The sequence below is a fragment of the Apium graveolens genome, chromosome 3 (genome assembly GCF_009905375.1).
Source record: "Apium graveolens cultivar Ventura chromosome 3, ASM990537v1, whole genome shotgun sequence".
Classification (NCBI taxonomy): domain Eukaryota; kingdom Viridiplantae; phylum Streptophyta; class Magnoliopsida; order Apiales; family Apiaceae; genus Apium; species Apium graveolens.
In genome coordinates, this window is record NC_133649.1 from 81,488,141 (window position 1) to 81,557,484 (window position 69,344).

The following is a 69,344-nucleotide window of genomic DNA, read 5'->3' on the forward strand; positions in this document are numbered from 1 at the left end:
TTGTTAAAATAAAGAATATAAAAGGTTAAATATAATAAGTTGTTGACGGGATTCGAACTCTAGATCCATGAGAGCAGTTTAAATATTAATATAATATTATTTTATTATTGCATCCAACGGTTCCCATCTATCTGACTTTAGATTGACAGTTGTTATTTGTCGTATCAAACGACTGTACCAAACAACTAACTACCAAATAGAGAATGTTTTGTCATAATTTGAGACTTACTGAAAATAAATAATATAATATAATATGTTATTTACGGGACTCGAGCCATGAACCTGTAGAAATTGTTAAAATAAATAAAGAATATAAAAATTTAAATATAATAAGTTGTTGACGGGTTCGAACCCTGGAATAATGAGAGCAGTTTAATACTAATATATTAATATTTATTATTGCATCTAACGACTCTTATCTATATGACTTTAGATCTGATGGTTGTTATTTGTCGTACTAAACAACTGGAACGAATAACCGACTACCAAATAGAGGGTGTTCTGCTTATAATAGTATAACATAGAATAATATACTATAGATAGATAGATAGATTATGTTTCAAAGGATTTTAAATTAAATCTTAATGTTATATTTTTTAATTAAAAAAATAAATTTAGAAAATAATCTAGAGAGACGTGAAAAAAGTGGCTGCGAGTGTGGGGGAGTATATAACCCTTTGTCCCAAATTTGTGCCGCCGTCCTTTTAGTCCCTAGGCTACTGATTAAAGCTCTGGAGAGAGAGACAGAGAGATAGGGAGAGAAAGATTAATTTTAATTGGAACTGGAATCAGTATGGCTATGGCTATGAGGAAGTGTTTGGGAAGAGTAATTAGAGGAGGTGTATGTAATCAATCCAAATGTTTATCCAACTGCTACTATGCAACTGCCACAAATTGGTATAAAAATAATATATACAATTCTTTTACTTTTTCTTCAGGTTAGCCTTATCTCCTATTCTCTTGCTCGATCATTTTAATTACATATTTGTGAGTTAGGAACTTAGGATCACTATAATTCCATGCATTTTATGCTCTTTAATACGATTGTAATGAAATTTTACAAAATTCAGCGTTACATAATTAACCTTTTTCGTGCATGTGTGTTGTAGTGTTTTATGCGTGTGACTTATTAGGGCAAAACCAATGCTTGTGTTAAAATAGATGTTGATTGGTGCTAAAATAAGGTCATGTCGCCCATGCATAGTTGTAAATTTGACTAAATTCGTTTCGGGTATAAGTAACTTGTGTCCAATTGCCAATGATATCCCTCCTTTATATTTCCTTCTTTTCCCCCCAGTTTTTGGTGAATTGGAAAACATAGCACCTTCTATGTTTTGTTATATATTTAACACAAACTATAACATTGTGCTATTTTTTATGTCATGTTATAGATATATAGCACACCATTAGTACACCATTGCAATTATGCATAGTTGGTTGTGGGTTCCATATTTGTAACCAGTGATGTATATATGCATCTAACCCCATCATCGATAAATGAAATGCAAGGTAGTATACTTTAAATGAAAATTGAGAGAGATACACAAAAGTTAGTTAAATTTTAAATTATTTGGTTGTAAAATATATCTAGCATTTGTGTGCAAGTCAAATTATAAAATCAAAAGATACTTTTTGATACTATATTATAGTAATGACTATAACCATTTTGCATCTAGCATTTGACTTACTTTGAGTAATAACTAATAAAAACAAGTTTTGAAAGTAATAGCTGTGGTGTTGGTTTTATTTCATAAGTTTTATCGAATAAATTTTTCGGTAATCAAGTTATAAATATGATTTGATTTGTAAAACGTTTGTCATGTATATTGTCAGAAAATCCTAAAAGTGTATACAACAAAGTGCTTGAAGATGTAAAAGGAGGATTCCATTTCGGTCGTTGGTTACCACTGAGAAAAAATTATACCACAAGGGTTGAGCCGGAGGATAATCTTGAGCTAATAGGCGTAAAAAAAGGGGAGTTTGTTAATTTATTTGACCTTCTTTTCACGGAAACCAGGGATTACCTGATTAAATGCAATGACGGAAGACAAGTATGTTTGTATATTCAACTCGATCATTATGGATTTCGTCTTGTATGCTTATTTTCAGATAGACTTGTGAATCATTATCTTGTCTTCTTTTAATTTGTACTATTTTAGTACAAAAGGTATATCATTATATAACACTATCGTGTATTAAGCTATGTCATGCCTTAGTCTATTAAGAATCGGTTTAATGAAAATTCTCGATTTATTTCTCTTGTTAGCCTAAATTCAGAAGCTAGAAATTAATTGTAATACGTTTAAGTCTTGATCACTAACAATCCAGTTTTCACACTGAGTCATCCAGTACTTGGAGATGCTCTCTTTATTTTAACAAATTTAACAAGTCTTAATTGTAACAATAATTCTCACAACTTATTATCTGATTAGATTACCTCTCACACACACAATATGTGTGTATATAATATTTATGTTGCAGGTGAAGGCTGAAGAGCTGGCAGGCAAGGTGGTGATTATATATTTTGATTCAGTTCTGGACATGGATACTGATTTCATAGCATACTTGATTCACGCATATAATAGTTTACAACGTAACTGTGGTTTTGAGGTCGTGTTTGTCAATGTTGATGATGCTGTTGAAAAGTTAAATGGCGAAATATCACCTGCTCCCAGTCAAGGTGGACCAAAGAAGCCGTTTGAGGATATATTTTCTTGCATGCCGTGGGCTGCTATCCCATTATCAGATATAACATCTAGGGAACGCATAAAAAGAAGATTCGGTGTCCCCGTAAAATTATATATTGGAACCCCGGTTGTTGTTGATTCAACTGGTATGATTTTGCAATCTCATGCTTATACAATCATTCTTAATTATGGAGCTCTCGGTTACCCATTCAGTGATGAGAGGATAGATTTCCTAGACTCTGAAGATTGTGCAGCTTCTAGACAACCCTCCTTGAAAGCCCTTCTTGCATCCCCGGAACGTGATTACCTCATCTCAAACAAAGAGGACAAGGTATCCAATATGATTATGCGTTTCATGGCTTGATTCAGTACTAATGACATTATTACATATTACATGTATATGTATATTCTATTTGATCCCTGACTTAATCCGTTCGTTCCTTTTTTTTCTTGTGGTGTAAAATATGTTGTGATTTTAACATTTATAAAAGTTTCCTAGTTCATGTGACGACTCTGTTACATTTCGGGCAGTATGACACAAGTATGATTCAGATGATGTTAAAAAGCAGAATTGACAATTTAGATACTTAAAAAAGAAACAAAAGAAGAGCAATTTAGATATGTATCATTTTTCTACATAACTCGTTGAATTCGTCAGAAACGAATGCTTTCTTCTAATTATATATATAGGGTAAGGTTCTAGGGAAAGAAAATTAAATGCAATTAATCATGTAACTGATGAACAAGGAAACAATATGAAGACAATTTAAAGAAATATTAATACATATGGTAATAGATCTTTGGAATACATATATTTTATGTATTTAGAAAATGTAACATTAATTATTTTCCACTATTATATTGTAGAGTATAAATATATTATCAGCTAGTCCTTATATTATTTTCCACTATTATTTAGTAATTTCCAAACAAACAGATTTAGGTATATATACTTTTGATCTGTATATCTTCAAATGTAGAAGAACAGAGTGGTGCTGAAATAGCCTAGATATTTAAAGGACAGGCCGGAAGGGGTGGGAAAATCAGAGGTGTGCCTGTAGAGTTCTACATGGGACTGTGAGGAATTCCTTGTCAATCTTTTCTAGGATTCTTTAACATGTTGCATAGGGCTCCCTCTTAAAAAGGTTCTACCCTGTAAAGAGGTCATCACGCCATATACTTTGTGCACGCTCCTTAGAGAAGCCCCTTGTAGGTAAATAAGCACCACCTAAGTAACATACGCAGTTTTTCTCCATGATGTAGATTAATGGATAGGTTTACAATGGCTGGCTGGCCAGTCCCTCGACTTGCATGGAACAGTGAAGACACTTTAATTTACTAGAAAAAACCATGTTACTAGACCTAAAAAATGTTGATCCATTTGCTGGAGAATGGACAACAAAGGCCCTGCAGTAGTGAAGGATTCCATATGTACTTAAAGTTTCTTCGCTGTGAGTTCTAACCACCTCCTGAGGTATTATAAGAGATTCGGTCGTTTATAGCATGTTAATTTTTCCTGGCACTACTGGTAGTGATAATTAACATGGTCACTGCCCTTTCCAGTATTGAATGGTGATAAGTGAAGTTGGAATATTTTCTGTTGAGCTCACCACAGAAGTAAGGTGACCTCTATGCATAGACATTCTGGATTTACACATGCTGGAGATGCTTCTTATAAAATTGATAATACTTTAACCACATTAAACTCCAGATAGATGAATACGAAATTAACGAATCTGCCTCTCCACAATGGCTGATAAAAGTATTAAGCTGATGATTACCAGTTCCCCACCAAGAATTTGTTCACCGGGTTGTGCTGATTTGTATACTGAGAATCATGTACACAACACTCCAACAAAAAATAGAGTCCTTATATTTTTGAAATTAGTAGAGATCAAATAATGAATTTCTCGCAGAATTTAGTAATAAATTTTTGTTTTCTTCATTATTAAAAAGAACAGGTGCCCTTGTGAGCTGTATTTTGGTTAAAAAGGGGGTCAAAAGTCAAGAAGTTTAACTAGAAAAAGAAAACTAACTACGCAGTGTTATCTATATACATAACATAACGAAATTTAAAATTTGAGAAGTTAATTAGAGTAAAGTCAATGGCAAAATGACATATTCAGGTTGGTGAGTTATGACTTGTGAAGGAAAACGAAGCTTATCATAGAATATTTGGCATTATTCTAAGTGGTACCTTCCCTGAACCCTACATCTTTTTTGATTGTCGAGTCTACATTTATATACTATACAAAGGTAGAAGCCTGTCCAATTACGGATTGATTGTAGGTAGCAGTTCATCCAAATTGCTACATTATTTAGGAAGGCCCTGAAAAATGCCTACTCTGGATGTTGTGAGACTGCGCATATGACGGCTATCCTTTCGACGGAACCTATAGGCAACAAGCAAACGTAGTGAATAAACTAATATAATCATATTAGGATTAATTAAGTTTCAACATGTATACTTAGCTCAATTATGATTTGCACATATGACCAACAAGTTGTTGTATATATATGTTTATTATGAAAAAAATTATTCATTGAATCTCTACCCATCACTTCAATCATAATATTTCTTTATTATATTTAGCTGCCTCGGGGATGTTGTGTTATTAGAAAGTACCATGATAACTGAAGGGCAGATTTTGTTGAGTAGCAGCCAAACCAGCCATATTTTGGTTCTGATGACCCTTAGGGAAGGCTCAAGAATGTAAGCTAGAAACGAAGGAAATGAGGATATTGCAAGTAAATTGTAGAAGACATGCATCCGCTCCAGTTAGGAGGGTTGAAAGTCTACTGGTAGATGGGTCAAGGAAGAGAGACCAACCGAGGAGAACATGGTTGAGCAACTATGTCTGAATATGAATGCCCTAAACCTTATCGAAGAGATAATCTTAGATCGAAATTCTCAGAAACGTCGGATTCGAGTAGTCGGGACTAGGTTTGGGAGAATGGTGGCTTAGAATGTAAAGCCTTACAGGCAATATATTTCCTTATATTTTTTATGTATATATATTGGGAGGTGGTTTTATCTTTAGATAGATATCAATTGTGAGGTCAATATAATTTCTTACTATTTTGTGTATCAACTATCTCTTTGTATTTGATTGCTATTAATAGTTTGTTGCATTTTTATTTGGATTTTGGATGGATATATAGGTCATAGGTGTATATATGGGTTTATGTATTTTATAACTATCTTCGTATTTTTTATTACTATTTTGTGTTATGGCCGAGCAAGGGGTCTTTGTAAAAACAACCTCTATACTACTCTATTAGAGGTATGGTATACCCTGCTCTCAAGTGTGATATGCCGAATATGTTTTCTATGGTTAGTCTATATAGTAATGTTGACAAAATTTTAACAGATTAATGATTTTTAATTTTATCTTGCTTTTACGTAATGGCTGAAACGTATTTTGTACACAAATTTTATCATATTTATATGAGCAATTATATATATACCATTCCTTTTGTGACATGTCAGGTACCTATTCACACTCTTGAAGATATGGCAGTAGCGCTTTATTTTTATAATGATAATAGGTATTGCACCAATGAGCAATTCACCCTAATACTTAAAGGAGTTTATGAAGAGTTGGCAAAAAGGAATAAAAAATTTGAGGTTGTACTCATTTACCTTTACGACACTCCAGACACCCAAATTGAGGTATCATTCTGGAAACTATTTAAAACTATGCCTTGGTTGGCGCTTCCAATTGGAGACTCGAGTTATATAAAGTTGGAACGAATATTTATGTTTTCCTGGTTTCATGATTATGATCGCTTGGATTCGAGGCTTGTAGTTCTTGGTCCTCGTATGGAATTCGTCGAAACGTTTCGTTCTGATATCTTGTCGTGCTTTAATTTTGCGGCCTACCCATACTCCCGTGAGAAAATTGCTACCTTACTAGCTGAAGAAGCAAAGGAGTTAAAGTTGGAGATGCTATGGAATCCAAACAGTGTTTTTGGTGGAAAATATAGGTCCCAGGTGAGTTCTTTTAATGTTTGGGGTTCATCTTTTAGTTGCTGTTTAGTTCTCTCTACTTGTAGTCCAAATTGAAATCCTTCTGACCCCCGCATTTGAAGCTTGATTTCAGTTAAATATTACATGTGTCATGAAAAAGTTAAATATTACAGATATAATCATACTTTAAGCTCGATGCTTTTCAATAGCTACCCTTATGTAGTTATGTGTTTCACTGATTTTTAGCTTCTATCCGACTTTAAAGTTGTGTCCACTCTTACAGGTTTCATTGTCTCAGCTCGATGGTAAGAGGGTCATATTTTTTTTTGGGAAGGTTCAGCAGCTCTACAAACGTGAAGTTCTGTTCCTGGAGAGCTTGAAAATTAGATATATCGAGTTGAAGGGCACAGATGACGAGTTTGAAGTAATCCAAATCACTGACGAGCTATGTTCTAAAACTGAGGATGTTGCAAACTTACCTTGGTTTGTGCAGCACTGCGGTCAAGATTACAGCTTATCCAAATGGTTTAATTTTTACCTTAAAGATGGTTGGTACACATCTACTTTGCTTATTGCTTTTGATCAAAATGGAAGAGTTGTGAGGAAAACAATCCATCCTACTTTTGAGAATACAAATTTTCCTTTCTATGCTGGTGGTTTAGAAAAAGAGGCTTCTTCTCAGGCAGTTAAGTACTTTGGGTTGGACCTCCTTCACAATTGGTTTCCAGGGTCTATCTACTCATACAGGAAGAACTAAGCCAATAGTATTTAGGTATTACGTAACAACATGATCAATTGCTTAGTTGACTTCTTGTAGATTTAGTTGACTGTAGTTCAAGTTATGGTTTTGTTTTAAAGCAACAGATTTCAAATTGTGATTACTTTTGTTGTGTTTTTTTCAAGAGTTTCTGGCTTTGTTTTATTCTGTCTGCCAGATTAGTACCGGTACAAATGAAATTATATTTTAATAAGTAGGCTTAATTATAATTTAGCCCTTGAAGTATAAACCTGATGTGCACATTAACCCTTAAACAAAAAAATTGTATATTTTGACCCCTTAATTATAAGTTTTGTACAATGTAACCCTTTTGCTTATTTTTTTTCCAATATTACCCTTAAAGATCGTATACTTTTGTCCCTAAACTATAAATTTTGTACACTTTAACCCTTAAAGCATTATTTGAAATTACTATAATAATCTTGTCTACCTGACCTTGTCATTACTTTCCGATACTGCTTTACTGCTAGACCGGTAGGCTTGAATTTTGACTTGTAATTGCCACTATATACTGTAAAGCACGGTCGTGGAAACGGGATCTATATATTTTCTGTTAGTCAGCCAGCAAACTACACTTCTTTCTTAGTGTCCAATATGATAAGAGTACCAAGATTTATCTGCGTATCACCTATGTTTATTGTTGATTTCACACCCTAGCTTATACAGTAGGATTTAATTATAGCCATTTGGTAATAATTTTTGCAACTGGTCATGGATTTCTGCTCAGATGAGTTAGTTTGAAGTGATTCTCTTTTTGTACAACTTCGACTGAATAGTTCTTACTATGTGGCTTTTTGCTTATCCTTCCAACTTCGATTTGGATTTGGTTGTTATTGGCTTAACAAACTTTTGCAAATTTCTTGATTTGACAAGAAATGTGATAACAAAGGTTCTCTAATACATTATAATTTATGATAAAGGTCGATCATAGAACTGTAAACAAACAAACGTTGTTCACCTACCGAGATTCGAACCCTCAATTTCTTATCATGAAGGGTTTCCGCTAGCTAAGCCTTGGAGATGACACTTTGCAGATATTCTTGTATTCTACAAAATCTTGATGTTTGTTCTGTTCTGCACTACTTTACTACTAGCATACATTCTCATTGATGATTAGTGTTCACAACTCATGGCTCATGCTACACTGTACATACATATTAAGTGTTGAATTTATATCGATATAATTGCATATATTCTGAGATAATAATAGTATATTATAATTTTACAAGTTTTTATTACAAGTAAATTTATATTAATAGTAAGATTCAGCGAAAGTAAACTAAAATAATACGTAGTTATTTAGTATAATATAAATTTACTTATGTTTTTTATTATTTAATAAATAAAAAATGACAAGAAATGATTGACGAATAATGTTACCTTTGAAGTATCTAATCGCGGACATAATAACCCTCGAAGTTGAGGGCAATATTGGAAGAAATTTTTACAAAAGGGTTAAATCGAACAAATCTCATACTTAAAGGTTTAAAATATACGATATTTTTCTTTAAGGATTTATGTGTACAATCTATCAAACTTTAAGATTTAAGTTATAATTAAGCCTAATAAAGTATTCAAAAAACAAAGGAATTTGTCTAGAATTCATCCGCAATAAAAAGTAATAGTTCAACCAACAAGCTCAACCAACAAGCAAAGTTAAGTAGTGTTTCTCGGGCAGGGTAAGTAAGCTCTAAGTAGATTTAGCCGGAACAAGCACTACAATCTCTTTTTCCTTGTGAATCGGTGGATGATTTCCCAGGACTGGATTCTCTTTTTTCTTGTGAATCGGTGGATGATTTCTCAGGACTAGATTCCTACTGGGACGTTCATCATCGTAGGCTAAGGTCAACCCGCTAAGACAAAATTTACTTTCTAACACTTTTGGGTTGGCCTCCTTAAGTTGCAGCCCAACTTCAACTGAGACATGATCCTTCATCGCCTCTTCGACCTGTGCAATGGGATAGCTCTTCCCCACTTCAAAATTTTCAGCAAGGAATGCAGCTAAATCTTTTGAGCCCCCTGATAAGATTTGAATAGATTCAATCTTTGAAATATCATTCAAAAGAAATGAAGTTACGAGATACTTCATTAAGTCCCGATATATATCCATATATATCTCTCATACATTTCCTGAAAACCTCTGTCATGTAAAGTATGAACAGAGTTGTAATATCCAATAAATTTGGAAATAAAAGAATTTTGGCATAAACCCGATATCTTGCTGATCAGGCAAAGATACCAATAAGTAACCTTTTCTACTGTAGATGGATGAATTCCTCGCCGGTCATCACCCTGGCCGCATTAGGACCTCGCGCTAGACCGTTACCCGGCCACTCACGCGTGGATGGACTGTCACCCAGCCTCTTACACCTTCATAGACCGTACCCCGGCATGTCGCTTATGCCGACTCAATTAGATGGACTTACTTCCCGAACGTTGGGCAAGTAATCAAATTGTTTTCTCAAAAGAGCAACCTCGTTGCGAATATAAAATACACCACAGAGCCGGATCCCTAAGATTTTTTTTTGAGCGAATATTCAAGTCTCCTTCGAAAGGAAGATCTTAAATCTGAAAACGAGTTTTGAGATCCGCTCTAACTTTTAAAATCATTTTGAAGACTCGAAAACATTTTTAAGAATGTTTGGAGTAATGCTGATTTAATAAAATAAATCAGTCCCGATATATTAGAAAATATCTTAATATTATTATTTAAATAATATTCCCATGAAGAATAATATTTATCAAAATAATTGAAGTAGAAGTTTTAAAACTCATACTTGAAATGGATATTAAATAACACAAGATATACTTATACGAAAGTATAATCTTTATTTGAATAATCGAAAATAAGTTTGATTATCGAAACATTATTCTTTAATAAAATAAAGAATATTATTTAGTAAATAAGCGGAGTCATAAGTCCTCAAATGAATATTCAAAATAATATTCATTAAATAAAATAAACGGAGTCTTAAGTCCTCGAATGAATATTCAAAATAATATTCATTAAATAAAGTAAGCGGAGTCATAAGTCCTCGAATGAATATTCAAAATAATATTAAATAAAGTAAGCAGAGTCATAAGTCCTCGAATGAATATTCAAAATAATATTCATTAAATAAAATAAACGGAGTCTTAAATTCTCGAATGAATATTCAAAATAATATTCATTAAATAAAGTAAGCGGAGTCATAAGTCCTCGAATGAATATTCAAAATAATATTCATTAAATAAAATAAAGTTATCGAAAAAGTCTTATTCGATTAATAGTTTTGAAAACTATATCAATATATATATATATTTATATATATATATTATACTCGGGAACATCGACTCCCGGTTTTAGAAAATGTTCACCTTTCGGTCCCCTATAGTAAGGGTATATGCAATTACTGCTTATCTCTAGCATAGGTATTATGCAACTTGTAAGCAATTGAATCAACAATTAGAAATCAAGATTACAAAAACAGGCATGCATATATACCATAACACATGCTCCAATATATCGCAAGATTTGCTAATAACAATCATCCATTTATCACAAGATAATGCATATACATATATACATCACCACAACAGTATAACGGGTAGAAAACTTGCCTGAGTGTTCCGGGGTAGACTTAAACTTAGAGTGGTTCCGGTAACCTATGAACAACAACATAAGCCGGAATTAAACCATGGTCACTTAAGAAACTAGACTTTAACCATTTAGAGCCCTAACGTTCGCTTTCGCGCTTAACGATTCACTTAAGTCACTCGAGTACCCTCGGCTCCACCATTTTTAATAAATTAACCATTAAGAGTTTTAAGGCGATTCTTTTGCGAGTACCTTACCAACTGCTTAATCCACTTAACATAATTGTTTCATACCCCAATTAGTCATTTAAAGACCTTAACCAAGGTTTCAAAGTAAGGCGAGGGGTAATGGTTCGGTCGCGAAACGTCGTTACTTAAAACGGTCGTTTCTCCTAAACCGTACATCGGATTCAAACGAACCACATATCAAAACGAAGCTTGAAACATAACCTATCTAAGAATGGAAGTGGTTAGTTTATAGAATTGGGTGTTCGGGTCCAACAGTTAATCACAAAACAGTTTATAGAAAATCGGGCATTACGACGGCTATAACCTAAAGATTTCCAAAGTTTAAACTATACCAAATCATCACCAATTCAACAAAAATCCAACATCCATCAACATCAAACTAAACCAATTCATCTAAGCACCATTATCATCCAAATAAACCAAACTTAAAACTAAGGGTTCAAGAATTTATACCTTCCTTGGAGAGTGGGTAGTCACTAACAAGCCTCTAGGAATTTTGATCTATGCTTAATCAACCTTAAGCTTTCATGAAAATCAAGAAAATCAAAGTAAGTTACTATTCACTACTATTCATCATCATCTTTGATGAGTGGATTAGCTAAGCAAACCATGGAATCTTGATCTTAAACTCATGGTATAACTAAGTTATGAAATATATGATCCAAGGAAACAAACCTTGTAATTTTCCATGGCCTAGAACTTGAGTTTTGAAAATCTATTTCTTCATTTCTTGAAAAGGCCGAATGGAAGAAGAAAGAAATTGGGGAGAGCTTTTGCTTGCTTATTTTTCCTTGGGAAATGAGAAAGAAATGCTTGGTAGAGGAGATTTTTGAACAAATATCTTGATAAAGTGATGACATCACTCACACATGTCATTGCTTGCATCATTCCTTTGCCACATGTCCTTCCCTTATGGTTTGATGATGTCATCCTCCTCTAATCTCTTTGATTAGTGCTTAATTATTTGGTTAATCCTTTGGTTACTTATATAAGCTTGATCATTGGTCGCTTATTTGTTTTACGGTTCGCTTCACTCTCGTTCTCGGTGATCGTTCGAGGGATCATATCCGGGATCTTATTACTTGGGTTCCCCTAAATCTTTCTCAATATTTTATATTCCTTTTATGATTCTCTCTTAAAATCCTTGAATTTAAATCCTTTTAATTATGTTACCTTATACTCAATTCTTTCGGTATCTGGTGGATTTTCGGAAAAAATTAAAGTGTTCGAATTTGGATTCTGACGATCTTTACATACACTTATATCCCATATAAAGTACTAATAAGATCTTAGAATTTCTATAACAGTACTCCTATATAGTGTGGCATGAAAAATTTCCTTAATCAGCAAAATCACTATTCATAAGGGTTTCAAAAATTCCAAAAATTGGGGTTAGAGCTAATGATATTGCTATTGGTTTTGTTAAGAGGAGGGTCAATGCTTGGTGAGGTTATGTTCTTAATGCTGAACATCTCCATATTAGATATGGTGCTCATGTGCTGAACTTAATTTTCAACGACGGGCTAACAAAATTGCATGACTCAATAGCTGCTATCCACAATTCTGTGAGGTATATTAGAGCATCTCCTGCAAGGCTAACAAAATTTAGAGCTTGTGTAGAGAAGGAAAGGATTGATTACAAGGGGGGCTGATTTTAGATGTAGCTACAAGGTGGAACAGCACTTATATGATGCTGGAGGTGGCACTTAAATTCGAAAAGGCTTTTATCAGGTATGAAGAAGAATATGACAAATTTCTAAGCTACTTCCTGGAAAAAGAAAATGGTAAAAAGAGAATTGGACCTCCAACGTCTATTGACTGGCGCTCAGCATCTGTGTTTGTGCAGTTTCAATCAACTTTTTATGAAGTTACCTTGAAGTTCAGTGGTACTTTACACGTAACTTCAAATAACTTTTATCATGAAGTATGTGAGATCCATAATGTGTTGACTAAATTAGCGGATGCTGATGATCCCCTGTTATCTGCCATGGCTGCTAGTATGAAGGAGAAATATAATAAATATTGGGGAAATGCTGATAATATAAATCCCATGTTGTTTTTGGCTGATTTACTTGATCTCAGGTGCAAAATGAGGTACTTGAAGTATTGTTTTGAATCTTTGTACAATGTTGAGACAGTTGCTATGATTACTGTCAAGGTAGAATCCATTTTGCAACGCTTGTATGCCGTTTACAATGTTGAAGTTGAAGGTGTCATGTCCAGTAAGGTACACTCCAACTTAATGTACATTTATCTAAACTTTCAAATTATGAGTTATATACTACTCTAAATTTGTTTGTAGGGTTAATTCTAATACAATGTTATGCCTGTCACCCAAGCTGAAGTTCCAGAAATTTACCATCCATCTTATTGTGAATGTATACAATATATATATATATGCGGTTGCACATAAACACTACAAGTCACAGATGGCACCTGTGACATTTCTGTAATACTCAACTTTGTTTAGTGTCTCTTTCTCTAAATAATGAGCTACTTTAGCCTTCATGTTTTTTTAGAAATTATATGTGATAACATTTGTACCCTTTTAGTATTGTTTTTGGATAAAATAATGGCCGGTTGTAACTTATTTAAGCCTTAAACACACTTATTTAAGTAACTGGAAACTCTGTGTTTATTGATGTTTAAATTATTGTGAGAAAGGTACACTAATAAGATTAGCAAGGAATTAGGTGACCATGAGATATTGATTAAGATGTTTGTAACTTAACTGGTTTTAAGTATGGAAAAATGCATAAGTCTTTCAACCTTTTATATACATACCAGAAACCTGTTGCTGCAATGTTGTTTTTCATTTTAGGTGAATGAATAGAAACTCTTATTAAAAAAGAAAGGAGATTTTATAGAAATTGCCACTTTTTCCTTGTTTGTTACATAAAGTATACTAGTTTTATCTTCTTAACCACCAATTCCAGTTCACATAAATTGTTAAAAAATAATTAAATTTCAATCTTAATTTATACCAGTACATAAAAATAAAAAATATATATTTTACGTAAATTTTAGATAGTGATCATAATTACTATACATGCATTTCAATGGTATTAGATTTATATAGTATTTAGATACATATAATTTATTAGCTCATTATCTTTTATCCTGCAAATATTTACAGGAGTCCATAGGTGATCCTCCATCAAAACCCACCATTGGCAAAGAAAAACAAAAGAGAAGGCTATTGTAAAATTATATGCAGCAGCAGCATATGGGGATCATAGAGAACAAGAGTGATATTGATGTCTTCCTGGCTGAAGAACCTGTCAACCCACTGATGAAAAAATTTGATATACTGCTTTGGTGGAAGGACAATGCTAGCAAGTATAAGACCTTATCTTTAATTTCCAAAGATATACTTGTTATTCCAGTATCAAGTGTTGCTTCAGAATCTGCGTTTAGTACGAGTGGGCGTATATTGGATCCATTTAGGAGTTCTTTGAGCCCGAAAATGGTAGAGGCACTGGTATGCACTCAAAGCTGATTAAAGGGCAGCCATGACAAGACAAAATTCAACAAATTTTTGGATGAAAGTCATTCTTATGAGTTGCTTGAGCTTGAAGAATGTAAAATATTTTGTAAACTTTTATTTTATCTAGTATTCTCCTGCTTTAGTAAATTTTTTTACATTCTCATGTTAATACCGATTTTGTTTTGAATATTGTAGATAAAGAGGGCAAAATGAAGGACATTGCTCCATCAACTGAGAAGACAATGAACAAGATCATCAATGTTAATGATGATTGATTTTCCACCAGTTTAATCTTTTTATTCGAAGCGAGAAATGACTATTGTTTAAATAATTTTCTCAATTGCTTCTGTTAAGATTTATGGAATTCAACTTATGGAACACGGATGACTGTAATATTTTGGATGACTGTAATATTTAAGTTAAGACTATAAATTCATGTTTTTAAGTTTTATGAACTTATTTTATATTTTTGTTCAACTCGATTAAAGCAACCCAAACCGACCCAACCCGTCATAATATTAGTAGGGTTGGGTTGTATAATTCTTCAGGGGTTAATGGGTTGATAATTTTATAGGCCGAGCTAATTGGGTTGGGTCGTAAAATTTTGTAACCCGGCCCAACCCAACCCATGTGCAGCCCTAACATATGTTCTGCAATCAAAACATTATAAAATATATTATTTTATGAAGTATGTTTTACGAGTATCACTAATTCATTAAAATTATTGAAGATCATTTAAGTTTAATAAGTAGAATGTGTATGTTCTGCAAGCTGAACAAATGTTCTGCAAATTTAACATATTTTGCAGAGTAAAATATTTTTGTAATGTTTTACATGCAGTACATATATGATATTCAAGATTTTGAATAAAATAAGGATATTTGTAGGGCATGATTTGCAAAATAATATGTTTTGCAATATTTTTATGCAATATTTAACTTGCAGAACACAAGTGGTCTCAAAAAAAAAGTGGTCTTTATAGAACTTAACACCTATTAAAGATAACCTATAAAGTAAACTAAAATTGGTCAAAAAAAAGAACGGAAAGAAAACAACAAGAACAAATCATTCTCTTTCTAGAAAAGAAATTCATATTTAACTAAAAAATGTAAAACATATAAATTTATTTACAAAACTTGTAACACGCGTTTTAAAAACTTAATGAATTAAAATTTACAAAAACACAAAATTACATGGGTGACACAAGATAACTAAAAAAAATTAAATTAATAATAAAAAAATATCATCAACTTACTAATAATTATTTAGAATTCGCATATCTTTCACCATTAACTTATCAGTTTATAAATATAAATAATGTATGTATTATTATTTAAATAAATAATTTAATCAAAAATAACGAATGAACTAAGTTTCGAAAGAATAAACTAATTAAACTAAGTTAAATAAAATTAATTCTAATAAAAAGATACCGTTAAGTTATTAATGATTATTATACATTCTCGTATAGTCCATCATTAACTTAATATATAATTATAAATTAAGTGTGTATTGATAAAAAGTAAATCATCTTAAATTTATGTGTTAGAAAAAAAAGATAACTAAATATGAGGAATATATATATTTTTAAAAAATATTAAAAAAATTCATATCAAATATATAAATACGGTATCATGTGCATTGCACGGATAATTTATATACGTAGGGAAGATCGAACTCGACATTGTTAAACACAACAACAAAAACCAAACCAAACCAAACCAAACCAAACCAAATATACTCGGTATATTCCGCTTTCGCAGAGTCTGGGGAGAGTAAGATGTACGCAGCATTTTCCTCATTGTAAAGAATGAATGAAGAGGTTGTTTCGTGAAAAACCCCGGCTTGTGTGTGTATGTGTACAATATATATAAAGTGTAAAAACTTCAACTAAAAATATAAAATTTGATGGGATAATGTAAAAAGAGGTCAAGACAAACCTAAGTGTATGGCCTTATTCACATAGGACATACCTAAATTTAAATAAGTTTAACATTACTCGAATATCGGCCAAATTTTCTATATTTAATAATTGTACCATGCTCCCTCATAATGACCTTCAACCCTAATTATGAACACTCTGTGTACCTCTCTACATAGTATCCCAAATCGAAAGCACACCATACTCAGAGAATCCGAACTCGTAAATTCAAATTGTTTATTATACAAAAAATCGATAACCAAATTATATCATTGATTTCCCGGATAATTGTTTATCCTCAAACAACCCATCCTTGATTTTCCTATATATTCCATATTTAAGATGAAGGTTTGATGTGTCTGATTATAATATATAAGAAATGATATTAAATCAATTATATATGAATATATAAATAAAAATTGGGTGTAAAGAATTTAGAATGGGGTCAAAGTAGAAATAATACAACAACGGTTATTTGAGAAAATGGTTATCAATCCTTTTAAACACAACAAAAACCCATACCATAAAAAAAAGTGGAGAAATAAAAGCTAAATAAATATAAACATTTCAACAAATTTAACAATGCAACAAACCGTTTCTAGATGTTTGGTCAACCTCTGACCGCCAAAAAATGCGCACACACTCTACTCTCTCTCTCTCTCTCTCTCTCTCTTTCTCTCTCTCTCTCTCGCTCGCTCACAGTTATTCATGGGAGAAAGATGTCTCATTTGGACATGTCACTGGACGATATCATCAGGATGAATAAGGAGCAGCACCTCTCCTCTCCACCTCCTCATTTCGGACCTACTCCATCTCGTCGATTATTCAACCGCACCGTCAATCGATCATTTCCGTACTCTCATGTACAACTAATTGCATTAATCTTACCTATACATCTACATACACATACATTTTGTGTAGACTTTAACAAGCATGATACAAATAGCTGCAATGAATTAATAACAAAGCTGAGAAAGTGGAATAAAAGAAAATTATATTCCAAAGGTTCTTGATTACAAAAGCTGAAAGTATAAAAAGGCAATGCACTGCTATATATAGCAGGAGACACTAGCTAACTAGGTTTTTCTATTCCCTAACAAACTGATACTAGATAACAAAAGAAGGACCACTGCTAACGGTTAGGGATTCATGTGAAGCCAAATAAGTGGTCCTGCAGAAGGTGGTGCAGTATGTCTGGGAATGAAGTTTTATTATGCAGAAATAATAAAAGAGACTCAGATAAACATGTGAAAGAGTGCATGATGTTTATTGAGACGAGAAGCAACTTAATGGCTGCAATACTCCCCCTCAAGCTGCACTGGAGGTGGAACGGAAGTGCCAAGCTTGTGGAGAAGATACTTGTGCTGCTTAGCTGGAAGCTGTTTAGTCAGAATATCGGTCACCTGAGCATGAGATGGAACATGTTGTGTGACAAGAGTACCAGACTGAATGTGATCGCGAATGAAGTGGAAATCTAGTTCTATGTGCTACGTGCGTTGTAATAACCCCCAAAATTTTGAACTTTTTGTAACCCTTATGAATAGTGTTTTTGCTGAATGAGAAAACTTTTCATGCCACACTATGTAGGGGTTCTGTTTTGGATATTCTGAGATTTTATTAGTACTCTATATGGTATATAAGTGTATGTAAAGATCGTCAGAATCCAATTCCGAACACTTTGATTTTTCCCGGAAATCCACTAGATACGGAAGGAATTGAGTATAAGGTAACAGGATAAAAAGGATTTAAATTAAAGGATTATAAGAGAGGATCATAAAAGGAATATAATGTATTGAGAAAGGTTAAGGAAACCCAAGTAATAAGCATGACATAAGCATGACATAAGGGGAAGGAGATGTGGTTGGTTTATAACCACACAAAGACAAGGTTAATAAGGTAATTAACCAAAACTAATCAAAAGGAAATCAACCAACCAAAACAAAACAAAGCAAACACAAAAATCATTTTATTTCTCTTCACCAAGAAGCTTGCTCTCGGCTTTTTCCATTTTCAAAGAGAAGATTTTTCAAAATCCAAGTTCCAAGCTTCCTAAATTGGTAAGATAATTCTCTAGTACTCCTTATGCATAGTTATGGCTATCTTATGAGTTTAAGCCTCCAATTCATTCTTAATCTTCTCCAAGAAATCAATGAAGAAGACAATGAATAGTGATTTCAAGGTTTTTAACTTGATTTTTCTTGTTTTTCCTTTAAGATCCAAGCATCTCTAAGACATCTCAAGGCTTCTTAAGGCTTCCTAGCTACTCACATCACTTCAAGGAAGGTATATCATCTCCAAACCCTAGCTTTACTTTGTATATTAGGATGATTTTGATAGTTATGGTAAAGAGTAGCTTGAAGCTTATTTGTTTAGAGTTTGGGTTGGAATGGTGGTGAATTGATTGTTGAAATCTTATGGTTTAGTTAAAGGATTTAAGTATAGTTTAAATTCAAGTTTAAGAATAAGTATAATTATTAATATTGAGTTGATTGGGGCTGTGGTAGTGTGATATGGATGGACTTTGGTTGTATGAATGGATTAGGGTTGTTTGGTGATTGAATTGGAATAGTATAAAATTGGAAATCGCGTAAACATAGCCGACGTAATGTCCGATTTACTTTAGACTGCTTTTGTTCATAACATTAGGATCCGAGAAGTCCCTGCTAGGCTTTGACCATTGCCATGTTTAGATATTTCATGTTACGATCTTCGTTTTGATATGTGGTTCGTTTGATTCCGATGTACGGTTTAGGAGAAACGGCCGTTTTAAGTAACGACGTTTCGCTAACGAAACATTACCCCTCGCCTTACTTTGAAACATAGGTTAAAGACCTAAAAAGGGTTAATTAGTGTATGAAACAATTATGTTAAGTGTGTTAGGCAGTTGGTAAGACACTCGCGAAGGAATCGCCTTAAAACTCATAATGGTTAAATTATTAAAAATGGTGGAGCCGAGGGTACTCGAGTGACTTAAGAGAATCAGTAAGCGCAAAGCGAGCGTTAGAGTCTAATTTGGTTAAATTATAGATTTACAAGTGACTTTGGTTTAATTCCAACTCACATGTTGTTTATAGGTTACCAGACTCGTCCCAAGCCATTAATAACCCTCAGTCGCTCAGGCAAGTTTTCTACCCGTATAACTGTTGTTGTGATGTACATGTGTATATGCATGATCTTGCGATAAATGCATATTTATTATTAGCAAATTCTTGCGATATATTGTAGCATGTGATATGGTATATATGCATGCCTGTTTCATATTCTTGAATTATATATCTGTTGATTCAAATGCTTATAAGTTGCATAATACCTATGCTAGAGATAAGCGGTATTTGAGTTTACCCTTAGTATAAGGGATCAAAAGGTGAACTTTTTCTAAAAACCGGGAGGCGAGGCTCCCGAGTATATTAATATATATATATATATATATATATATATATATATATATATGAATAGTTTTCAAAACTATTAATCGAATAAGGTTTATTCGAAAACTTTAACGTTATTTTATTTAATGAATATTATTTGAATATTCATTCGAGGACTTATGACTCTGTTTATTCTATTTAATGAATATTATTTGCAATATTCATTCGAGGTATTATGACTCCGCTTATACTTAATAATATTCTTTATTTTATTAAAGAATAATGTTTCGATAATCAAACTTATTTTCGATTATTCAAATAAAGATAGTACTTTCGTATAAGTATATCTTTGGTTATTTAATAGTCATTTCAAGTATAAGTTTTACAACATCTACTTCAATTATTTTTATAAAGATTATTCTTTATGGGAATATTATTTAAATAATAATATTCAGATATTTTTTTTTTATATATTGGGACTGATTTATTTTATTAAATCAGCGTCACTCCGAACATTCTTAAAAAATGTTTTGCGAGTCTTCAAAATGATTTTTAAAAGTTAGAGCGGATCCCAAAACTCATTTTTATATTTAAGATCCTCCTTTCGAAAGGGATTTAAATACTCGCTCAAAACCTGAGGGATCCGGCTCTGTGGTGTGTTTTATATTCGCAACAAGGTTGCTGTCTTGATAAAAGAATTTTGATTACTTACCCAACACTCGGGAAGTAAAATTCTTGGAACAAGTTAATCCATTAACAGGCATCGCCTGGGAAATATCGGTGAGTTTTCTTTTCCAACTAGATACGACTTCTTGGTGGAGCCGTATCAACAAGTTTCTACTTGGGGAAAGGGGGGACGAGCTTTACGTTTCAGAGTCATGGATTTCATCTGAACTAGGAGTGGCGTAAGTGGTCGAGTGGCGCCGGCCCAGCCTTATTATATTGGCCCAAAATGGCCTGGAAGTTCCGCTAAGACGGTCCATTCCTTAGGAGTCCAGTGTTCGGTTGATAAGTAAATCCGACAGGTTCTCCTCTACATGTAGAAAATGGTGGGGTTGTACTACTACGACTGATCATCGTAAGTGGTCTTCCTGGCGCGACAAACTCCCGTAATGTGTTTATCATCCAGTTGGATAATTCTGCAACACTACCCGTAGCATTTCGATCGAAAGGCTACGAATGGGTGGTTGCCGAAGCATTGACAGGGTCAAACAGTTTTATTGGTGTTTCCATTGAATGAAGTATCTCGTAACTTCATTTCTTTTAAAAATATTTCAAAGATTGAATATATTCAAGTTTTAATTTATGGTCTCATCTATGGGATGACCTCTTGAATCTTATTATACTTTGAACAGTAGTAGTTCAAGAAGATTTCTAAAAATGGTATAAGTATAGTGAAGTAATTGGTAACTTCATCTTCTTTTAAACTTATATCCAGTAAGTAATTACCTTACACATGATAAAGGATTCTAGTAAGTATCCATTCAGATACTTGTATTATTGTTAACACTATATATTATCTTGCGAGATGTAATGCTCACTCTTGCTTCATTTCTTCATCACACAACAACAGTTAGGAAAGATGGCCAGGCTCAAGCAGACCCAGCGCAAGAGCGTGAGAAGCGCCCTGCGTCTTCCCGTTGAGATCGTAGCTGCTATAGCTGCAGAGGTAGATCTATCTGTAGATCAGACATTCTACTTTTGGGAACCAAATATTGTATAATTATAACTTGTGGCAGATAATGGCAATTAACTGTAAATTTATCAAGTAATCATTTTGGGTTGTAATAACTTTTAAACTGTGGATTCAAAGACTTGTACTTATTTCAATTTCATCTCTGAGACTATAACGGGTTGTGGTGTGTGTTAGTGTGGGGTCACAGCATAAGGTTAATTATTATTAATTAAGTGAAGTGGTATTGTAGAAAGAAAGACCGTGACGTCCCGGATCCCTGACCCCGGATCTGGGGGTGTTACATGCGTTCATGCATGACTGGATTTGCTACTATGGATATTGTAGCTTGGTTATCGCACTTCAATATTGTTGGAGGCAACTTGGAGAGTCCCAGATCTTTCAACAGAGCAGAGATCCATGGTAATTCACACGCTGTGAGGGCCATGGACCGATACTCAGCTTCAGCGGTTGAGCGTGCGATAATGGATTATTTTTTGGTTTTCCATGATATTGGTGAATCACCCAGCAGGATGCAAAAACCAGAGGTGGGTCGCCTTGTTGCTTGGCAGCTAGCCCAATCACTGTCACAGTAAGCAGTGATTTGAGCAGCTGAGGAAGAAGCCAAGAGAATGCCTTGACCTGGATTACTCATGTTAGGTCCCAATTTGTTTGTAGAAGGGGGGGTTGAATGCAAACAATACCGTTTCGTCGAATAAAATGCGGAATAAACTTGTGAAACAAAATTCAAGTTAAATAAAACTTTTATTAAACTTGAAAGGTGTTACAACTACGGTATCGATTACAAGGGATTAATCTCAAATCAATTATTACAAATTTAGAATAAATTCGACATGAACTTTTTCTATTTTTGTAATTAAAAGATCAAATGCTAAAAGCGATTTGAGATTAAGTTCTAGGGATTTTAATCCGCTAGATTGATATACAAGAACAAGATAAGTAATTCTAGTGGTTTGGATTTAACATTAACAAACTAGAATATTTGATCTTGAATAAGCAGATGGATGATGAAATATTTTTCTTTTGTTCTCTGCTGTGTTCTCTTGTTCTGTATGATTGATTGATATTTTGAATTGCTGCTTCTGCTTCTATTTAACAATCCAACCGAGAGAAAAAGAACTGGAATGACAATCCTTTTTAGCTTGAAAGACTTTCGGTGAGACAATCTATTAGAGCTAGCAAGACAATTAAAATGAACTAGCAAGACTTTCGGTATGACTATTGATTGTCATACCGATTGTCATATTAGTTCAAATGAAATTGTTTTACTGAATTAATAATTGATTTTAATCTAAATAATAATTCTATCAATACAATCAACTGAATTAGCATGACATTCGGTATGACTATCAATTGTCATACCGATTGTCATACTAGTACAATCAGTTGTCTTATTTAGAATTATCACAGATTTTAATCAATTAACATTCTGAAAATCCTTAATATTAATTCTAAATTAATTAATCAATTTAATTCAATTAATCAATAAATTATTCCTTGCAGATATAATTTATTTTCTTAATTAAATTATATGACTTAATTAATTAATAGAGAATTAATACTAACCCTGAGCAGCATCCATTCTTCTGACAATCTTCTGAAAGTCACTGAGACTTATGAATTAATTCTGTCACTTCAATGTTGACACTCGATGTACTGTCTGGTTCATGAGTGACTAACTTTCGTGACGTTTCTTCATGTCTTGACTTTGTTGTTCTGATTGAATCCTTGTAATAAATGATACCTTGACGAGATCTCTGTCACTTGATTAAATCCACGATCTTGATTTATATCACTGAGGCATGATCAAATTCTTGAACTTCTTTCAGTGAATCTTCAAGTCTGCAGATGAACAATGTTTCTTTATTCTTTGACAGATGTTACTTTGTGAGATCTCTCTGATGCTTGATCCACTATTTACTTATTACATTCTTATTTGAGTTGAGTTAAATACTCGAATAAACGAGTAGGCTATGACATATGCCTTTCAATCTCCCCCTATTTGCTTGTTAGACAATAACAACAAATACCTAGAGGATAACTCAACTAATCAAATAAGAAAAAGATATAAACAGTAATGTAAAGTAAATAGCAGAAAAGTTCTGGATTATATTTAACATTTTCCAGATTTCAAATGAAATTTACAAGTGAATACAAGATAGATGTTCCTCTAGCCTGAACATATAACTACATTAGACTATCTTGATTCATAACGCTCTAATCATATTACATTGAGTTTTGAGCTAATTGACTTTAGTTGTCTTCTCTTCTGACTTCACCTTCTTCTAAATCTTGAAGCAATTCCTTGTCAAAAACACGATCCTTTTCTGAAGTGAAGCTTGCAGGTCTGACTGGTTGAACTCCAACTGTCTTCAACTTATTCTTGAGTTGATTGTACCTTTTAACATTCTTCTCACAATAAGCTTGAATCAAGTCAGCAGCTTGAGTCTTCAACATGGATGAATATCCAGCAGTTCTCAAATGATGTTCCATCCAGACCAGATGCTTAGCTGAGTAGTCTTTAAGAGATTGTACATCTAGCTGACAGATTTGAAGACAATCAGACTTAAAGAATCTCACTTGATGAGGATTGTTGACCACTTGAGGACTAGCCCTGCTGGCAAACTCTTTAAGCCTTTCCCGAAGAACTTCATTCAACTCTGAGCTTCTTTTCACTTTGTTTAAAAGAACCCAAATCTCTGACAACGAACGATTCTCAAATAGATGAAGTGACACCTTGAATGATCCTTCACTCTGACAATATACAAAAATGCTCATCTCATTTAGGGATCTATCAAAAGCAGCTGTGATCCTTGAGACTTCAGTCTTGATAGCATTCATGTACATGTCATTGTTAGGATTTGAGATTTCCAGCTTGTCAAGAAGATGTAAGAACTGCCTATCATTGTTAGTGCATAGCTGAGGCATATCGAGTACTCTCCTAGCTTCATCCCACTTTCCACCAATCTTCAGTCTGACATCTCTTCTCCTTTCTTGAGCTTTAATGTCATGAAGACGTTGCTTTTGAAGAGTTTCTGTTCTTTGTATGTCTTTTCTCCTATCAATGATCTGTGAGACCTTCTTGAGTTCAGCTTCTTTTCTTTGCATCTCTGACTGCTCTTTCTGAAATTCTTTCTCAAACCTAGGATCCACTGTATCTTCTTCTTCCCAATCTTCAAAATCACTTTCTTCTTCAGCTTCAAATAACCCATCTTTATCTTCCTGAACTGGTTCAGTGGGAATGTCAAAAATATCGAAGTCATCCTGTTCTCCACTGTAGTAGGCATCATCAGCCTTTCCTTTATCTCCAGCAGAAGTATCTTTTTCTTTCCCTTTGGAACTACTCCCTCCTTTCTTCTCCCCCTTAGTTGAGGGATCCTCTACTGACTTTCCTTTGAAACCTCCACCACTTCCAGAGCCTGATCCTCCACCAGACGGTCCTTCAAAATAAGCTCTTTGTTCTTCATTAGGGCAATGAGAATTCTTGATCATGTAATATAAGTGCTTCATGCCTTCATTTAGATGTTCCATGCCCGTCTCTATTTTTACAAATCTTGAGTTGTCCAGTGAATGATTCATCTCAACGAGGTCTTCAAGAGAAGTCATTCTTGTATGTAGGGAGCAGAAGTTGGATATGTCATCAGCTGATAAATTTGGAGTGTCCTGAATAGAATTGAGCTTTGGTATTACAGCAGTCTTTAAATCTGAGATGTCATTCCTTATGATTGCAAGCTGATTGACGACAGAGGTGGAAGAAGAAGACCGTTCAACCACTTGTGCTTTGAATGCTTGAGCTTCAGCTTGACTTTTAGCAAGTTCTTCTTTCAGGGCAGCAATCTGAGCTAACAGGTTGACAGTATCAGTGTCTGTGTGTGCTCTCACCTGAAGTTCACTCGTGTTTGGTTCACTCATCTCACGTGCATGTGTTTCTCTCAATATGATTGCTCATGAGGAGTCTTCCAATTGCTGTTCTTTTGTACCTGCATTAAAAATCACCCTAGCCTCTTCAAGAGAGGTCAGTGGTGGTGCAATGGGAATTCGCGAGTCCCGATCCTCAGTCAATGCTATCAAATCTTTTGGAATAGATGTCTGAATTGCTTCAGGGATAGATTGACCGAGTTGCCCTCCACTTTCTCCAGATAAATCTGCGAGTGGAGAATCCCATAAGGGAGCCAGAGTTGTGGGATCTGGGAGGGGAGAAAATGACTCTATTATAGATGGCGGAGAGTCAGATTTTCCCTCTGAAGCATGTGACTGCTCTTCTGCCGTAACTATGGCAGGCACTGTAACCGACTCGACATGCACTCCTCGCTGGGTGTCCTGAGTATTATCTGGGGAAGTGTATGGTTCCATTGTGAGTAATGGAATTGTGCTTGACTCAGTACAAGATGCCATGGCCCGATGGCGAATTTCAATAGATGCATCCTGTTGAGAGAATGCCTCTAGTAACTGTTCATTGGCCATTTCAAAGTCCATGTCCTGTTGGGAGGACAAGGATGGGCTTTTAGATGCCTCAGAATAGGTTTTTCTTTTCTTAGGAGGAGGCAGAGCTGAGGGTTCACTCATATTTAACATTGTACTACTTCCTAGTAATCTTCTGGGTAACATTTTAGACAGTGGGGGAGAGGGTGAGATAGAATGAGACTCTGTGTTTGGCTCTATGACCTGGGATTGAAGCTGTGGTTGTACAACTTCATGGTCAGCCCTATCAACCACTGAGGGTCTGTTAACAGAAGTAGGAAGAGAGTGAGAGTGAGAGTGAGGAGTTACTACCTGTAATGGAAGAGCCTGGGTGGCTTGAACCACTGGAGGTTGAGGTTGCTGTTCATGGCCGGGAAGATTAAAAATAGGCAAGGGAATATAATTGGCCATGAAAGCAGATACAAGTACTGGTACTTGCATAAATTTGAAGGTTGTGTCTTGGCGAGTGTAAATCTTTTTGCTAACTGGTGGGGGTTCGGTTACAGCCGAGTTAGCAAAAAGTGCTTTGTGTTCAGGGGTGAGTAGATGATCTGCTATGAGCATAAGAAAATGAGCATAGTAACATGATACCCTACGATTTGTAGAATGATCACGTAAAGCAGAAGTTAGACGTCTCAAGAGAATGGGAAAAAGTAGTTTGCCAAAATTGATCCTTTGATTGAAAACAACCGCAAGACCAATATACTGCAGGGTGGAAGTAATGTTATGAAAATTAGATTTTGTGCAGTTGGCAAACACTTTGGAAAGTGTATCGAAGAATATATCCCATTCAGACACCAAATTTGATTTAGAAAGTTTGGTTAAATTGATCACCCCCTGATAGTGAATGGCATTGAAAAAATTTGTGATATCATTTTCAGAGGGTAAATTACAGAAATTGTCTAGTGGAAAATTTAAAGCACGATTGACGACTGTTTCATCAACTATATACTGTGTGTTTGCGATGGTGAATGAAAAAGATTTTGAATCATCGGCCACAGTAGAAGTTGTGCAAATCAGTCTAAGTAGATCGACGTTTAAAATCACATTTGATTTAATAGCAGAGCTAACAATCGAATGATCATTTAAAAATCTAATCCAAGGCTTAAATTTTTCAACATCACATCTTTCCGGATTGAAATAACCAACTTGATTATGCGCGACAATTTGGAAATTGAGAGCCATTTTTAAAAGAATAATAATAAGACACAAGCTTATCAGAATTTTAAGAATAATATTAAGAAAATTCGAATTAATTAAATTAATTTAATAATTCGAATTAAATTAATTATAATCGAAAAATTTAGACCGAAATGTATCTCGTTAAAATTCTTAACTCACAAGCACAATTTTGATAAACCAAAAGACACAAATCTGAAATTAAAATTAAAATGGAATTTGAAGGGGCAAACTTATTTTAATTTGATTTTTGCGTTTTTTATAATAACTTTTATTTTTAAGAAAATTTCAGCAGCACTTCTTTATGTATATACTTGTATGTATATATCACAAAGTGATGATTAAGAGTGCTGAGTAAAAACTCGAGCAAAGAAATAATTGGATTGATGGTTTTGTTCTTGTTCGAGGAGAGAGAAGAGAGTAAAAGAGAGTAAAAAACTGTTCAAATTTTTGAGAAATGAAACTGCTGTGATGGTTTAAAACAATACACAACACACGCTTATATATGACAGCTGGTATGACAATCCGGGATTGTCATACCGATTGTCATACCAGGCAAAAAGAAGGAAATGAAACAAATAAACTAAGTATTAAAAATATAACTGGTATGACAATCTGATAGTCATACCGATTGTCATACCAGTACAAAATAAAACAATATTATTCTGATATTAATTTTATTACTGGCATGACAATCAATAGTCATACCGATTGTCTTGCCAGTTATAAAATTAATCTGATTTTAAAATAAGCAGTCATTATTTACTAAAATGACTTTCAGCAAGACAATTTCAATTGTCTTGCCGATTGTCTTTCTAGAATAAGATAAAATAAGCATAACAGATTTATATTTTCATGTTTACTGAAATGATTTTCAGCAAGACAATTTTAATTGTCTTGCCGATTGTCTTTGCAGTAGAAAAACAAAATGAATATGCAAGTAACAGACTACTATTAATGTACTGAAACTTTATTACAAAATAGTAAAACTGAAATAAATACTTAAAATTTTTACAGAAAATAAAGACAATATTTCAGAATTAATTATTTTTATTCCAAAAATAGATTTCTGTTGAATTTTAGCAAATAAAATTCATAGAAAAATATTTTTAGAGGAAATAAAATATTCTGAGATATTTTAAATTAACAAGTAGAGTAAATAACATAGATAAGATAATATATATTACATAGAAATAAGCAAGAAATATGATAAAATGATAAAATAAATTTGCAAATGAATTTTTCATTTATGAAAAATTCATTTGTAAATTCATTCAAGAACAGATTCCAGATATTAATTAAATTAATCACAAAAACTATTTAACATGCCCAATTTACCAACTAATCTGGTAAATGTGGATTCGTCAAGTGGTTTAGTGAAAATATCTGCTATTTGTTCTTCTGTTGGAACAAAAAATAGTTCAACAGTACCATTCATGACGTGCTCTCTAATAAAATGATACCTGATGTCAATGTGCTTTGTCCTCGAGTGCTGCACAGGGTTGTTGGTGATGGCTATTGCACTTGTGTTGTCACATAAAATAGGAATCTTGTTCAATACAGAGCCATAGTCTCGTAGTTGGTTCCTAATCCACAAGATCTGAGCACAGCAGCTTCCAGCAGCAATATATTCAGCCTCGGCCGTTGAGTTGGAAACTGTTTGCTGTTTCTTGCTGTACCATGAGACTAGCCTGCTTCCTAAGAATTGACAACTTCCTGAGGTGCTTTTCCTATCAACAACACTTCCTGCATAATCTGAATCTGTATATCCGACAAGGTTAAAACCAGATTCTTTAGGGTACCAAATACCTAGATTTGGTGTTCCCTTAAGATATCTTAAGATTCGTTTAACAGCAACGAGATGAATATCTCTAGGATCCGCTTGGAACCTTGCACATAAACATGTAGCATACATAATATCTGGTCTACTTGCAGTAAGATAGAGTAACGAGCCAATCATACCTCTGTAGCTTGTGACATCTACCTTAATGGAGTTTTCACATGGTCCAAGCTTGACAGCTGTAGTTGATGGAGTCCTTGCTGATGCAGAATCCTCTAGATTGTACTTTTTGAGGAGTTCCTTGAGATACTTGGATTGACAAATAAATGTTCCATCTAACCTTTGATTTACTTGTAATCCAAGAAAGAACTTCAGCTCTCCCATCATGCTCATTTCAAACTTGCTGTGCATTAACTTAGCAAATCTCTTACAGAGATTATCATTAGTAGACCCAAATATTATATCATCCACATAGACTTGGACTAATATAGTATCATTCTTATGTTTTTTAGAAAAGAGAGTTTTGTCTATGACACCTCTAATAAAGCTATTTTCAATAAGAAATTCAGAGAGAGTGTCATACCATTTTCTTGGTGACTGTTTTAGCCCATAGATAGCCTTGAAAAGAAAGAAGACAAAATCCATATGATCTGGATCTTCAAAACCAGGAGGTTGCTCTACATATACCTCTTCATCCAGCTTTCCATTCAGAAAGGCGCTCTTGACATCCATTTGATAAACTTTAAAGTTTGAAAATGCTGCGAATGCCAGAAATATCCTGATGGCCTCAAGTCTAGCCACTGGAGCATAGGTTTCATCATAATCAATACCTTCAGCTTGAGAATACCCTTTAGCTACCAGTCTTGCCTTGTTTCTTGTAACCACACCATCTTCATCTAGTTTATTCCTGAATACCCACCTTGTACCAACAGCTTTCTTGTGTACAGGCCTAGGTACCAGTTTCCAGACTTGTTGACTTTCAAACTGATTGAGTTCATCTTGCATAGCAATCACCCAATCTGGATCAGTTAGTGCTTCTTCAATTTTCTTAGGTTCCATCTCAGAAAGAAATCCTGAGAACAGACACTCATTTTGAGTAGCACGTCTAGTTCTGACTCCAACATCTGGATCACCAATAATCAACTCAAAAGGGTGAGCTTTATTCCAGACTGTCTGTCTTGGAAGATTTGATCTTGATGATTCGCCTTGAAATTCATTGTGATGTTGTGTCCTACTAGATGATCCTTCAGCATCTCCCCCTGAGTTGTTGCCATGTTGACTTGAAGATTCTCCGTCAGTAGCAGTGGTATCTCCATTGTTTCCAGAGTTTCCATCACTATTACCTTGAGTATTATCAGGATTAACAGGTTCTTCAACAGCAACAACCTCAGGTTCTTGACCATGTTCTGACTCTGAATCTGACATATCATCAAACTTCAGTTTCTCAGAAGGATCTTCAGTTTGGATACTAGGGAGTTTAGTGTCATCAAAAGTAACATTGACACTTTCAGTTACTTTGTGTTGATCAATGATATACACTCTATATGATCTTCTTCCATATCCAACAAAAATACCCTCATATGCCTTTGCCTCGAACTTACCACGACGATCATCTCCATCCTTGAGCACGAAGCATCTGGCACCAAATACATGAAAGTATTTGATAGAAGGTTTCTGTTCATTCAAAATCTCATAAGGAGTTTTCATGTAGTCTTTGTTGATTAGAGTTCGATTCTGAGTATAACATGCAGTATTGACAGCTTCAGCCCAAAAGTACATTGGAAGACCTGATTCATTTAACATCGTTCTTGCAGCTTCAATCAATGTACGATTCTTCCTTTCTACCACTCCATTTTGCTGAGGGGTTCTAGGAGCTGAAAATTGTCTGGTAATCCCTTTGTCTGTACAGAATCCATTTAGAAGTGCATTCTTGAATTCTGTTCCATTATCTGACCTTATTGCTCTAACAGGGACGTTAGAATCTAACTCAATCATCTTGATATGATCAATCACAACTTGTGGTGTTTCATCCTTAGAGTGAAGAAATAAAACCCACGTATACTTGGAATAGTCATCAACTATCACAAGACAGTAACACTTCTTTGACATAGAAAGGATATTAACTGGACCAAATAAATCCATGTGCAATAATTGCAGAACACCAGTTATGGAAGATGTGTCAGTGCCTTTGTGACTTGCTTTCTTTGACTTTCCTTTCTGGCAAGCCTCACATAGTCCTTCTGGAGAGAATTCCAGCTGAGGCAGACCTCTTACCAATTCTCTTTTGACAAGAGAATTCATTGTCTTGAAATTGAGATGGGAAAGTCTCTTGTGCCATAGCCAACTCTCATTTGACGATGCTTTTGCATAGAAACAATTGACTTCAAGATTGCTTCCAGAGTTCATGTCAGCTACGAACAGATTTCCTTTCCGTATTCCCATTAAGGAGGGTTTTTCACTTTTCTTGTGCAGAATCTGACACTTCAGCTTGTCGAATAAAACATTGTAGCCGTTGTCACAGAACTGACTAATGCTAAGCAGATTGTGTTCAAGTCCTTGCACAAGATATACATTTTCAATGATAACATTTCCAGCTTGCAAACAGCCATATCCCTCCGTTAAACCTTTGCTGTTATCTCCAAAGGTAACCACTGGGCCAGCTTTCTCAACCACATTTGATAGCAGGGCTCTATCTCCGGTCATATGTCTTGACGATCCACTGTCAAGAATCCACACTACCGGTTGTACCTGTTTAATGCCCTCTTTTCTTGACGATGAGGTGCTTGCATCACTAGCCATGAGAGCAAGATTCCCAACTTTTTCGTCTTCACTGTCAGTATCATCCCAACTTCTTCCCTTTGCCAGGTACGCCCTTTCAGATTTACTCTTCTGATTAGAATCATAAGAGTTCTTCCTTGCTTGTTTTGGCTTCCTGCATTCTGTGGCAAAGTGTCCCAACTCATTACAGTTGAAGCATCGAATGGTGCTCCGATCAACCATCCCTGTTTTATACCCACCACTGCTGGTGTTAGAGGATGAAGATCCACCTTTCTGGAATCTGTTGTAGTTGGACTTGTACTTGAACTTGGGATTCCTTTTGAATCTGACATTTGAGAATCTCTTGACAATCAGGGCCATTGACTCATCCTCCAATTGCTCCAGTTCTTCCAAGGAATAATAATCATCTCCTGATTGATTTGTAGTAGGTGAATCAAATTCTGCTACTATCACATTATCTTCAGCCTTGGAAGACTGTACCATTCTATCTGACTGTTGAGATTGTTGTTGATATAGTGGTTGTTCTTGTTGTTCATCAGCTACCAGAGTAGTAGACGTGCTGACCACTCTTCCTTTCCCGTAAACTTCCTTCTGCTGAATCTGCTCCAACTCATAAGTCTTTAACACACCATAGAGCCTTTCCAAAGAAATCTCACTCAGATCTCTTGCTTCTCTTATGGCAGTGATTCTATGTTCGAGATGAGTTGGCAGTGTTAAAAGGAACTTTTTATTGACCTCCCTGATGGAATAGTATTTACCATTAATGTTCAGGTTGTTGATCAATGCATTGTACCTCTCAAACACTTCAGTGATTCCTTCTCCTGGATTGGATTTAAAGTATTCATACTCAGAGGTTAGGATTTCTAGTTTGTTCTCCCTAACTTCCTCTGTGCCTTCATTAATAATCTCAATAGTTTCCCAGATATGTTTAGAATCTTTACAATTCATCACATGTCTGTTCATTAGGGGATTAAGGGAATCTACTAAGATTAATTGAAGGCTAGCATCCAGGGAAGCTTCTTCTATTTCAGCAGGAGAGAAGTCCTCAGGATCCTTCACATAAGTTCTCGCTTGGGTGATCACCACATCATTCTCTATTACCTCTGGTTCAATAACCATAGGAATTTTTGGACCCTTCTTCAACACTTGCAAATATTTGGGATTAGCAACCTGTAAAAACAGTAGCATCTTCTTCTTCCACATCACATAATTTTCTTTATCGAAAAGTGGAATTTTAACGGTTCCAACTTTTTGTGTAGTCATTATGAATTTTTGAGTGAATAAAAATTCAAGAAGTGAAAGAAACACAAAAGTCTAGGATCTTGATTTGTACGTTAATCAGAAGGCTCTGATACCAATTGTTAGGTCCCAATTTGTTTGTAGAAGGGGGGGTTGAATGCAAACAATACCGTTTCGTCGAATAAAATGCGGAATAAACTTGTGAAACAAAATTCAAGTTAAATAAAACTTTTATTAAACTTGAAAGGTGTTACAACTACGGTATCGATTACAAGGGATTAATCTCAAATCAATTATTACAAATTTAGAATAAATTCGACATGAACTTTTTCTATTTTTGTAATTAAAAGATCAAATGCTAAAAGCGATTTGAGATTAAGTTCTAGGGATTTTAATCCGCTAGATTGATATACAAGAACAAGATAAGTAATTCTAGTGGTTTGGATTTAACATTAACAAACTAGAATATTTGATCTTGAATAAGCAGATGGATGATGAAATATTTTTCTTTTGTTCTCTGCTGTGTTCTCTTGTTCTGTATGATTGATTGATATTTTGAATTGCTGCTTCTGCTTCTATTTAACAATCCAACCGAGAGAAAAAGAACTGGAATGACAATCCTTTTTAGCTTGAAAGACTTTCGGTGAGACAATCTATTAGAGCTAGCAAGACAATTAAAATGAACTAGCAAGACTTTCGGTATGACTATTGATTGTCATACCGATTGTCATATTAGTTCAAATGAAATTGTTTTACTGAATTAATAATTGATTTTAATCTAAATAATAATTCTATCAATACAATCAACTGAATTAGCATGACATTCGGTATGACTATCAATTGTCATACCGATTGTCATACTAGTACAATCAGTTGTCTTATTTAGAATTATCACAGATTTTAATCAATTAACATTCTGAAAATCCTTAATATTAATTCTAAATTAATTAATCAATTTAATTCAATTAATCAATAAATTATTCCTTGCAGATATAATTTATTTTCTTAATTAAATTATATGACTTAATTAATTAATAGAGAATTAATACTAACCCTGAGCAGCATCCATTCTTCTGACAATCTTCTGAAAGTCACTGAGACTTATGAATTAATTCTGTCACTTCAATGCTGACACTCGATGTACTGTCTGGTTCATGAGTGACTAACTTTCGTGACGTTTCTTCATGTCTTGACTTTGTTGTTCTGATTGAATCCTTGTAATAAATGATACCTTGACGAGATCTCTGTCACTTGATTAAATCCACGATCTTGATTTATATCACTGAGGCATGATCAAATTCTTGAACTTCTTTCAGTGAATCTTCAAGTCTGCAGATGAACAATGTTTCTTTATTCTTTGACAGATGTTACTTTGTGAGATCTCTCTGATGCTTGATCCACTATTTACTTATTACATTCTTATTTGAGTTGAGTTAAATACTCGAATAAACGAGTAGGCTATGACATATGCCTTTCAACTCACAAGATACCTGAGAAGCCTTTAGCAGCCTGCATGTGGATGTTTGTTGGACGTTGCATGTATTGAGCCAAAATGTGAACTGCAAAAGTGATGTTCGGCCTTGTGATTATCAAATAAATGAGGCGGCCAAGTAATCTTTGGTAAGCTTGAGGATCTGACAGAGGCACACCCTTATCAGGAGTCAACTTCGTATGTATATCCAATGGCAGTTTGAGAGGTTTAGCAAGAAGCATATTGTAATCTCTGAGAAGGTCCATGGTGTATTTCTTTTGATAAATGAAGAAACCAGAGGGGGGCCTGTCTATCTCTAAGCCAAGAAAATACCTGAGCTCTCCAAGGTCTTTCATGTGAAAAGATTGAGACAATGAGGCCTTGAGAGAGGAGAGAGTAGTCATAGAGTTTCCTGCTAGTAACAGATCATCCACATACACGAGTATCAAAGTGATAGTGGTGTCTTTCGAGGGGCTTTCTAGAGCCCGTATAGAGATTTTTTCAATCTGCACACCAGAGATGTTGGAGATGACAACAGTGGTTGATTAAGAGCGAGTCTGTTGCCTTGTCCAGAGTATCCTTTAGTCAAAGTCATGTAGACTGTTTCATGCAAGTCACCATGAAGAAATGCATTGGTGACATCCATCTGCATGGTGTGCCAATTGTTGATAGTTGTCGCAGCTAAGAGAGCCCGTATTGTTGTCATTTTGGCAACAGGGGCGAAAGTTTCTCCAAAGTCAATGCCACTAACCTGCCTGCAGCCAAGAACCACCAACCTCGATTTATACTTATCAACTGTGCCATCAGGAAGAAATTTAGTTTTGAAAACCCACTTGCAACCAATTGCCCTCTTTCCAGCAAGCAGAGGCACTATATCTCATGTATCATTTCTTTCAAGAGCCTCCAATTCAAGGTTCATAGCATCAATCCAGTGTTGGTGTTGGATGGCTTGCTTATAGGAAACAAGATCCTGATGCTTTGTAAGTGTTGACAGAAAACAGTGAAATTTTGAATGAACAGATTGAGAAGCAACTTGATTTATGGAAGTAACATAGTCTGTCATCCAGTTAGGATTCTTTGAGGGTCTGGTTGATCTTCTGAGAGGTACAGGAGTAACTGGTGAGTGGTTTGAGACAGGTGAGATAGGTTCTGTGTTTTCTCCATGTTCATCTAAGGGAGAGTTGTCATCCTCAGATTGGATTGATGTGATTATATCATCATCAGCACATTGTGTATGAGGCAAGGGTACAGGCAGAGGTGTCATGTAGGAGTTGACAGAGTTTTGGTTAAAAGGTATAACAGTTTCGTGAAACACTGCATCTCTTGATATAAAGGTGGTTTTGGTTAAGAGATTGTAGAGCCTATATCATTTAGTGCCAGGTGGATATCCCAAGAACACACAGGGGACACCACGTGATTGAAATTTATCAGCAGTGACTGTATTGGGTGAGGCAAATGTTAAGCAACCAAAAACTTTTAAATGGTCATAATCAGCAGGTTCATTGTGAAGGACTTCATAGGGTGTTTTGTTTGACAAGACAGAACTAAAGAGTCTATTAAGAATGTGTGTCGTCGTTAGAACGCAATCACCCCAAAAAGAAAGATCTAAGCTAGCTTGAAAATGCAGGGCTCTGGCAATTTTTAAGATGCTTCTATGCTTTCTTTCAACCCGAGCATTTTGCTAGGGTCGATAAGCATAAGATTTTTGGTGTACAATCCCATGAGATGCAAAGAATTTAAGGCAGTTACTATCATTGAACTCTGGGGCATTGTCAGATCTAATTGTTTTGATGCGTTTTGTAAAGTGGGTAAAAGCATACTCATAAAAAGTTTGCAGAATTGTAAAAGCATCATTCTTAACTTTCATTAAATAAACCCAGTTCATTATAGAGTAATCATCTATCAAAGTGAGAAAGTATTTATACCTGTCTCTAGTGTAGACTTTGTAGGGGCCCCAGGTATCAAGATGAACAAGAGAGAATGCCTCAGCTGCATGAGATGAGCTCGATGAGAAAGGTAGTTTGGTGAACTTTTCAAGAGGGCATGTGACACATATCTTGGCAGAGTCAACCAAAAAGGGTTTGATATGTGTGATATGCTGCAGTTTGGAGACAGGAGCATGCCCCATCATGTTATGCCACAGAGTAGTCAAATCAGAGTTGCTTTCATGTTTTGCAGCAGTAAAGTCATTTCTTACTTCCTGCATCAAATAGTAAAGGCCCCCTTTCTCATTCCCAACCGCCTTGATTTCTTTGGTATAGCATCAGAAATAATACAAGTGTTTGCTTGAAAATTGACCGTATAGTTGTTATCTCTTGTGAGCTTTCGAATTGAGAGAAGGTTGTGTTGAAAATTAGGCACAAACAGGACATTCTTCAACACAAGACCAGGAAGGCACACTGTTCCAATGTGTGATATGACTGTTGTTTCCCCGGTTGGCAGATGTATGCTGAAATTTGTAGGTGCAGGTTTAGGGTCAACAAGGTTGGCAAAGGAACTTGTCATGTGGTTTGTGGCTCCAGAGTCGAGAATCCACTCATCAGTTTTGAAGGTTGAAAGGTGACAACTAATCATACCAGAGAAGCAATTTTCTAATTCATCATCAGTGGCAGAGTCTCTGGGAGAAGCAGCTGAATTGACAGGCAAAAGTTTGAGGAGTTGTTCGAGTTGGTGAGGTGTAAAGGTGATAGTAGAGGGCTCAGGTTTATCCACTGTACCTTGAGCAACATTGGCCATTCGGTTAGGTTGGGGTTTAGAAGTCCATTTTTGGTTTTGAGGTTTAGGGGTAAATTTCTTGTGTTTGGGGTGCCACCTTGGATAGCCTAGAACAGACCAGCATCGATCAATGGTATGACCTTTTGTGTTGCAGGCAGTGCAAAAATAGGTTTTATCATTGGGGGCTTTACTATACATAGCGGACATATCACTGTCCAAAGAATCAGTGGTCAAGAGATCTCTATGTGACTCTTCCTGCTGAATAGCAGCACAGGCTATTTCAACAGCAGGCAGAGGAATCATCATAAGCAATTGACTCCTCTGAGCACTATACTTGTCATTTAAACCATTTAAATATTGGAAAAGTTTTGTTTCCTCTCGGTATTCGGTTATGGATGAAAGAAAAGTTGTGATTTCAGGTGTCATTGTGGTGATGGTAGGTAATAAAGACATGGATTCGAGTTCCTCCCAAAGGCTACTGAGTTGAGTGAAATAATCAGCCACAGACAAATGATTTTGTTTCAACTCATATAAATCTTTACTTATTTTGTATTTCCTGGACCCATTTGTAAGAGCAAAGCGTCTTTCGAGCTGTGCCCATATTTCACTAGCAGAACTAATGAACAATATAGATTTCTTGATAGTTTCAGAGACATTATTATGAATCCAAGAAATTACCAGATTGTTGCATGTATCCCATTGCACAGCCAGAGCTTCATCATCAGTGCTCCTTTGGACAGTGCCATCAACAAACCCAAGTTTCCTTTTGGAAGAAAGTTGGATTTCAAAAGATCTTTTCCAAGATCTGTAGTTGGTAGCGCCTTCAAGTTTTGCAACAGAGATTGAAGTGGGTCCATCAGATGGATCAAGAAAAAGGGGATTTTGCATATCAAAAAAAGTAAATCTCCCTCCAGTTGCCATATTTGAGTGATGACACAAAACACAAGAATGCACTCAATACAAGAACAAGCAACTAAAACAAAAAGAGCAGATGTAATAGAAAAGAAAGAACCACAGCTAATTGATGCTAGCTCTGATACCATGTAGACTTTAACAAGTATGATACAAATAGATGCAATGAATTAATAACAAAGCTGAGAAAGTGGAATAAAAGATGATTATATTCCAAAAGTTCTTGATTACAAAAGCTGAAAGCATAAGAAGGCAATGTCCTGCTATATATAGCAGGAGACACTAGCTAACTAGGTTTGTCTATTCCCTAACAAATACTAGATAACAAAAGAAGGACCACTGCTAACGGTTAGAGATTCATGTGAAGCCAAGTAAGTGGTTCTGCAGAAGGTGGTGCAGTCTGTCTGGGAATGAATTTTTATTATACAGAAATAACAAAAGAGACTCAGATAAACATGTGCAAGAGTGCATGATGTTTATTGAGACGAGAAGCAGCTTAATGGCTGCAATATTTTGCAATTTCATGTTTACTCTATTTACCTACCTGCTTTTATCAAATTGATTTTGATTGCTGTATCCATACTGTCGGTCTGTTATATTACAGGTTGAAGCACCGGAGACGAAGTGGAAGCACGATATGTTTCCACCATATGCTGCTGTTTCGTATCCGCCTATGCTTAGTCCTTTGTACTATATCCAAACTGGCACCAAAATTCTGCTCTCTAACTTGGATTATGAAGTTTCTGATGATGATATTAAGGCATGTTTCGATTATTCTTACTTAATTTTAAGTTATATTTTTGTAAGTTTTTTGTATGTTGATTAACAGTTTTATTCAGCTCTTAATTTGTGATGCTTATTCACTGCGTGACTAGATTGTGTATCTATATGCAAATTTATGTTGTTAACATCCACTTTTTCATTCTATATATGCAAGTTTCTTATATTAATGTTAGGGAATTTATGAAGCTCTTCATTGATTTTACTTATTTACTGTGTAGCTGGAGTGTGTATCTATTTACAAATTTGATGTATACATGTAAGTATGTGACTATATGCTGGCACTGAGGTGCAAGTTTGCAAGTTTTCGGATTTGTGCTAATGCGAATTAATGATTTAGATAGTTTAATTTGTATTCTGTATGTTTATTTTACGAACTTAAATAGTTTTTAGTTGTTAAAATAGGAAAATATATAATTTAATCTCATCAGATCAGCACATCTTGTTTGCTTTGCCGCAAACGTAAACTCCATCAGAATCTGTGAGTTTTTTGGTCTTGATCTGAATGAGGCACTTTCTGCAAGTTAATGCTAATCATTTTTAGGTTGATGTTAACATGTTTATTCAGCTCTTAGCTGCACAGGTTATTAGGTCACTAGTAATAGTTGCTCTGCAATAGTTGTGCATCTTTATAAAATTTAGTGTTCCATCTATCTGCTGGAACTGTAGGAGACCTTAATTTATATATTGTGGCGGTGAATAAGATTTTAGCGGTTGTACAATTAGTATTTGACAGGGGAGCATGTGTGATATGTTTAACCTGTGTATCGGTTTCGACTTTCAATAACATATAGATCTTGTTGGGAAAAAAAGATGTTTAACCTGTGTATCAGTTTCGACTTTCAATAACATATAGATCTTGTTGGGAAAAAAAGATGTTTAACCTGTGTATCGGTTTCGACTTTTAAGAACATATACATCTTGTTGGAAAAAAGATTTAAGTGGAACTCCAAGACCCTAGCCAGTATTGGCACGCATTTTGGTGCAAACTAAAGGGAGTCACGGGTAAATGAGATTGAGAATTGATGTGCATCTGTAATGTATTCTGTATTCGAAGCTGTGTTGTACATCTGTAATTCTGTATATAACATAGATGGATAAAGAAACCATGTAGTAGGAGCAGTCGTATAATATGCAACGCAAAAGTCTACACAAAGCAAATCCCTGATATATTTAATGAATATTATGGATGAAACAAACAATTACACTAAGTGCATTCGGTTTGGCTCTGTCTTTGTATTTATGTACACTTATCCTTGTTGATAGATAATCTACTTGTCGCACTTCTCCTTGATCATTTGCATATGAGCTGATTGTCATAACTTTGATTCAGCCAATTGATTTTGTTCAGGATCTTTTTTCAGTTGTTGGTGATGTGAAAAAAATTTCTGTACAGTATGATAATAGTGGAAGATCAAAGGTACTACAAGGATTTGGCTTTACCGGTTAAACTGGATTTTCTTTTCTACTAGTTAGGAAATCTTTTTCCTCAGGGAACGGCTGAGGTTGTCTATTCACAATGGAAAGATGCAGAGGCAGCTGTCAAAAGGTACAATAATATACAACTAGATGGAAAACCTATGGAAGTTAAGATAGTGGGAATGCTTAGCTCAACTTCTGTTGATATCTCTCCATATGGCTCATATGGACTAAGAAGGTTTGTCCCTGTTTCTCTTAAAACTTTTTCTAGTATATGTCGTAAATGAATCGATAGATATTGTTCACTTGGTTAGTTGGTTTTGAGCAACAAGGAGTACATGATATCAGGGATAAGTTTACATATGAACTTTAGACAATATCACAAATTCTTTGGTAGCTATTGAAATTCTCATATTAGTAGATGTTAATAATAGTAATTCCTTAACCAGGAAGTCATAGAGCAATACCATTGTGACACTTAATTGGTAATCATTGTTGGAAATAATAATTCAAAATTATTTGAATTATTTTTTGGATTAATTTTGATGAGGTTTTTAGAAATAGTGTTTGAATAATTATTAGATAATTTAATAATTTGAAATTCTAGATTAGATGTTAGTGATTAGATGTTAGTGGGAGATGCTAGTGGGATAGGGTTAGCTATTTGTTAGGTGTTTTTGTTAAATGTGTAGCCTATATAAAGAAGGCTTACATAATATTTTATTGTATGGCATTTAATAATAAAATTTAGTTTTGTTTTTAGTTTACTCTTTTAGAATACTTTTATTAGTTATCATTTATTTATAAAAATCTAACATGGTATCCTAGCTATGTTCGATTGAGTAACTGGGCGTCAAAAATTGCTGCGAATAAATGAATAATTTGAAGACAACAGATGATGGTAGTGCTACTAGAGATTCATGAAGAATGTGTCTCAAGGCGTAAAAAGATACATTTTTGTTTTGAGTTATTGGTGATTATGTGCACCATGATGAAAAGTGGAGAGAAGGGCTCCAATGGTGATAGGAAGTACATCACTGGTCAATAGGAGATAAGTGCTCCTTGAAGAAAAGTGGAGAGAAGGGCTCAAATGGTGATGGAAAGTACATCACTGGTCAATAGGAGAGAAGTGCTCCTTGAAGAAAAGTGGAGAGAAGGGCTCAAATGGTGATGGAAAGTACATCACTGGTCAATAGGAGAGAAGTGCTCCTTGAAGAAAAGTGGAGAGAAGGGCTCCAATGGTGATGGGAAGTACATCACTAGTCAATAGGAGACAAGTGCTCCTTGAAGAAAAGTGGAGAGAAGGGCTCCAATGGTGATGGGAAGTACATCACTGGTCAATAGAAAAAGAAGTGCTTCTTGAAGAAATTAGGGAGACAAGTGCTCCTTGAAGAAATTGCGAAGAAAGTAATCAACAACAATAGTGGTGGTGATAATAGTGGTGGTGATGACAAGTACATCACACGGAAGAAAAATTTTGAATTAAGAGGGAGTGTTGGAAATAATAATTCAAAATTATTTGAATTATTTTTTGGATTAATTTTGATGAGGTTTTGTAGAAATAGTGTTTGAATAATTATTAGATAATATATTATTTGAAATTCTTTTTTTTTTTAAACTTATTATTTGAAATTCTAGATTAGATGTTAGTGGGAGATGTTAATGGGATAGGGTTAGCTATTTGTTGGTGTTTTCTTTTAAATGTGTAGCCTATATAAAGAAGACTTACATAGTTTTTTATTTTATGGCATCTGATAATAAAATTTAGTTTTGTTTTAGAATACTTTTATGAGTTATCATTTATTTATAAAAATCTAACGATCAGCACATATTTGAGAAAAGTTATAGGCAGGTATTTTATATGTGGTTTATGGGACTTCTACTCACTTCGAAGAAAATGCTGTCTTCTTATTCCTATCAGACTGCATCTGCGAGTTTATTGAGTAATTTGTTTTCGTTTACTATATACTTGAGATTGTCTACTTTTCCTCAGTGGTATTAAAGAATTTTTAGCAGTCAATTTCAATTTCTATGATTTTGTTATTGTAGTAGGAATTAAAGGAGTTTATGATAAATTCAGAAAAAACGTCAGAGATGTAGTTAATTTATGCTCCAGCGAGGCAGTGAACTTTTATGTTTTTTTCCCAGGACCTTAAAGAAATGATGTTGACAATTTGTGGCCCTATATAACTTGTTGCTTTTATTCCCTTCGTACAGTTAGTCTGTGTTCTTGAAGTCCTTGGATCAGATTAAAGTCATTAAACTAGTACCAAAAAACTTGATTGGAATACTTATAGTGTTTTCACTAGATAGGTATTACATTAACCTTAGTATGTGTAAAATATGTGTCCAAACTTATATAGTGTTTTAGATAGTAAGGATGATTGTTGTAACTTCTGCTGTTATGTCTCCATATGGCTCATGTGGACCAAGAAGTTTTCCCTTGTTGCTCTTTATGCCTCGATATATCTTGTTCACTTGGTTTTGAGCAGCAAGAAGTAATTGACAGCAGGGATAACTTCATAACGTTGAATTTTGGTTGAACTTAACAGGATCACAAATACTCTGGTAGCTGAGTTGCTTTTGAGTTCCATAATTCTCGAACAATTTCTATTAAATTAAATTTGTTTCAACAAAGAGATACTGATGAGCGTATTCCCTGGACCTAAAAATTATAGAACAATAATATCTAAACACGTAATTGATACTAATCACATATTTGAAATCTGTGGAAAAGTTTCTTCATTTTTTTAAAAAAAAATTTGTCATGTAAAAGTTTCTTCATTTATGGTTCAGTGGACTTCTACTCATTTGTGGTCTTCTTACTACACACTTGTTACTGTCTACTTTTGCTCAGTGACAGTGATTAATAAAAGTCAGATCCCAAGATTTTGTCAATTTGTAAGTATAGGATTTTAAAAGAAAATGAACAATATTGAATAAATGTACATAATGTAGTTCTTCTTTTCCTGATTTTTTTTAGACCTGTTAGAGAAAAAGTTAATAACTGGTGGCCATTATCTACTTTGATGCTTGTCCCATTCTCTGTTATGCCACCATCTGGCTTAGAGTTGCATCCAATTCATATCTAGTGCATCTACAATCTTGAAATCAGAGTCTGTACAGTTGGCAATCCTAACGTGCTTAGATCAGATTAAACTAGTACCAAGATCTTTTATGAAATATTTAGCTTGTTAGAACTTACAGTACTTTACTTGATTTTGATATGGGATTGTACAGAGATGAAGGAAGAGGTAGTGAACTGACTGGATTTATCCGAGGTGGTAACATTCACACTAGGGGGAGAGGACCTGGGAGACGTCGTGGAGAAAACACCTATCGAAATATATCTGCCGAGGAACTTGATGCTGATTTAGACAAATACGGTGCTGAAGGAATTCAAACACGTTGACCCGCATCATCATCTACTGATTCTTAATGGGAGAGAGTTTCAGGCTATTTTCGATATGTAATCCGTATGTGGCAAAGCAAAACATATAGACTTTGAGAGAATTTGATGGAAATTATTTGCCAATCCACTTTCATTAATGCAATCAAAAAGTTAAACCTCAAGTCCTACTGAGCTTAATTTACCAATAACCAGCTTAAAATACAAATCATGCTGCACATTCAAAACAATAAAACGTAAACTCAAGTCTAAGGAGGATCAAATAAGAAAAAGAGCCAATTCATTCCATTAAAACACATTGAAATTACAAACCCTAGTTCGAGATCCAGATTACACATACTACTCAATTCTACCTAATAATATAAAACGAAACCCTAGAAACCACAATCAACCAAATCGCTTAACCTCCGAAACCATAGAGAGTCCTGCCCTGCCTCTTAAGCGCATACACAACATCCATGGCAGTCACAGTCTTCCTCCTAGCATGCTCAGTGTAAGTAACGGCATCACGAATGACATTCTCGAGAAAGATCTTGAGAACACCGCGAGTCTCTTCGTAAATCAAGCCACTGATTCTCTTAACACCACCACGTCTCGCCAATCGACGAATAGCAGGCTTGGTGATCCCCTGGATATTGTCTCTCAGGACCTTCCTGTGACGCTTGGCTCCTCCCTTTCCCAATCCCTTGCCTCCCTTTCCTCTTCCTGACATTTTGATTGCCTTGCTTTTTCAAATTAAATGGTTTTGATGATTTATGAGTTGTGTTGATTGCGGGGGATTGGGAGCTTATATACTTGCTTTGATTTGGGGGAAGCAGTGAGGACCCTTGGATTGATTTGTTAATCGAACGGTTGAGAATTGCGATCCTCGTTGTTGTTTAAAAAGGAGTTTGGGCCGTCGGATGAGGTTCGATAGAGGGTTGGATGATGGGTTTAGAGGGTTCACGCGGATCGTGGTTTTCTTTTGTGTGACTTGTTCCTTTTTGTACACATTCCTCAATAAGATTTGAAATTTGGGTTTGGTGACATTTTTAAAAATTTCAACCAAATTTTCATTTTCCGCCCATATGTATGTAACTGACGGGCGCGGGGGCGCCTCCCTGTTTTTTTTGATGTAATCCAATTATTTATTGTTTTGCATTTTTGTTAATTTATTACTCGTCCCGCTATTGAGGATATTAAGAAAAAGTAAAATTTTGTAAGTTTTGTAAGATTCCCATATTTTTGTTTGGTGAAGGTTAATTCCCGATTAAAGCTGAATTGTATACAGTATTTTTAAATTTAAACCATATGTTATGTTTTAATAACTCTTAAAGATTGAACTGAATGTTTGCAACTTGAATTAATCGGGACTTGATATATTCAAGTAGAACAGTGGAGTAATTATTATTGGCTTAAAACCCGTGTGATACACGGCAGATTTTTTTAAATATTAAAATTTTGAATTAAATTCTTAATTTTGTTCATTTAAAATTTTCAATGATATGATTTTATAAATATTTGTAAACGTATATGTTTCATAAATTTTTAAAACATTTAAACTTATTTAAAATGATAGCATTGGTAAATGGGAAATGTTATTATAACGAAATTATCATTTTATTGAGGATAAAAATATAATGACTCCATTATATTCGGATTGTAAAAAATATTATTTAGTATAGTGATTACTTAATCGATTAACTATAATTCTATAAAAGATATTTGAAAAAGACAATATTACTGAGTGAATGATATAGTTTTATTAGAAATTTTATGTGTATTTTTAAAAAAATAATATTTATGTTTTAATTAAAATTTCATTTTTTAGTTCACATCAATAGAATACGAATTATACCTAGTCTAATATTTACATTATTAGATCTGTATTTGACTTATCTTCGATCTGTGATTTACATTATTTTATTTTAGCCCAATGCTCAATACACCGACCAAATTAAACTAATTATTTTTATTTTAATTTTTAATTTTTTTAAAGTCTGGATCAATAAAATAATTTTGTTTTAAACTGAATAATTAGTATATATGATTTTATTTTTATTGGTCAAATTGTATTTTTATTTTAGTTTTGTTTTAGTCTGAATCAATTGTATAATGTATTGTTTATCCAAATTCATTAGTATAACTTTTTTAGTAGAATTAATAGTATTGTTATTTTATCTTAACCCGAATCACATGATATATCAACTAATTCTTAATAATTATATCTAATTTGCTTAAATTTAATTTAGTCTGAAGTAACGAATTAAAATAATATAGAACTCGATATGAATTAAAATATAAATCGGTAGAAGAAATTGAATTTAATATAAATTATAATGATATAGAGTTCGATATAAAATAAAATTAAAATTGGTAAAACAATAGAGGAAATTGACTTCGATATCAATTAGAATTAGAATTGATCGACTTAATAATTAGAATTAGAATAATTAAGTGTGGATAATTAAGTAATTTCAGCAAGTACCGACCGACCGACTATCAAACTTTTAATATTTCGTCTATTATAATATAGTATAGATATTACTCTATAAAATTTATCAAACATTATAAAATCTTATTTTAAAATATATAAAAATCGACTTTAATGTAGAAAATAATTGTGTTTTAAATTTATAATTTATATTTTAAAATATATAAAAATCGACTTTAATGTAGAAAATAATTGTGTTTTAAAATTTGGAAATAAATTGTTTTTAAATTTTATTCTATTATAGAATAATTTTGAATAAGTGCTTAGTAGTGTATTATTTAATTAATTTTCAATAATTTTTTCAAGTAACAAAATTGTCAACTATTATAAATTGATTGACATGTGGTAAATATTTCAATAGTTGGGCTATGCACGGATACAAAAAATATTTGTATAGTAACTTTCATTTATTATATGTTCCACTCTTACTCATCAATAATTTGTATCATTAAATGAAAATTTTGCACTAAACAATTTGCACTAAACATTCTTTTAAAAAAGAAAATATATCGAGCATCCTTTTATTGTTATTATAGCTAATATTTTATAACATTAACTTAATTTTTTAATTTGATAATTAAAATTTGTAATCATATATGACGAAAATATGATGTAAATATAAATATATATATATATTATTTATACCATATTTTTTTATGGAACTATATATAAAAAGTCCAAGTAAACTAAGTAATTACATGCGTCATCCACACAATTTGAGACGTAAGTCTTATTTTAAAAAAATTGATGGATTTTTCTCAATTTAGTGTAGATTTTTATTTTTCCTTAATATATTGTAAATTTGTTAATAATTTTTTTGATCTAAACTGTTCCATAAATATTAATTAAAATGAAATGAAAAAGTCTAGACTGAAGTATGGTGCAAGTAAAAGATTCGCTCTACTATTATTGAAAGAATTCAAACAACATTAAGATCATGGATATGTTATTTATTTTTTCTAATGGATTATATAGATTAAAAAAATACTACTAAATAGTGTTTAGAGCTATATTAAGAGGCGCGGGGTTAAGTTTTTATTTAAGTGTTGTTTTAAATTCTTTATTTTGGTTGATGATATGGGTTTCGAGACATAAAACACAACGGAAATTGTAATTAAAAATATAAAAAATAAAAAAATTCAAAACCCACCACATGATTCATGTAAAAAATAAATATTTGTAAGTCATATGTCATAGCCTATTTGTATATTCGAGGATTCAACTCAACTCAAATAAGAATGTAATAAGTAAATAGTGGATCTACCGTCAAAAGAGATCTCACAGAGTAATATTTGTCAAAGAATTCAGAAACAAGGTTCATCTACAGACTTGAGGAATTAATTCACTGGAAGAAGTTCAAGAAATTGATCATGTCTCAGTGATATAAATCAAGAGTGTGGATTTAATCAAGTGACAGAGATCTCGTCAGGGTATCAGATAATTACAAGGATTTAATCTGAAGAAATTCAATTATCAAAGTCAAGACATGAAGAAACGTCACGGAAGTTAGTCACTCATGAACCAGACAGTACATCGAGTGTCAATATTGAAGTGGTGGAATTGATTCATAATTTTCAGTGATTTTCAGAAGATATTCAGAAGAATGGTTGCTGCTCAAGGTTAGTATTAATTCTCTATTAATTAATTAAGTCATATAATTTAATTAAGAAAATAAATTATATCTGCAAAGATTAATTTATTGATTAATTAAATTAATTGATTAATTAATTCAGAATTAATATTAAGGATTTTCAGAATTTAAATTGGATTAAAATCTGCATTAAATCAGCAAGACAATTGAAAATGAACTAGCATGACAATCAGGATTGTCATACCGATTGTCATGCCAGGCCATTTTCAATAGTCTCACCGAAAGTTACACTGGGAGGAGATTGTCTTGCTAGTTCATTCTGATAGTCTTGCTAGTTCATTTGATTGTCATACCGAAAGTCTTGCTAGCTGTTGAGATTGTCTTGCTAGTTCAAATGATAGTCTCACCGAAAGTCCTACCAGCTATGGGATTGTCATTCCAGTTCATTCCATTCTGTTGATTGATTAAAAAGACAGAAGCAGCCATTCAAGAATTAACAATTCAACAAAAAAGAAGTCAAGAACATACAGAGAGAAAAAGCAGCCAAATATTTCATCTTATCTGCTAATTCAAGATCACAATTTCTAGTTTGTAATGTTCAATCCAATCAACTAGAAATCATTCTCTTGTTCTTGTGTAACAATCTAGCGGATCAAAATCCCTAGAACTTAATCTCAAATTGCGTTTAGCATTTGAATCTTTTTATTACAAAAATAGAAAAAGTTCATGTCGAATTTATTCTAGATTTGTGATAATTAATTTGAGATTAATTCCTTGTAATCGATACAGTTGTTATAACACCTTTCAAGTTTAATAATATTTTTATTTAACTTGAATTTTGTTTCATATTTTTTATTCCGCATTTAATTCGATTATTCAGTACTGTTTGTATTCAACCCCCCCTTCTACAAACACATTGGGACCTACAATTGGTATCAGAGCCTTCTGATTAACGAACAAATCAAGATCCTAGACTTTTGTGATTTTTCAACTCCTTGAATTTTTATTTATTCAAAAATTCATAATGACTTCACAAAAAGTTGGAACCGTTAAAATTCCACTATTTGATAAAGAAAATTATATCATGTGGAAGAAGAAGATGCTATTATTTTTACAAGTTGCAAATCCCAAATATCTGAACTTGTTAAAGAAGGGTCTAAAAACTCCGATGATTATTGAACCAGAGGTGATAGTAGATGATGTTGTGATTACCAAAGCTAGAACCTATCCAAAAGAGCCTGAAGATTTTACTCCTGCTGAGAAGGAAGAAGCCTCCTTGGATGCCAGCCTTCAATTAATATTAATTGATTCCCTTGATCCCTTGATGAACAGACATGTGATGAATTGTAAAAATTCCAAACACATGTGGGAAACTATTGAGGTGATTAATGAAGGCACAAAGGAAGTTAGGCAGAACAAGTTGGAGATCCTAACCTCTGAGTACGAATATTTTAAATCAAATCCAGGAGAAGGAATTACTGAAGTGTTTGAGAGGTACAATGCGTTGATCAACAACCTGAACATAAATGGGAAATATTATTCAATCAGGGAGGTCAACAAAAAGTTCCTTTTAACACTGCCAACTCATCTTGAACATAGAATCACTGCCATTAGAGAAGCTAGAGATCTGAGTGAGATTTCTTTGGACAGGCTCTATGGAGTGTTAAAAATCTATGAGTTGGAGCAGATTCAACAGAAGGAAGTCTACGGGAAGGATATAATGGTCAGCACATCTACTGCACTTGTAGCTGAAGGTCAACAATAACAGCAATCTCAACAATTGGAGAGAATGGTACAGTGTTCCAAGGCTGAGTAAAATATGTTAGTAGCAGAATATGATCCTCCTACTACAAATCAATCAAGTGATGATTTTTATTCCTTGGAAGAGCTGGAGCAATTGGAAGACGAGTCAATGGCCCAAATTGTCAAGAGATTCTCCCATGTCAGATTCAAGAGGAATCCCAAGCTTAAGTACAAGTCCAACTACAACAAATTCCAGAAAGGTGGATCTTCATCCTCTAACACCAGCAGTGGTGGATACAAAACAGGGATGGTTGATCGGAGCACCATCAGATGCTATAACTGCAATGAGTTGGGACACTTTGCCACAGAATGTAGGAAGCCAAAGCAAGTAAGAAAGAACTCTGAAAGGGCTTATCTGGCAAAGGGAAGAAGCTGGGATGATACTGACGGTGAAGATGAAGATGAAGGAAATCTTGCTCTTATGGCTATTGATGGAAAAGCTTCATCGTCAAGAATAGAGGTAAAACTTTCTGATGCTGAAATGGTTTATCATCTAAGAGGTAACTTAGATTGTGCACGTCGTGATAATGAACTGTTAAGTTTACAGATCACAGACCTTGAGAAAGAGGTCAATGAATTAAGACTTTTGCACATTAATCAAGACAAATTAAAAGAACAAGTATCTTTTCTAGATAATAGAGTTGACTGTTATAGAAAACTCGAAACTATTCTCAAAGACAAGATCACCGGTCTTGAGACTAAGGTTAGAGCCTACTTCAATTCTTGTTCAAAGGCTAAAGAGTTCTACAATAAGCAATCTGTTAATCAAACATCTGGAATAGGTTATGATTACAATGTTGCTATTGGAGAATTAGGCATAAACTCCCCTCCTCGTGTCTGTGCTAAAGGGAGGGAAGTACCACATGTGCTTAAGGGTGTTGATGAACCCCTCTATAAACCATCAATTGCTGAACCATTTGATGCGACCTCTTCTGTTATTCAAGAAGAAATACGTGCTGAAGATCTTGCTAATGAGAAGGTTGTTTCCAAGTCAAGTGTGTCGAAAGTTCCAGTCAAAGTTGTGAAAGCAACTGAGACTAACTCAGACACACATGAGTTAGATAACAAAAATGCCATGTCTACCATGCATAAATTGTCTGCTGTTAATCACTCTCATAAAGCATGTGGTGTTTCTAATTGTATGTCTTGTGCTTTTAATATGATGTATGCTTATTTTAATGGTAAGCATGTTTCTAATGATAAGACTACTCCTCGTCAGCATGTGAATAACAAGAAGCATGATAGGTCTAAGACTGCCAGTCCTTCTAAGGCTAGAAAGGAGACATTTGTGCCTAAGCTTAAACAGAAATTTGTTAAGGCTGTTTACAAGGTCAAATGTTCAGTCATTGAGAAAGTTGAGACAATTAAAATTAAAAATGTTGTTTTGCCTGACAAAGGACAATTCTACAAGTATGCCGGGCCCAACCAAGTTTGGGTTCCGAAGAAGGTCTAATCCATTTGTAGTGCAGGGCATTAAACAGGTATAACCGGTAGTGTGGATTCTTGACAGTGGATCATCAAGACATATGACCGAAGATAGAGCCCTGCTATTAAATGTGGTTGAGAAAGCTGGCCTCATGGTTACCTTTGGAGATAACATCAAAGGTGTATCTGAGGGATATGGCTGTTTGCAAGCTGGTAATGTAATCATTGAACTTGTAAATAGTTTCTATATTTTTGCTATATTTATATAAGTTTTTATTTGTATTTTCTGTAATTGTAAATATTGTATGATATGTGAAATTGAATGCTGATATCTTGTTGATAGATATGTGGTATTTAATTAATTGATATTTGTTTTTATTATTATTATTTGTATTGTATTATTTTATTTTATTTTATTTTATTTTTATTTTATTTTAAATTTTATGCAACATAACAATTAGTATCTAAAGTACTTGACAAGTATCGGTCAATGATATCTTGTTAACATTATGTTGCAGATATTTGTAAGCTTTTGACATGAATGAGAATTACTTAGACTTTATCCTAAGTGATCAATGTTTTATCAAAAACTCATTCATATTGAAAAACAAAATCAAACTTCTTTCTACATTAGTGATTTCTTATTTCATGTAAAATCTTTTGAAATCACTATTGTAAATCATTTTCTCTCTATATTGCCCTATGTTCTGTGATACAGGTTCAGTCTCCAATGACTTTCTTTCATTGACAGTCATGAGGTTGAAAACCCACAACGTCTATCCCAGACTGTAAAGACAAACACAAAAACAGAACCAACCAACACTCTCTTACCACTAAATGTAGTATGAATGAGCGTGAGGGAGATAGTGCCTTAGTGCACCACATAAGGAAGGTTCTGTAGTCAACCCAGTAGCTCTGTCTCCTACATAGATGAGTAGTATTTAAACCTAGACAACTGCTAGCTCCCATACATCTTCTCAAAAAGATGTAATGGCTAAAAAGGCACAAAAACAGTTACTAGATTCATTCTCTCAACAGGGTGCGTCTATTGAAATTTGCCTGTCGGCCAAGGTATCCTATGTAGTGTCACCACCTCAAATATAAAAAAAAATTAATGCACAAGGAAAGGTTACACACACAAAGGATGAGTTGACGAAAACAAGAGTTTCGACCATTTTAAGGTCAGATTCGATTGTTTAAGGTTCGTTAATGGACCAATTGCCTTTATAGGTGTTAGGAGAGGATACTGATCCATAAGCCATATGTCAGTGGTCAGTGGTCAGGTGTTAGGAAAGGAATTATGAATCTTTTTATTACAAAAATAGAAAAAGTTCATGTCGAATTTATTCTAGATTTGTGATAATTAATTTGAGATTAATTCCTTGTAATCGATACAGTTGTTGTAACACCTTTCAAGTTTAATAATATTTTTATTTAACTTGAATTTTGTTTCACATTTTTTATTCCGCATTTAATTCGATTATTCAGTACTGTTTGTATTCAACCCTCCCTTCTACAAACACATTGGGACCTAATAATATTTAACTCGCAGATCAGATTGTTTACCTTAAGAAAATTTTACGAATTGGATGAATAATAAAGATCTAAAATTTGTTCAATCATCACACATGCCGCTCTCTCGATCTACACTCTATCGGTATCCACGTGAATGTTTGAACTCAAAGATTTGATGTCTACTAGCAAAAAATCATTTTTTCTTACTTTCTCTCTCCGTCTTCTTTCTTGATGGCTATAATTTTTAATAAAAGTCTTGCATTCATAATCAACAACACAGGAAATATTATAACTCTTAACTAGTTATGAGTTATTATTAATTCAAAATTCTTATATGTAACATAATTAAGTCTCACTTAATTATTTAACAACTGAATTTCAGAATTAATATTAGAAAAATTGAATATCATTATTTATCTAATTAATTAAGTCATACTTAATTAATTTTACAAATAATTCGAATTACTTTAATATAATTTAAATCCAATTTAAATTAAATAATCTTTCAAATATTTTTTGGGTGTGACCCTTTAGGTTATTATTACATTGGCAGCGAATTTTAAATCTAACTTAAAATCGTAAACATCGAGCGTCATCTAGTAATATATTATTGATACCCAAGTAATAATAATTAATTCAGTGATCGATTAAAACTTTCGTGAATAATGTACAATGTATATAACCCTTTTTAACCACATGTAATGTGTCATCCTCATTATAATTTAATCCAATCCAGGTTTGTTTGATCTATGAGTAGACTATCGTATCAAATTAACATTTGAGGATGACCACACATTTCATAGTTTACCTCACATAAGAGGCTAATAATATCACTCCTAAAACTATGAGAGTTAAATCATTTATAGATCGTCCACATTTATCATACGATTCGTAATATACCCGAAATACACTTTTATCATTACCGGTCGAAGATAACTTGTAATGTAATCAAAGTATATTAATTCTCGTATTGAAATATAATGGTTTCAAGTCTAAGGAACATTACAACATTATCACAGTGAGAATTACTTATGACACAACAAATGTGTAAATTCTCAAATTGGGTTTATCCAACACCATGTACATTTACATGTGCATGTGTTTTTTACTTCAGTATCAGTATAACTATGATTAGTGAGATATGATTATCAGTCAACAAACACACCAGTCATAATGTATTATTATTGTTACTATATAATAATACTCGACTAGGGACTTTTAAGTAATATTGATATTATTCTCATAGTCTCATTTCTAAGTCACGTACTTGGAGATATAGAATACATATCATATTATAAGGACATTTATATTATAGTAAATTACGACATAATAAGTTAGCATGTTGTTTTCAGCAGTTCAAAACATGCCTCACTACTCGGTGGGTGTTTTGTTCATATGCATTCATTTTATTCAAAAAAAATTAAGAATAGAAGTTGTTCTAAAATTGCTTGATCAAATCAAGCCGAGTCTTTAGACCAATCTTGAAATCCAAAATATCAAGGTATATATTCTTATCATCTTTAGAACATGTGGTTCTACCAGATCTCACTCTCCCATTTTATACAAATTTATAGTGCCTAATTATTATTAAATCTTTCTTGACGAGCCTATCCTTCAAACATCATTCGAAGGTGCTAAATCATATGATAAGCATCAATATGCTCTTATTATTTCTGAAATTTCATATTCTGGTTTCGAAATTTATTTCAAGATTATTTGACATCATCAAGGCAACATCTACCTGTAGGGTTTGACAGATTAAAGTATCTTTTAATATGTGACACTTATGGAAATCAAGAAACTTAACCGTTTTTCAAATTAACCGTTTTTCAAATTCAAAATATCGATGTCAACTTCATATTTGATCAAATTAGAGAAGAAACTAGAGTTTGGAGTATATATGCTAAGTTAATCTCTCACATGAATATTAATCTTTGGTAAACTGTAACATTATGTGATCCTCAATGCTCGATTTTTAATGCAATAAAAGAAGGCAGAGAATATTTATTGGAGAGTTTATTCATGAGTTATAAGGTGGTTGCGTTCAGTGATGGTCAGTGGCGGAACCAAAAAATGAACATAGGAGGGGCGAATTTGAGGCAATTTTTTTAAACAATTATTAAAATTAATGTTACAACAAAGTTGTTTAGCAGACAATTATAAAAATGGTAGATTATCTTGTATGAACTTTAAAATCAAATGCCCTCAACAAGATCCATTGAACTTATCTTTTCCTTTCTCCTTAATTTTGAAAATCAAATCTTGATAAAAATAGTATATCCTCTGTATCTGTATATATCTCCAACTATAATCAATTTACACTTAATTTTTAAAGATCAAAATAAGCTGTATCCAAAAATATGCAGAAGAGTATATAATATGAGGTGAAAATTTGGATGGACAAAAAGAATAAAAAAACAAAATTTCCAATTTTGCTGATTTATTACAGGACACCACAGAGAAACCAGCCCCCTGTGGTTCCGCCTCTCGTGATGGTTCCTGGAGTCGAAACAAAGGGGCATTGGGGATTACATTACTCAAATTAATACGAAATGCTGTTACTTTTTTCTGGCCCTTTTTTAGCAATCGACCCGCTACACTCAGAACTTGAAGTTGTCAAACCCTTAATTTTTAAAATGCACTCTTTTAACAGTAACGTTAGATGCATAATTTGTACAAATTCAAAAAAACTTGAATTATTAGCTGTTAAGGCAAAGCTCGGATGTTATGATCATCATGTTTTAAGTGATAAGGCTAGAGAGGTTGTAAATCTCTTTACTATGCACATCTCTCGGGAATGGAACAAGACATCTAACGATCTGGCAAAAGAGGGATCTAATCGAGTAGTATTTCTGGATAAATGGATATGACTTGGATTTTAATTGGGAAAAAAGATTCAATTACATGCACTGGTCGTTTACTGGTTATATGGGATTGGTCATGCTATTTTTTTAACGGTTTATCTAATACGTGTATATGTGCATATTCTAAGAAAAAGTGTGATTGATGAGTTGTAAAATTTTTATTGGTGGAGATTTTTGTGTATACAAGGGTCAATATTATTGATACTCTCCACCAATATTTTATGAATACCTCATAAAACAGCAATTCTTATGTGGTGATCATGAACACACACTAAAAAAATCATTTTTCTAATACTAGGTGACGAATGGACCTTTAATTTGGAGACAGTTCTTTAGAGAATGGAGTTTTGCATCAAAACAGTAATTATGCCAAGGCAGATGGGAGTCTAAGGCATAAGTATGGTACTTTTTGGGAGAGTAAAATAGTTGCATGGGAAACTAGCTGTATTATCTCTTATTGGTCCTTCTATGCATGGGATACACCCGAGTTTTGACTATATAACAAGCAGCTCTTCTCACCCATTATGCATTCAACAACTCTTTGTTATTTTCTTTCTTCTCTTGCGTATCACGTAGAACCACTGAGAGCCTCCCCTCATGACACTCTCAAGGTCAATGTGTATGCTACTAGAATTGACAACCCAAGGCACAAATGAAAATAGGAATGGCATAGGAGTTCTCCTTCATACTTCAAACAGTAACATGCATAATTGTATTGCAGGTGTTATTCCAAGTCTCACCCTCCTGGCATGCCAAATCTGGGCCGTCTTCATAGGCCTCAGGAGAGCATATATTGAAAGAATGTCCAATGTCATCCTGGAAACATATAAACTCAAAGTATTTGGAGCCATTTAATTTGCTGCTCGTAACAATCATTCTTAATATAGGGATCTGATCCAACAAATTCTTATAAGGACCCGTAACCCGTCATGAACTTGCTCTTTTAGATTTGTGTTCCTACTTCCTAGGAAGGAACCATGCTCCGACTTATCTAGCTCTCCACAGTGGCGAACTATTCATTTGACTTTATATCTTCTATGAACTGATTGAAGCTCTAAGTCAATTTCTTGAACTTAAATGAGTCTTGCTCCTCCTGATGAGCATTTTTTCGAAACTCCCATGCTCCAAGAAGAAGTTGAGGTTTTAAACGAAGTTTTGGTTGAAGGATGGGGTGAGTTGGCTAATCAGTTTATGCAGAACCTGGGCTTAAACAATGGTGAAATTCAGTTTAATGATGTGGTGCACGAAGAAGAGCTTGATGATGATGATGAGCTATTTGAAAACTTTTTAAGTCTCTGTTGATCAGTTCTGCCGTCAGTGTTGTTTAACCAGTGTAAACTTACAAAGAAGGAAGACCAAGGATTTAAATGATGATGACAACTTCAAGGATGAATTAGTGTAAACGTTTTTTTATTTGACAGGGATTAGTGTAAATTTTAAACTCTTAATTGCTTAATTGTTTTGGTGATTATCATTTTTCAACTATTACTCTGGAGCATGATTACATATTTCAAAAATTGAAACTAATAGGTTAAAATTACTGATTTGCGATGTATTGGACGATTTTTAAAAAAATCAAAAAATTTATCGATGATTTAACGAATCGATATTGGCCGATTTATGTAATTTTAACTTTTGAATATTAAATGATAACTCCAAAATATATTCTCTAAAATTTTAAATCAATAATCTGTCTGGAATTTTGCTGATTTTTCACATTAATAACTATGTATTTACAGTTTTCCTCTTAATCTGCTTAATTAATACCGTTAAGTATTACCGGAGGTCCAAAAAATTATGACTTGCAATTTGTGGGCTAATCAATTTTGGGACCAATTTTTGGAGATCTATCCTTTCTCATTTCTATTATGCCTCATATGATTATGTATTCATTTTTATTCATACAGTTTCGATTTTCTCGAAATTATAGAGTTTCTACAGCAGTTTGTATCTTGAAGGATTCTCCCATCTGATCAGTTGTTTTATTTCATTCTCAATGGCTGTTGTTTCTGCCATAAGGCTTTTCATGCAAAAACCCAAGGAACCTAAATAAAGAACAATCTTTCCCTTGACACCCTCTTCGCATATACTGGTGCAAATTTTCTCAACTGCCTGTGTTGAGTGTTGAATGTAAGAACTCAAAATATTTTCAGCTGCTTCACTGTTTTTTGAACTAAGCACACTTCTATTTGGCAATTCCCCTGCCTCAAGGTCATGGAATATTTTATTCTCTTGCTGTCCTTTTTCACGAAATGCAAGTGACTTGATCTTGGTGATTTCCTCATAATATCTGAAGGAAGTGCTTACATCTTCCTTGAAATCTTGGATATCACTGGTTATGAGTTCTTCGAGCTCTTTCCATTCGTCGCCAAGTCTATTTGATATTTGTGGAAGTGCTTCTAATATATTGGCTACCAATTGTAATAGAATGATCATCTTTGATAATGATCCCAACAGCTTGTCATAGCATGCAGCACGGAAAGGCTTGTAATAGAAATTAGGCTCTGTCTCAGCATGTTTTCTGAGTTCCTTGAGGTCATTGACATGTGATTTTAATGTTCTTTGCCTGTCTTTCTGCTTCTGAGTAGACAATGATACAGGCATGTCTTGCTGGTGAGAAGGAAAAACGATGTGCTGGATGCACTCTTCAAGTGCTCTTAAGCTTCTGGAGAGTTGATTTTTTGCAAGAGTTGCTGCTCTTGCTCGTTGTAAAACAAGTTCTACCAAGATTAAACACGATAATCCGACAAAAGCCTCTGTGAGTCTAGTGATGGCGAATTCATGTGGAGGCCCATATCGCTGTCTACCTAGGATTAGTAATGCTCCTATCACAGCAGAAATTCCGCCAGCTTGGCCATACATTCGACTGTGTCTAAGAAAGCCAACAAATATTATCCAAGGAAGAAGCGTCAAGAATCGTAGTTCTCTTGAATTAGGGAATAGAAAGCAACCCACGACACCATAGGCGGTTCCCATTGCTGTTCCCTGTGCCCGAGCATTGGCTAGTGTGAATGTTGGCTGTACTCCTGTTGCAAAACTGATGGCAATTATGAGTCCAGACCAATAAGCATTTTGCTTGTTGAAAAGCATACCAAAAAGCACAGCCAGGCCCAAAGAAATTGAGCACTTGAAGGCAAATAACAGTTCTTCTACTCTTGGGAGCACTTCTAAAATACCCAATATTCTCTGAAGACGATCTTTAGACTGTACTTTGGAAGCTCTGGATTCGCTAGTGTTAGATATCTGAATATTGCCTGAAGTGGAATCGAATAAAAATCCCATGCAAAGTAATAGGAAAATTGTAGGTAGCTGTTCCTGCGTAGGAGAAAATTTTGCAAGGGACAGAATGGATTTGTCGAAATATTCATTCTTTGTATCTAAAACGGCGATGGCTTCTTTAGGCAAAAGGCTCGGTGCTTTCCTGAGCTTTAGTCCAAGTTGTATATCCATTCCTTGTAAGACTATGCTGAGCTCTTGATCAATGTCGCTCACTGGAAATAATGGGCAGGAAATTGAGGCCATCTCCATCCCTCTAATTGCCATCTCTATGTCCTGCAGCTGATATCCAGGAATATTGGGTTGGCATCTCAAATCTCTGACGTGTCTCTCCCATGGCAAACCTTCCTAAAGAAACGAGTACTTGATGTTCATATAAACGAAAAAAGTGTGGGCAGTTGAGCATCAATGATGACATGTGCAGTATGGATAGGTCTACTGATTTATACTAACAAGTCACCTGCAAGAGTTTAATATTCTGAAGAAGCTTATCTCCAGTTTCATTATAGGGCTTTGATTGACAAATGGCTTCAGTTGCTGAAGGGCTGTCTTGACTTAAAAAGGCCTTGATACAAAGACTTGTCCTTGCTGAAGCATTTTCAGTATATAACTGAAACAGCTTCCTGACCTGACATTATTTTCACTTTAAAATTTTATCAAGTACTAGTACTCAAAATAATCAACCATAACATCATCAAGAAAATAAAAAATATCTCAATATCTTTGTTGAGACTTGAAGGATGAACCCTTGGTCTCCAGTTACTTTTTTATAAAGAACCTTTCTTGGCAATTTACATGTTTGACAACAATAAACACAAAATATAATTTCTTAATTCATATGCGAGCAACATTTTGTATAATTATTAATATTCGTGCATCGATTTGTTACCTCACTAATTGCTAGCCGAGGAAATGGTAAAAATGTTGCAATGACGGAAGCCGAAGCACCAAGTCCAGTACTTGTTGCCAGATGAAGAGGACGAAGCACAGCTCCAGGTGCATCCCCATACGCCACAGCACCAACGTACACAATCACGACTTGACCAAAAGCAATTCTCTTACACAACAAGTCTGTACATCTCGGCATCCCCGCCAGAAAGGACATTAACACCACTGCCACAGCTGCAGTAGCTGGAGAAAAGCTAGCAGGCCCAAAAACCCACAGGCTTAAAATGGAAATGGGCACTACTTGAACCGTAGCACAAAATGCATCCCACGATCCTCTAATGGTGTCCCCGAGAGTCGAATCAGATACGATGAGTATAGCGGTAACGTAAGAAAAAGAAGGAAAGGGTACGTGGTTCTGGAAATGGGATGGACCGTAGAGGGTGGTGCAACCAACAATGATGCATGCAAGTGCTGTCCGGAGAGCTGATTCCAGCCGCATTCGCAGCATCATTTGCTTTCTGTCCATTTCTATAGTAGCCAGTGGCAGTTTCGCATCCGTTGGACGGAAATAGTCAAGGAAAAAACAAGATACTCTCCCTTATTTTTCTTCCTCGAGTAGCTAGATTCTCTATTTATACAGACGAAACATGTATTCGGGACGGGGACATGAATTTTGGTGAGGGTCAACTCTTGGTCCTAAATATGCAAATTCTTTGTTTAATTAAATAGTGTAATGTAATTATGTAATGAAGTAATTATCTATGTGAAAACTAGTAGAATTTACTCTTCCCCGTGTTTTTAATCATCTTTGATTTGTGACAAAAAAAAAAATCTTTCTTTGATTACGCTCCTGGGATTAATGAGTCTAACATGTTCGTTAATCAAATTCACCTCGTAACGAACCTAATATAGCATTTATTGTTTTAATTTTCTAATATTATATATATATATATAAATTTACGATATTTATTATTATTATATATATTTAGTCGAACCCGGCTTAAACTGAACCGATCATATTTCGAGTTTTAATCGGTACTAGTTGATAACCGTGCGAAGCACGGGCCGCGTTAATTTATTTAAATAATTTTTAAAAAGCATATTAGTAAAGGTGTTATGTCAAAATTTCAAATTTTTACTCGGAAAACCAACTCAGGCTATCCAGTGGTGGAAAGAATTGCCCAACAAACCCATTAAACACGAATGTGGATAATACCTGTAGTGAATATACATCACGAAATTGTATGTTATATATATATTTAGGCATAAATATGTCGAATATGCAATTTTTTTTAATTTTTAATATTATATGCATGTTAAACATTCGTATTCACCAAACTCAAAATTTTAACGAGAGTAATCACGCATAATAAACATATGTTTAAACAAAACATTAATATGCATAAGTATATAAGTGATTATTAAATATACATCACCATTATTATCTACATATATTATTTATTACGGTATATATTAATTATTAAAAAATTATAATTACAATATATATAATTCTAATAATCATATTAATTTATTAAAAAATAATTTAGAATGCACAAAATATATGAATCTAAGAAGTGAAATAAAGGTGAGAACAAATTAAGAATCAGAGTTATTTTAAATTTTATTTTTTATTTACAATTATTTTAAAAAAGGAAAAAATTTATAATATACATGTGATAATTACATTATTTGCATTAGAATTATAATTAAAAAAATTATAATAATATAATTTCAACAATTTTATTATTTCATTAAAAATACTATAGATTTATATAGAGTAATATGAGAAATAAGATTATCGTGCTGAAATAAATAAAGAAATAATTATAGCGATTTCAACAATTTAGTTATTTCATTAAAAATAAAATATTATAGAGTTGTATCATAAATAGGATGATTGGAGTGAAACCAAAATATGGGTTGAACAAATATAAGGTGATATCAAATTTAAGATCATTTAAAAAAAGGGGTTTGGCCTATTAATACAGGTACGATATTTTTGTAATGATTATAATAAAAAGATTATAATTATTATACGATTTCAAGAATTTTGTTATTTTATTAAAATATTCTATTGAGTTGTATGAGAAATGGAATTAATGAGTTGAAATTAATATAAAAATTGCAATTAAAAAATGGGTAAAATAATACATATAATATTATAAGTCATATAGAAGTAAAAGAAGAATAAAAGTTATACATTTAGAGTTATAATGAAATTCAAAAAGGAGTTAAACCAAAAGTCGATAGAAACCAAAAAGAGGTGAAAACAAAGTATCTGAGTGTTTCACTTATTAAAAAAGGTTATTAATTATAAAAATAAAATATTATAATTATAATATGAATTCAAAAAAATTATTATTTCATTAAAATATTCTATTGAGTCATGAGAAATAGAAACGGCTAAAAATAATATATTTTCATATAGGAGCCTGTTATTTATATATGAAATTAGGATGGAAGGGGTGTTGCTTAGAAATCAAGAATTGTATATAAAATAGAACTAGTTTTATTACCGTGCAAGGCACGGGCTAGCTTTATTTATAAAAAAATTGTCAATTTTTGTGTATTTTTACGATATTCGCGTGTTGTTTTATAAAATATTGTGTGGTTCATGTTAGAAGGACTATTGGAACGACGAACATCCTTAAATTTATATTATGTCGCGAATGTAAAGTTTAGAGTGCACTCTTACCATAAAAAATAATGGTTTTCTATCAAGTCTCAATGATTTTTTCAACTGGAGATACCAAAAATATTATAATGTTCAGGTGTCATGTTTATCAAAATATGGGGTAAAATAGTAATTTTTTTGCACGGTCGAACTCGAAATTCAAATTACTCGGCTCATAAGGTTCACAAATCTTATCGAGCCGTCGAGCCGATGTTATTTTTTAATAGAAATATATTTTTATCTAAATATTTAATATTTTATTAATATTTTATATTTATTAGAATCGAATTCGAATATAACCAATCATATTTCGAGTTTTTGTCAATATTTGGTGAAATTGATTCAAGTTTTCAAGCTGAACTTGAGGCTACTGGACTATTTACGACCCGAGTTTCATACTTGATTTAAGATTCAGGTGAAACCGAGCTCGTGCTCGAGACCGAACATTTTTAATCGAGTTCAAGTCTGAAAGTTTTCGACTCGGCTCGACTTGATTATACTCTTAGTTGTTGTAAAGTTGGTATTTCGAAGTGAGTTAAATATCCAAGCCTCAATATTTAATAAACTATTATTAAATGGTAATATATTATCAATAAGTTAATATGTTAACATAATATCAACAAGTTATTTATTTAATATTTGTAATTTTTTTATAAATAAACAAATAATTAAAATCACGTGGTTGTACATGAGTATAAAGTTAGTATATTACAGTGAGCTAATTACTCAATGAATAATTTTATTATATATCAATATTAGATTATATAGGTTTAGTCATCCAATATAAAGAAAAAAATATATAACTCGGTACTTGATGTTATCAAAATATAATCAAATGAGCCTCTAGCTCAATCGATTGAAGTCAAATGTTTGGATATAGGTGTCACATGTTCAATTCTACGAGCCAATAATATTTTTCCATATTTATTCAAATAAAGGCGCAAAATATTTATTTCGAATTATATGTTTTCCCTAAAAAATTTGAACCTATCGAACTTTTTACGACCTGAATTTCGAGTTTAAAATTTAAAGTTCGGTTGAACTCGAGTTCGTGCTCGAACCCGAATATTTTTAATCGACTACGAGCCTGACAATTTTCGACTCGACTCGGATTGATTATACCCTTAGTTGTTACACGAGTATAAAATTAGTATCTCGATGTGAGTTAATTATCCGATTTTCGATAATTAATAAATTATTATTATATGGTAAGATATTATCAACAAGTTAATATGATAATATATTATCAACAAGAAGTTATTTATTGAATGTTTAAATTAAAAAAAAAATTGTAATTCCGTTGTTGCACATGAGTGTAAAGTTATTATATTATAATCAGCTAATTAACCAAGTTTTAAAATATTTTTATTATATATAAATATTGAATTATATAGGTTTAGTCACCCAAAATAAATAAAGAAGTATGTAACTCAATACTTGATTTTATCAAAATTTAACCAAATGAGCTTCTAACTCAATTGGTTGAAGTCATATATTTATTATAAGTGTAGAGTTAGCATATTGAAATGAGTTAGTCAATTAAGTCTCAAATCATCATGTTTTATATAAATATTAAAAAATATATAAAATTTAATATAAGGCAAGACACCTCGTGTAAATAAGCAAGTTATAACTGAATAGTTAATATTATAAAATTTTAACCAAAAGTGTCTCTACATCGAGTGGTTGATGTATTTAATTTACAATAGTAGGGGTGAGCAGAAAACTGCACAAACCGTAAAAACCGCCCGCACCGCACTAAACCACACCACACCACAAAACACGGTTTTTAATTTTCGTGGTGCGGTTGTTGTTTGAATTTTTAATAAACCCCACAGTGCGGGGCAGATTGTGATTTTAAATTTCTGAAATGCGGTTCAAACCGTACCACACCGCAATATTTAATATATATATATATACACACACTTATATTCCTATTGGGTAACATAAACAACCATTTTATGTTCTTAGTTAAACTGAATTTCACCAGAAGGTCATAACATTCTTATTGAATTAGAATTATATGTTAAATTCATTAAGGAATTCAAATGGACTACACGATCTTCTGACAAATAAAAAGAGACTACACAATCTCTTATTTGTATTTCTTCACTAGGAAAACCAAAATCCAAGGATTTATACCAGTGAACTAAGACGTTGAATTCTGATTGACTAAAACTATTTTCGGAAATTTGATTAAATTTAAGTTTTGTATTTATTTAACTTTTTTGAACTTGTAAAGTATAAACCGCAATAAACCGCACCACACCGCATTTTCGTGGTGTGATTTATGCGGTTTTCGAGGGTACGCGGTGTGGTTGCGGTTTGGAAATTTGAGCAAACCGCTTGTGCGGTTTGATTTGCGGTTTGAGGAAAAAACCGCGCCGCCCGCGTCGCGATCATCCCTAGCAAATAGTTGACATAGGTTCGATTCCTATTAGTAACAACTAAACATAAGTTCTAAATCAATACTTAATGTTATAAATGTTTAACAACAAGTGTTTCTACCTCAAGTGGTTAATGTGTTTAATTTGTAAGTAATTGGCATAGTTTCGATTCCTATCAACAACTATTGGGAATTAGGAATACTATGGTTGAAAGTAAAAGGTGAAATAAAAATAAAAGCAAACTTAATAAAATCATAAGACAGGTATAAGATATACATGAATTAATATATGTGTATCAATTAAAAATAGTTTCGCTTATTAATAAAAATTATTAATTTGATGAAATCAATTCGAGTTTTCAAACCGACGTATCAACATTTTACAAGTCGGAGTTTTGAGATTAAAATTGAAGATTATGTAGAATTCTTTTTTTTTTATGGTCACTCAAAACTCGAAAAAAACTAATTAAAGAAATATCTCCCGGGAATGCGGAGAAGTCACTTAATATTACAACTAGAAGCGATTAGATCAATGCAGTTTTGTTACTCTGTTCATTAAGCTAATAGCCAAGTGCTTGCAACAATATCGATATCTTAACCTATCAGGTCTGTCAATTCAAGTAGGCACACTCTGTACTCTGTATTGTTTCATTGGACTGGCGGTCCGTATTACTTAAACTTATAATCAATGATTGGGGCGAAATTTAATAATTAACTTCCCTGTTCGAGCAAACGTAGCATACAATGCCAATTGCCGAGCCATCTAGTCTCTGTTCTTTTATGATCATATGACCCTGTCCAATCTACATTAACACAAAGTTCCAATCAGGCAGGCCAACTTATTAATGTATCATATGTTTCCAGTTTTCCTAGAGTCAGATTTAGCATTCTATATTTAGCATCAGCCAGTCGTTAAAGAGCAATAATATTAGGTTTTATGCTTTTAAAATTTCCGCCAGTTTGACATTTTTGTAATAAACTACAAAATGGTTACGATATGTCTAAAGTTTTACGCAAAGAGGTCCTTACAAAAAAAGAAGAAGAAAAGTTTCATGCAAAGAGGTAGAAAACGTCAACCATATATAACCCCGTACACCTTGCTTTCACAAATGTAAAACACAAAAGGTATAAAAAATGTATAAATTTACTCTAGAAAGGTTACTCAAAAAAGAATTTGATTATAATTTAGAGATATCGATACTCCACTCTAAATCATCAATTGCAGCTAACGAAAAGAGATTTTAAGTTTCTAAAATTTAACCGGAGATATGTCATATGAGGGTAGATATATATAAGAGTAGTGATATAAGATTTTTAAATGAGTTTGCTATGTGAATACATGAGACTCTCCAATTAAAACTATGTTCTTCAATTAAAACTCACCACATATCATCTGTAACGAAATTTTGTACACAACCAAACATTTTTCCTATATTTAAAGTTCTAAACCATTTTTTTTCGTAATTACGATCGTTGAATTTACTATAATATTCCGTCCCTCTCATTTGTTTACACTTTCCTTTTTGATATATTTATTCCAATTGTTTACATTTCAAAAATTTCCAAAAATAGTAAAGCTCTTATAATCTTTAAAATAACCACTACTTCTCTCCACTATACCCACTTTATATATATAATATTAATCGATCACACAACTTTACTCACTTTTTTAACTTTTCTCTACTATTTTATCATTTTTCTTAAACTCCGTACTCAACCTAAATATAAACATTTGGGAGGGACAGATGAAGTATTATAATACTAAGATCGAGATATTACCGGGATTAACCAACTTATGACCAATTAATTTGTTACTTCTCCGTCCCATTTTAATTATCACATTTAATTTTGACTCAGTCAAATTAACTAAAGTTTGACAATATTTTATTAATATTTTATAATTAAAAAAAATAAAAAATATATATCATCAGAAAGTAATTCCTTCTGGGTATTGGAATTTGTACACGAAGATAGTGTATGATCAATAAATGATCTATCCCTTCCAGTAAAGGAAGCGAATGTTCAAGGCTGATCCACTTATGCTAGTTCAGGAATCTCTGGCCAGAGTAAATGAAATTAGAAATGAGTTTCTAATTTGCATAGAACTACGCATAGTAAATGGTAAGTAAAGTGATTGAATTAGATAGACTTGACACGAGATCCATGCCTTGTATTTAATCAGGACATTGTAGGGTAGAAGGAGTTTATTGTACGGTAACTATTTACTGACAGGTTCTTGGTATTCTAAGCAGTGAATTCATATTATCCAGATAGTCGCGATATGTTGAGAAACATCACTCACGATGTAGAATAAATGTGATTAATTAATTAATCATATTTAATAAATTAGAGAATTTATATAAATAATGATAAAATAGTTTTATTATTATTTATTTCTACTACCGGCTTAATATTGAACCTACAGGGTCACACCATAAAAAGAGAATGATTTATTGGTGGAGGAATTAATTAATAATGGCTAATAATTATTTATTTGTGAAATAAATAATTAATTGGCAAATTTAATAATTGATTAAATGAGATTTAATTGATTATAAATTAATTAAGAAAAGTTCTTAATATTATTAATTAAGGATTTAATTTTTGGAAATTAAATTAAGAGAGAGAATTATTTCTAAAGTGTTTAGAAAAAGGATTAATAATTAAAAGGTGTTTTAATTATTAATGAGAATAATAAATGGGATAATAATAATATTATTTATGGGAAAATTTCAGCTGAAAATTTTGCCTATAAATACACTATTATAGACTCTATTTTATTCTAACCCCAGAAACCCAAAAGTTTCAGAAAACCAAATTCTCTCCACCTCCTCCTCCTCCTAAAAGTCGTTTTCTTGGTGGATACCGGTGGAGTGCTTCACACTTGAGGAGCAACTGCTAAGGATCTCTGATCGTTGTCTCCGAATTAATTTTAAAAGGTTAGATTCGATCCCTCGAATTTTTATTCACGATTTATATGCTTTTATTTGGATTTTGTATGTGTAAAAGTGTTTTTTCACGCCCCGCTGCGTTTAAAAATCCAACAAGAGGAACATCTTATTTGGAATCTGGAAAATGTTATATTTATTCCAGAAACTTTTCTGCTATTTACTTTGCATTTCAGTTTATATTTTTTTCTTATTTGTTAGTTGAGTTATCCTCTAGGTATTTGTGTGTTGTTGTATAACAAACAAATATGGGGAGATTGTAAGTCATATGTCATAGCCTATTTGTATATTCGAGGATTCAACTCAACTCAAATAAGAATGTAATAAGTAAATAGTGGATCTACCGTCAAAAGAGATCTCACAGAGTAATATCTGTCAAAGGATTCAGAGACAAGGTTCATCTACAGACTTGAGGAATTAATTCACTGGAAGAAGTTCAAGAAATTGATCATGCCTCAGTAATATAAATCAAGAGTGTGGATTTAATCAAGTGACAGAGATCTCGTCAGGGTATCAGATAATTACAAGGATTTAATCTGAAGCTCGGAAGTGTCCGACACGCATTTTAAGGTGCATAAAAAATATAGTTATGTAACTTATTTTTACAATTTTCTTTTCTGAATAAAAGTTGAATATTTTAATTTTTATTCTGAAAAATAAATTTGTAAAAAAAAATTACAGAACTACACTTTATATACACATTAAAATGTGTGTCAGACCCTCTCTAAAAAATGTAAACAATTGAAAAGGACGGAGGGAGTAATATTCAACAAGTGAAATAACAATAATATTCAAGCTCCCAGAGACCGCTACTAAACCTAAACGTTAATTATTTTTCTTAATCAACAAATTTATCAATCTTCTTTCCTTTCGTATAGTTGATAGACTTTGTCGCTTTGTATAAATCCAACAATACAACTTACATAAATATGCTACTCTACAACATATCTTCACAAACTTTACCAAACAATATATAAACCAAGCAAAATTAAACTGTCTCTCGCCACTAAATATTAGCTCAAATATAATGGTTTCTATCAATAACAGAAAAAATCAACAATCTCATAAATCAAAGATATTAAAAGAGAAAATAAAAAGAAGTTTGGGATTAGAAAGAAAGGAACTAACTAAAGAGTATCGGGAGGTCCAATAATTGTAACGCTCCATTCATAGATATTACTTTTAAATTTAATCTACTTTAATACAATATTTTTAGTTTTTTGAAATAATATAAAAGTAATATTTAATTTTTGATCAAAAATTGATCGATTTAAAAATATGACAAGTGAAATAGGATGTAGTGAGTAATATATATATATCAATATTGAGCTATCAATAACTGCAAATCAACTACGCTAATTCAATCTTAATAGGCTTGCAGAATAGTACTTTTTTTAATTTCTCCTTTGTATCGTGCCTTTTCCGGAATCCGGAGTAGGCAGAAGCTCGGAAGGGAATTCCGAGTACCAGTGAAAATATTACTTGTCTTCTATGTTTCAACTTTAGTTCAGATCTAATTTCTATCTGATTTAAATGAAACGAGACAGACCATTGAACCGAAAGTGTTTCTTGGAGTCAGCCACCTTGCTTCTTGTTCAACAAATGTACAGAAGAACGTTTATATTTCGT

At 33.4% G+C, this 69,344-nt stretch overlaps 5 protein-coding genes across 5 annotated transcripts; 3 read left to right on the plus strand and 2 right to left on the minus strand.

The window, feature by feature from the left end:
• Positions 1-721: 721 nt before the first annotated feature.
• On the plus strand, positions 722-7,648 carry LOC141710797 (putative nucleoredoxin 1). The gene is made up of 5 exons (XM_074513324.1): positions 722-938; positions 1,834-2,051; positions 2,482-3,018; positions 6,178-6,681; positions 6,941-7,648. The coding sequence occupies exons 1-5, from the start codon at positions 794-796 to the stop codon at positions 7,412-7,414; spliced, it is 1,878 nt and encodes a 625-aa protein (XP_074369425.1). The 5' UTR covers positions 722-793; the 3' UTR covers positions 7,415-7,648.
• Positions 7,649-12,947: 5,299 nt separating this feature from the next.
• LOC141714382 (zinc finger BED domain-containing protein RICESLEEPER 1-like) lies at positions 12,948-14,960 on the plus strand. Its single transcript, XM_074517903.1, has 3 exons — positions 12,948-13,487; positions 14,478-14,741; positions 14,943-14,960. The coding sequence occupies exons 1-3, from the start codon at positions 12,948-12,950 to the stop codon at positions 14,958-14,960; spliced, it is 822 nt and encodes a 273-aa protein (XP_074374004.1).
• A 2,427-nt stretch (positions 14,961-17,387) lies between these two features.
• LOC141712499 (THO complex subunit 4A-like) lies at positions 17,388-43,996 on the plus strand. The gene is made up of 6 exons (XM_074515471.1): positions 17,388-17,531; positions 26,706-26,711; positions 38,869-39,024; positions 40,396-40,464; positions 40,538-40,701; positions 43,704-43,996. The coding sequence occupies exons 1-6, from the start codon at positions 17,388-17,390 to the stop codon at positions 43,873-43,875; spliced, it is 711 nt and encodes a 236-aa protein (XP_074371572.1). The 3' UTR covers positions 43,876-43,996.
• Positions 43,997-44,135: 139 nt separating this feature from the next.
• LOC141712500 (histone H4) lies at positions 44,136-44,641 on the minus strand. The gene has a single exon (XM_074515472.1). It carries the CDS (start codon positions 44,582-44,584, stop codon positions 44,273-44,275), a length of 312 nt encoding a protein of 103 aa, XP_074371573.1. The 5' UTR covers positions 44,585-44,641; the 3' UTR covers positions 44,136-44,272.
• Positions 44,642-57,478: 12,837 nt separating this feature from the next.
• Positions 57,479-60,233, minus strand: LOC141714383 (uncharacterized). Its single transcript, XM_074517904.1, has 3 exons — positions 59,709-60,233; positions 59,280-59,447; positions 57,479-59,167 (listed from the first exon to the last, which is right to left on the minus strand). The coding sequence occupies exons 1-3, from the start codon at positions 60,231-60,233 to the stop codon at positions 57,479-57,481; spliced, it is 2,382 nt and encodes a 793-aa protein (XP_074374005.1).
• Positions 60,234-69,344: the final 9,111 nt, after the last annotated feature.

What these genes read in the sequence shown, in the direction of transcription:
- LOC141714383 (XM_074517904.1), bottom strand. Translation starts at nt 60,233, where the DNA reads ATGGACAGAAAGCAAATGATGCTGCGAATGCGGCTGGAATCAGCTCTC. An exon ending in CTCGGCTAGCAATTAGTGAG is followed by an intron (nt 59,448 to 59,708) that starts GTAACAAATCGA and finishes AAATAATGTCAG; the next exon opens with GTCAGGAAGCTGTTTCAGTT. An exon ending in AGAATATTAAACTCTTGCAG is followed by an intron (nt 59,168 to 59,279) that starts GTGACTTGTTAG and finishes TCGTTTCTTTAG; the next exon opens with GAAGGTTTGCCATGGGAGAG.
- LOC141712500 (XM_074515472.1), bottom strand. Translation starts at nt 44,584, where the DNA reads ATGTCAGGAAGAGGAAAGGGAGGCAAGGGATTGGGAAAGGGAGGAGCC.
- LOC141712499 (XM_074515471.1), top strand. Translation starts at nt 17,388, where the DNA reads ATGTCTCATTTGGACATGTCACTGGACGATATCATCAGGATGAATAAG. An exon ending in ATAATAGTGGAAGATCAAAG is followed by an intron (nt 40,465 to 40,537) that starts GTACTACAAGGA and finishes CTTTTTCCTCAG; the next exon opens with GGAACGGCTGAGGTTGTCTA. An exon ending in GGCTCATATGGACTAAGAAG is followed by an intron (nt 40,702 to 43,703) that starts GTTTGTCCCTGT and finishes GGGATTGTACAG; the next exon opens with AGATGAAGGAAGAGGTAGTG.
- LOC141710797 (XM_074513324.1), top strand. Translation starts at nt 794, where the DNA reads ATGGCTATGGCTATGAGGAAGTGTTTGGGAAGAGTAATTAGAGGAGGT. An exon ending in TCTCAAACAAAGAGGACAAG is followed by an intron (nt 3,019 to 6,177) that starts GTATCCAATATG and finishes GTGACATGTCAG; the next exon opens with GTACCTATTCACACTCTTGA. An exon ending in GTGGAAAATATAGGTCCCAG is followed by an intron (nt 6,682 to 6,940) that starts GTGAGTTCTTTT and finishes CCACTCTTACAG; the next exon opens with GTTTCATTGTCTCAGCTCGA.
- LOC141714382 (XM_074517903.1), top strand. Translation starts at nt 12,948, where the DNA reads ATGATGCTGGAGGTGGCACTTAAATTCGAAAAGGCTTTTATCAGGTAT. An exon ending in AAGGTGTCATGTCCAGTAAG is followed by an intron (nt 13,488 to 14,477) that starts GTACACTCCAAC and finishes AATTATATGCAG; the next exon opens with CAGCAGCATATGGGGATCAT.